This window comes from Alnus glutinosa, chromosome 12, assembly GCF_958979055.1.
Source record: "Alnus glutinosa chromosome 12, dhAlnGlut1.1, whole genome shotgun sequence".
NCBI classification, from domain to species: domain Eukaryota; kingdom Viridiplantae; phylum Streptophyta; class Magnoliopsida; order Fagales; family Betulaceae; genus Alnus; species Alnus glutinosa.
The window spans coordinates 12,522,160-12,594,248 of record NC_084897.1 but is presented as its reverse complement, the minus strand read 5'-3'; the positions used below and the strand labels follow the sequence as shown (position 1 = coordinate 12,594,248).

Here is a 72,089-nt window from a genome sequence, read left to right as displayed (position 1 = left end):
CATCCTCTATAATCCTTTATCACTTCAAGTTATTCATGACTCTACTATGCACAACTTTACAAGTATCACTTTTCTCCTCTATGTATATATTCATCACAAGTCTAAGTCATTCCACTAAGTCTCCCCTCCTTAGTTTCAAACTTATTATCCAAATTATGACTTAAGGTGAATCATTCTCATTCCTCCATACCATATACTTTATTTTAACCTTAGCGCCCAAACTCTTAGTCATTGTGGCAAACTATCACTACAACTTTTAACAATACAATTTATTCCTTAAGCAACCTCGACAATAATTTGATTGTTTCACATGAATCTCCCCTATCATTTACCTTATCATCTCCTAAAATCATATTGGAACAACTCCAATTGTCTTCAACTATGACCTTTAAAACATCAACGATCTTGTGTGGGCTTACAAAGTATCTCCAATATTCACAAATTCACTTATCCTCATGTGATATTATGATCTATTTCTCTTTAAATCATAGGTACTACCATCCTCAAATAGGTAAACCATTGAAAATTTCACACTTAACCTAATATTACAAGGCCCAGATTCAGATCGATGTATGGAACACTCTCCATCATGTATTGCCAGAAGACCAGCGGGATTTAGTGCCTTGAGAACTTTAGTTCCTTTTTCTATTTGTTTTGGGGCTACTGTTGAGACACTTTACTTTTATTCCTAGTTTGTTGAATATTAGTACTATTTTAAACTGTGGTTTTTAATACTCTGTTTACCCTTCATCCTTTTAAGACAAAAAGGGGGAGTTTTTTTTTTAACCGGAATTGTATTTTTAATCGGTCAAGTATTCTTGTCCCAGAATGTCCAAAGGGGGGGAGTTTGTTAGTTTATTGGCTACATTCTGTTGACAAAATCACTACTATATGAGTGTGCCGCTTTAATAGGGATGTCATATTTATTCAGAGTCTTCAAAATATTCAGAGATTATTTTCCAAACGTGGAAAGCCTTAATATGACAAGTTTAGTGTCACAAATATCAAGAAAGGCAATTTCCTAAAATCAAGGAAGATTCTGAAGCACTTATAGCTTAGCAAATTCAGTTCCCTTACGGTCTGGAAGACCCCAGAGGAAGCGTCTGGATGCCTTTTAGTATTCGAAGAAATGTCCGAACACCTCAGCAGACACCAACCACAGGGAACTCATGTTCACACAGATATCCGGACAGCCCAACGGAAACCAACTCCCGAGAGCACCTATTCGCACAGGTTTCTGAACAGCAAACTGAAGGCTGAAAACAATGAAAACAGCATGCAACTGTCCGGACGCTAGGGTGAAGCCATCCGGACTCGATGACTGAAAATTAATGAAGAAACACGTGAAATCGAGTGAAAGTGATGGAGATCAAGGCACCGCTTTGAAGGATCTCGTTCAAGTACCAATTGGGCCGGTTACGAGAGCACGAGCAAAGAAGTTCAAGGATGTGCTCAACGGACTCATCCAAGAGTTATGGGCTCAAGCAAATTCGGGGAGGCCCATTGAGCATGATCCACGTGGGCAACAAAGAATTGTCATCTTGATTCAAGTTCTAGAAGGATCTGGTCAAGGCTAAGAATTGCTGAGATTGTTCGTTAATTTAGAAGGATCGGATTGCAAGACTTATTTTCTTTACCTACCTAAGATCTTTATTTATTTTCTTTCCTTGCTAGGAATTGATTTGTTTACTTATTAGGATTAGAACTACTTTCTCCGCAAGTAATTTTCTTGTATAAATAGGTGTACCTACCATGTAATCGAGGAGACATTGATGATTCATAAAACTTGTGAGGTTTTATTCTCTTTGGTTCTTTGAAGAACTACTCGAACTTATCAGGATTTCCCGTGGCGTTCATCTCGACTTATCAAACGGAATTTCAACCACCGTTTGTGGCGTCTTCCTTATACCAAGGTTCTTGTTTGTCATAAACAACGGGTCGAGGTTTTTCCATTTGAATCTGTCCTTAGAACGGTCTTGGGTTCCCTTTCGTTGTTGGGTCTCGTTATTCTTGACGGGGTTCACATCATTTGGTATCAGAGCTCAGTTTCTAGTTCAGGTTTGCATATCCTTTCACATCACTATTTTGAAATTTTATTTCATTATTCTTAAAAGCCAGTTGCTAATCATCAAAAAAAAAAAAAAAAAAAAAAAATCGTGTCAAAATTCAGATTTGTGATTTTCGCGAATCTTTGCTTTAATTTTTCAGATTTGAAATTTTCAGATTTGAATTCCATTCTTAATTGATTACGCGAATCTTTGCTTTAATTTTCAGATCAATAATTTCAAGATTTGGATTTTCTTTACATATCTGCAACTTCCATCTTTGAACTACATGTCGTTATCAATTGTCCTTTTGTCTATTTCCATGTCCTTGTTGAAATCTGATCAATAATTTCAAGATTTGGATTTTTCTTTCCATATCTACAATTTCCAAATTTGATTTACATGTCGCTTTCAATTGTCCTTTGTATAGTTTCATGTGCTTGTTGAAATCTGATCAATCGTTTTTGGCAATTACAATTATTATTGCTGCTTGTGACTAGGGAAAAAAAAAAAATCCTAAAAAAAAAAAAAAAAAAAATTCATTATTCTGTGCTTCCAAAATTCCAAACTGTCATATTCCTTCTATTTCTAATCTGAAAATTTCCATATTCCTTGTGTTCAAATCTGAAATTCCTTGAGTAGTTCTGGGTGAATTGTTGCTGGAAATTTTAAGTTGTTTGTTTAGTTTCAAAAGAACTAAGAGAGAATTATCGAGTGGAAAAAGGCAAGAGTGGTGAGAACATCAGAGGGTAAAAGCCATATTATTTTGAGTGAAACACGAGTGGAGAGTGATCCACCTTCTTGAGTGTAAACACGTAAGGGAGTGATTCATGAGGATCTTTTTTTTCTTTCTAACCTTTGTTTTGCAGCAATCATGTCTCACGATAGTGGTAAGAGCATTGTCGAAGGTGATACAAAATTGGCCGAACCGAAAATGTTTATGGAGGCCACGATGAGTGAGATGAGGCGAGTGATGAAGATGGAGATGGAGTAGGTTTACGAACGGATAGATCAGATGGAGAATAGACGTGAGGAGCAACCACAAAACGGTCGTAATTTTCGTAGAAGGGAAAGAGTTCCACCGAGGGAGGAGGATGAAGAGCGTTATGGGTTTGGTTTTGATGAAGAAGAAGATCGGGGTTCCATTGTCAACAATAGGAGACCTAGAGGAAGATTTAGAGAATCTAGGAATCGTGAAGATAACAACTTGGGTGGTATTAAAATAAAGATTCCGTCCTTTCAAGGTAGATCTGATCCTGAGGCATATCTTGAATGGGAGAAGAAGATGGAGTTCCTGTTTGATTGTCACAACTACTCCGAGACAAAGAAGGTAAAATTAGCTGTGATTGAATTTTCTGAATATTCTATTACTTGGTGGAATCAGCTTGTGATAAACAGGAGGCGGAATAGAGAACGCCCAATAGACACATGGGAGGAGATGAAAGTAGTGATGAGAAAACGGTTCGTTCCAAGTTACTACTACCGAGAGTTGTACAAAGGCTACAAGGTCTTAGACAAGGGAGTCGAAGCGTAGAGGATTACTACAAGGAGATGGAGATTGCTATGATCCGCGCTAATGTAGAGGAAGATCGGGAGGCAACAATGGCTAGATTTTTACTTGGCTTAAACCAGGAGATCCATGATAAGGTAGAGATGCAGCATTATGTGGAATTGGAAGATATGGTGCATATGGCTATCAAAGTGGAACAACAACTCAAGAGAGGGAGTGGGACACGTGCAGGCCATAACTCTAGTTCTACCTCTTGGAAATTGAGTCAAGCCAAGCCGCTGGACAAGTCACAAACGCCCAAACCCGAGCCCAAGTCCGTGACCACCAGCCACGTTCCTCAAGGTAAAACCGAAGCCTCTACCTCTAGGAATCGTGATATTAAGTGTTTTAGATGTCAAGGCAGGGGCCACATAGCAAGTCAATGTCCAAACAAGTAAGCCATGGTGTTGCAAGCCAATGGAGAAATTGTGACCGATAATGAAGATTCCTACACCGACAACATGCCGCCATTGGAGGATGTTTCCGATGAGGAGTATTTAGCCCCTGACGCATTGACATTGGTGGCGAGAAGAGCATTGAGCTTGCAAGCAAAAGGAGTTGATGAAGTACAGCGGGAGAACATCTTTCACACAAGGTGCTACGTTAAAGACAAGGTATGTAGTGTGATTATTGATGGTGGTAGTTGTACTAATGTTGCAAGCACAATTATGGTGGAGAAATTGGGATTGCCCATGATAAAACATCCTAGACCGTACAAGTTGCAATGGCTAAATGATAGTGGTGAGATAAGGGTGAACAAGCAAGTGTTAGTTGCATTTCGAATCGGTAAATACGAAGATGAAGTGTTGTGTGATGTAGTACCGATGCAGGCAGGACACTTATTGCTAGGGCGTCCATGGCAGTTCGATAGGCAAGTGAAGCATGATGACTTTACGAACAAGTACTCTTTTGTACTTAATCAACGATTAATCACTCTTGTACCATTGACACTGCAGCAAGTATACGAGGATCAAGTGAGATTACAAAAGGAGAGTGATCAAAAGAAAGAGAGTGAGCAAAAGAAAAAGAGTGAAAAACAGAGAGAGGCCGAGAAAAATGAGAGAGAAAAAGAAAATCAAAGTTCGGCCCTTGAGAGAAAATCAGAGAGAAAACAAAAGAATTTCTATGCAAAAGTAAGTGACATCAAGCAGGCAATGTTTTCAAAACAGCCGATGATTGTACTTTTGTACAAGGAGACACTTTTAAACACTAACGAACTTGACCTTGCTTTGCCTAGTTCTATTGTTTCTCTTTTGCAGGAGTACGAGGATGTCTTCCCCGAGGAAACACCACATGGGTTACCTCCAATCCGAGGGATTGAACATCAAATTGATTTAGTTCCCGGTGCAACCATCCCAAACCGACCAGCTTATAGGAGCAATCCCGAGGAGACAAAGGAGCTTCAACGGCAGGTAAGTGAATTGTTGGAGAAAGGGCACGTGAGGGAGTGCATGAGCCTATGTTCGGTTCCGGTCTTACTTGTATCTAAGAAGGATGGGACGTAGAGAATGTGCGTTGATTGCCGAGCCATCAACAACATAACGGTAAAGTATAGTCATCCTATCCCACGCTTAGATGATATGTTAGATGAGCTGCATGGTTCTTGCATATTTTCTAAGATTGATTTAAAAAGTGGTTATTATCAAATTAGGATAAAAGAAGGAGATGAATGGAAAACTGCCTTTAAAACAAAATATGGTTTGTATGAATGGTTAGTTATGCCTTTTGGTTTGACTAATGCTCCGAGCACCTTTATGAGACTTATGAACCATGTTTTGCGTGCATTTATAGGCAGATTTGTTGTTGTCTATTTTGATGATATACTCATTTATAACAAAAACATAGACGATCATGTAGTACATTTGAAATCCGTTTTAGATGTGCTAAGGAAAGAAAAGTTGTTTGCTAATTTAAAGAAGTGCACTTTTTACACCAATAAGCTTGTATTTTTGGGATTTGTTGTTAGTGCACAAGGTATACAGGTTGATGAGGAGAAGGTACGTGCAATCCAAGATTGGCCGAGCCCCACAAGTGTAGGTAATATTCGTAGTTTTCATGGACTTACTAGTTTCTACTGGCGGTTCGTGAAGGACTTCGGTAGCTTAGCCGCACCGCTTACCGAAGTGATCAAGAAGAACGTTGGATTTCGGTGGGGAGAAGAACAAGAGAAAGCAAGACTCAACATTGAGCGAAGAACGGAACAATATGCCACACAAGCCAACAAGGGACGTCGTAACCTGGTTTTTGAACCCGGAGATTGGGTTTGGCTGCATATGAGAAAAGAAAGATTCCCAGTGAAAAGACGTTCCAAATTGCTCCCAAGAGGAGATGGCCCTTTTCAAGTCCTCGAGCGTATCAATGACAACGCTTACAAGCTAGATTTACCTGGTGAGTACAATGTCAGTACCACTTTTAATGTTACTGATTTGAGTCCTTTTGATGTAGGTGATGATTTGAGGGCAAATCCTTTTCAAGAGGAGGGGAATGATGGAGATCAAGGCACCGCTTTGAAGGATCTCTTTCAAGTACCAATTGGGCCGGTTACGAGAGCACGAGCAAAGAAGTTCAAGGATGTGCTCAACGGACTCATCCAAGAGTTATGGGCTCAAGCAAATTCGGGGAGGCCCATTGAGCATGATCCACGTGGGCAACAAAGAATTGTCACCTTGATTCAAGTTCTAGAAGGATCCGGTCAAGGCTAAGAAGGATCGGATTGCAAGACTTATTTTCTTTACCTACCTAAGATCTTTATTTATTTTCTTTCCTTGCTAGGAATTGATTTGTTTACTTATTAGGATTAGAACTACTTTCTCCACAAGTAATTTTCTTGTATAAATAGGTGTACCTACCATGTAATCGAGGAGACATTGATGATTCATAAAACTTGTGAGGTTTTATTCTCTTTGGTTCTTTGAAGAACTACTCGAACTTATCGGGATTTCCCGTGGCGTTCATCTCGACTTATCAAACGGAATTTCAACCACCGTTTGTGGCGTCTTCCTTATACCGAGGTTCTTGTTTGTCATAAACAACGGGTCGAGGTTTTTCCATTTGAATCTGTCCTTAGAACGGTCTTGGGTTCCCTTTCGTTATTGGGTCTCGTTATTCTTGACGGGGTTCACATCAGAAAGGAAGTCGGTTGCTGCTGGCCGTCCGGACGCCTAATGTCTAAGTCCGGACGCCGCCTAGAGAACTCCGAATCAGACTTGTATTAGGTCTTCTAAAGCCTATATATAGAGGTCTCAAGGCATATATTCTTTCTAGAATTTGGTATTGAATTCCATTGTGCTAAGAGAGGGTGTTTAGGCAGAGATTGTTAAATTTGCTAGCTCTTTTAGAGTTTATTTATGTGATTTGATCAACCCATTGAAGTCTACCTTAGGGAGGAGCCCTAAGCTAAAGGAGTCCATTGAAGACCCCTTCAGGTAGGAGACCTGGTTGGGAAGCGTTCACGTATAGGTACATGTCAGAGTTAAAGGTATGGCTACTGCATCAGAGGTATGTAAGTACGAGTGCTTTAAAACTAGCTTTGTCTTTTGAATAGTAGATTTCCTTAGTTTGGCTACCCCGGAGTAATTTTTCTCTTAATAAAAGTTTCCACTTCGCCAACAAAATATTTGCCTCTTTTAAATTCCCCATTTAAATATTTTGTTGCATAATTGATCACACACACACATTGATGAAAACCAAGGAGCTGGACATGCTGATCATACACATGGGAATGGGGCTGAAGTTGTGCAAGACCCTTTGTCACTTCCTAGTGGCCCAATTACAAGACTTAGAGCCAAACGTTTCAAGGAAGCACTAAATGGGCTAATCCAAGAGAATTGGGCTGATTCTAAAAAGACCAAGATGGGCTCAAATAATAATCAAGGCTTAGTCCATGTCATCAAAGCAGTTGAAGAGGATAATTAGCATGCAAAAACGTGACCAGCTTGGTTTGACCATTAAAGAGTGTGAACTCGTTGAGTTTCAAGGATATTAAATAGGGGAATGAACTTGGTCTTGGCTGGTTATGAATTTAGTCATTTAGTTATTTTGGTTGCCTCTAGAAGTCCAAAGAGACCTAAAAATATTGGGACTTGTTTATGTTGGCACTTGTGTTGCTTTTAAAGCTATAATTAAGACTTTTCCTATTCTTGGAGGGTTGTTCCAAGTATATATATGGGCATAAAGAATTTTGTAAGGGATATAGAATTTTGTTTTCAGAAAATTATTATTGTGAGGTCTTGTGTTCCTCTTTGTTCTTGAAAGAACTTTTTGAGCTTATCAAGTTAATCTTGTGGCGTTCAAACAACCAAACTTATCACCTTGATTCTTGAAGAGATTCAGATTCTTGGTGTGGCGTTTCAATCCTTCGTAGTCTTGGTTTCTCATCTAGTTAGGTGACGGGTCAAGCCTCAACAATTATTGGTAGCAAGGCGAGTTCTCAATGTGCAAGTTAAGGAGGAAGAAAGTAACCAAAGGGAAAACTTGTTTCATACTCGGTGCTTTGTAAATAACAAAGTTTGCAGCGTCATTATTGATGGTGGGAGTTGCACAAACGTAGCCAGCACTTATTTGGTGGAGAAATTGGCCTTAACCACCTTGAAACATCCTCACCCTTACCGGCTTCAGTGGCTGAATGAATGTGGCGAAATCAAGGTGACAAGGCAAGTGTTGGTGGCATTATCCATTGGCAAATATGAGGATGAGGTGCTTTGTGATGTGGTTCCTATGCATGCATGCCATTTATTGTTGGGAAGACCATGGCAGTATGATCGGAGGGTTACGCATGATGGATTCACAAATAGGTATTCTTTCACTCTTAAAAGGCAACCCATTACTCTTGTGCCATTAACTCCAAAACAGGTCATGGAGGACCAACTAAAGTTACAAAGATCAAATGAAAAGAAAAAAGAAAAAGAAAGGAAGAAAAAAGAAAAAGAAAGGAAGGCCGAAAGTGGAAAAAAAGAGTTGAAAAAAAAAGAAAGAGAGAAAAACATTGATCAGAGTGAAAAAGAAAGAGAGAGGATTTCGGCCATAGTGAGAGCAAGAGAGGAAAAATTCAGTTACATTGCAAAAAAAAGTGAGATCAAGAGAGCATTATTTTCACACCAGCCCCTTATTGTACTCATGTACAAGGAGGCTCTTTTATGTACTAATGATCTCGTCGGTACTTTGCCGAGCAATATTGTTTCTCTTTTGCAGAAGTTTGAAGATGTCTTTCCCGAAGAGGTACCTAGTGGCTTACCTCCAATCCGAGGGATTGAACATCAAATTGATTTCATACCCGGTGCATCAATTCCTAACCGACCTGCTTATAGGAGCAATCCTGAGGAGACCAAGGAACTTCAGAGGCAAGTAGGTGAATTATTGGAGAAGGGGTATGTGCGTGAAAGCATGAGTCCTTGTGCGGTCCCGGTGCTATTAGTTCCTAAGAAGGATGGAACATGGAGAATGTGTGTTGACTGCCGGGCCATCAACAACATAACGGTAAAGTATCGTCATCCTATTCCTAGGTTAGATGATATGCTGGATGAATTGCATGGTTCTTGTGTCTTTACAAAAATTGATCTTAAGAGTGGATATCATCAAATTAGGATGAAGGAAGGTGATGAATGGAAAACTGCTTTTAAAACTAAATATGGTTTGTATGAATGGTTAGTGATGCCTTTCGGCTTAACTAATGCGCCAAGCACATTTATGCGTTTGATGAACCATGTTTTGCGTGCATTTATTGGCAGATTTGTAGTTGTGTATTTTGATGATATCCTAATTTATAGCAAAAACTTGGAAGAACATGTGATGCATTTAAAATCTGTTTTGGAAATCTTGAGGAAAGAAAAGTTGTTTGCTAATTTCAAGAAGTGCACCTTTTGCACGGATAAGCTTGTGTTTCTTGGTTTTGTTGTTAGTAAGAGAAGAATTGGGGTGGACGAGGAAAAGGTGAAGGCAATCCAAGAGTGGCCAACGCCTACAACAATCAGCCAAGTGAGGAGTTTCCACGGCTTAGCTAGCTTCTATAGACGGTTTGTGCGTGATTTTAGTAGCTTAGCCGCCCCTCTTACTGAAGTCATCAAGAAAAATGTGCCGTTTAAGTGGGGAAAAGAACAAGAAAATGCATTTAATCTGATCAAAGAAAAGTTAACTAATGCACCTTTGCTTGTTTTACCTAACTTTGCTAAAACTTTTGAAATTGAGTGTGATGCTTCAGGAATAGGTATTGGAGCTGTTTTGATGCAAGGTGGTCATCCAGTTGCTTATTTCAGTGAAAAGTTGAGTGGGGCAGCCCTAAATTACCCCACTTATGATAAGGAAATGTATGCCTTGGTAAGGGCTTTGGAAAATTGGCAGCACTATCTATGGCCAAAGGAATTTGTGATTCACACAGATCATGAATCTTTGAAGCATTTGAAAGGACAGCAAAGGTTGAACAAACGCCATGCCAAGTGGGTGGAATTCATTGAAACATTTCCTTATGTGATCAGATACAAGCAAGGTAAGGAAAATGTGGTGGCTGATGCATTGTCCCGAAGGTATGCTTTACTTTCCATTTTAGATACAAAATTGCTTGGCTTTGAATATATTAAGGATTTGTATGCACAAGATTCTGATTTTGCTGATGTGTTCAATGCATGTGAAAAAGTGGCGTTTGATAAGTTTTATAGGCAAGATGGATTTTTGTTTCGGGAAAATAAACTGTGTGTGCCTATGTGTTCTTTGCGTGAATTGCTTGTGAGAGAAGCTCATGGTGGTGGTTTGATGGGTCATTTTGGTGTAGCTAAGACTTTAGGAATTTTGCATGATCATTTTTTTTGGCCTCATATGAAACGTGATGTGGAAAGAATCTGTGAGAAGTGTATCACGTGTAAACATGCTAAGTCTAAGTTGAAACCCCATGGTTTGTACACCCCTTTGCCAATACCTAGTGAACCTTGGACTGATATTTCTATGGATTTTGTTTTAGGTTTACCTAGGACTAAGAGGGGGAGAGATTCAATTTTTGTGGTGGTAGATAGATTTTCCAAGATGGCACACTTCATTGCTTGTCATAAAACTGATGATGCATCACATATAGCTGATTTGTTCTTCAAAGAAATTGTTAAGTTACATGGCATGCCTAGGACCATTGTTTCTGATAGGGATGCAAAGTTTTTGAGTTACTTTTGGAAGACTTTGTGGGGAAAGTTGGGAACCAAATTGTTGTTTTCTACTGCTTGTCATCCACAAACGGATGGTCAAACTGAAGTAGTAAATAGAACTTTGTCTTCTTTGTTGCGTGCTATCATTAAAAAGAATTTGAAAACATGGGAAGATTGTTTGCCACATGTTGAATTTGCTTACAATAGAAGTATACATTCTGCAACTAAGTTTTCACCATTTGAAATTGTTTATGGCTTTAACCCATTATCACCTTTGGATTTAACTCCTTTACCTTTGAGTGAATGTGTGAACTTAGATGGCAAAAAGAAGGCAGAATTTGTAAAGATGATTCATGAAAAGGCACGGCTGAACATTGAAAGGAGGACTCAACAATATGTCCATCAAGCCAACAAGGGACGCAAGAAGGTAGTATTTGAACCAGGAGATTGGGTTTGTGATGGAAACCAAGGAGCTGGACATGCTGATCATACACATGGGAATGGGGCTGAAGTTGTGCAAGACCCTTTGTCACTTCCTAGTGGCCCAATTACAAGACTTAGAGCCAAACGTTTCAAGGAAGCACTAAATGGGCTAATCCAAGAGAATTGGGCTGATTCTAAAAAGACCAAGATGGGCTCAAATAATAATCAAGGCTTAGTCCATGTCATCAAAGCAATTGAAGAGGATAATTAGCATGCAAAAACGTGACCAGCTTGGTTTGACCATTAAAGGGTGTGAACTCGTTGAGTTTCAAGGATATTAAATAGGGGAATGAACTTGGTCTTGGCTGGTTATGAATTTAGTCATTTAGTTATTTTGGTTGCCTCTAGAAGTCCAAAGAGACCTAAAAATATTGGGACTTGTTTATGTTGGCACTTGTGTTGCTTTTAAAGCTATAATTAAGACTTTTCCTATTCTTGGAGGGTTGTTCCAAGTATATATATGGGCATAACGAATTTTGTAGGGGATATAGAATTTTGTTTTCAAAAAATTATTATTGTGAGGTCTTGTGTTCCTCTTTGTTCTTGAAAGAACTTTTTGAGCTAATCAAGTTAATCTTGTGGCGTTCAAACAACCAAACTTATCACCTTGATTCTTGAAGAGATTCAGATTCTTGGTGTGGCGTTTCAATCCTTCGTAGTCTTGGTTTCTCATCTAGTTAGGTGACGGGTCAAGCCTCAACAATTCTTGTCTACACGATCTTGGGGTTTCAAACCATCATTGCTATCGGGTTTCATCACATTTGTTGGTGGAGTTCATATCATTTTGGTATCAGAGCCTTGGTTCTAAGGCAAGTTTGACTATCTTTTATTATTGTTTCTATTTTTTTTTAATCTCCTGTTCCCTGCTGTGAAAAAAAAAAAAAAAAAAAAAAAAAAAAAAAAAAAAAAAAAACAAAAAAAAAAAAAAAAAAGAAAAAAAAGAAAAAAAAAAAAGAAAAGAAAAGAAAAGAAAAGAAAAAGTACTCGATTCCAGTAAGAAAATTTCTTACTTTCTATCTTGTTTCTCACCTTATTCAAGTTCTTGACCATTCAAGTTCTTGACCTTTCTGAGTAAGAAAATTTCTTCCTTTCTATCTTGTTTCTCACATTATTCAAGTTCTTGACCTTTTTGATGAGTTTTGGTTATTTCTCAATTGCTGCTGGATTATTTTGAATTAGTTTCTTGAAGTTCGATTAAGAACTAAGAAGACACAAAAGAGTGGAAAAAGGCAAGAGTGTGTGAGACCAAAAGAGGGTAAAAGCCGTTTAGAGTGAAAACACGAGTGTAAGTGTATTAATTCTTGAGTGAAACACGTGAGGGAGTGCTTGTGAGGATTCTAACCTTGTTTTGCAGATTCTAAACATGTCCAATAATCAAGAAGAAGACACAACCGAAGAATTTCGACAACCCGCAGCTTCGAACCTCCAAATGCAAGCGTTGTTAGGGGAGATGAGGCGTATGTTGAGGGCTGAATTAGAACCTATTCACGAGAGGTTGGACAGGGTAGAAGCAGAAACTCCTAGGGGACAGCAACAAGACAATCCCAATAGGCAACAAGGTGGGCGTGTTCCGTGGCGGAATGTTGAGGAAGAGGCGGAGTTGGAGGAATTTGATGAGCCATATTTGAACCGAGGCAGGTTTGAGCGTGGGTATGGGAATAGAGAAGCTAGGATGGGTAGGCCTAGGAGGGATAATGATTTAGGAAACATAAAGATTAAAATCCCGTCTTTTCAAGGTAAAAATGATCCTGAAGCTTATTTGGAGTGGGAAACTAAAATGGAGATGGTGTTTGATTGTCATAACTACTCGGAGATAAAGAAGGTTAAGTTGGCTGCAATTGAATTCACAGATTATGCCATTGTTTGGTGGGATCAATTACTGATTAATAGGAGGAGAAATAGAGAGCCACCCGTGGACACTTGGGAGGAGATGAAAATGCTTATGAGGAGGCGTTTTGTACCCAACCATTATTATAGGGGATTGTATCAAAAGTTGCAGAGGTTAACTCAAGGTTCCAAGAGTGTGGATGAGTATTACAAGGAGATGGAGGTAGCAATGATCCGGGCTAATGTAGAAGAGGACCGAGAAGCCACCATGGCTAGGTTTTTGCACGGTTTAAATCGTGAGATTGCAGATATAGTCGAGTTGCAGCACTATGTTGAGTTAACAGATATGGTGCATCAAGCCATAAAAGTGGAGGAACAATTCAAACGAAAGGGATTGGCTAGGAGGGGACAACCTATGGCTACCACCAGCCCATGGAAGACAGCTCCAAAAAAGGACGAGCAGCTTCAAAATAAGCAAAAATTTGAACCCTCTAAGAATGCCAAACCAACAACCACCACTACTTCAGGTAACACCGAGGCTTCTATTTCTAAAACACGTGATATTAAGTGTTTTAAATGTCAGGGGCGGGGACACATAGCCAGCCAGTGTGTAAACAAAAGGGTGATGGTGATAAACGCCCAAGGAGAGCTTGAGTCGGAGAATGAGGAAGAAGTAGATGATGATGACATGCCACCTTTGGAGGATGCCGATGATGAGCAAAATGCTGTGGTTGGAGATTTATTGGTAGCAAGGCGAGTTCTCAATGTGCAAGTTAAGGAGGAAGAAAGTAACCAAAGGGAAAACTTGTTTCATACTCGGTGCTTTGTAAATAACAAAGTTTGCAGCGTCATTATTGATGGTGGGAGTTGCACAAACGTAGCCAGCACTTATTTGGTGGAGAAATTGGCCTTAACCACCTTGAAACATCCTCACCCTTACCGGCTTCAGTGGCTGAATGAATGTGGCGAAATCAAGGTGACAAGGCAAGTGTTGGTGGCATTATCCATTGGCAAATATGAGGATGAGGTGCTTTGTGATGTGGTTCCTATGCATGCATGCCATTTATTGTTGGGAAGACCATGGCAGTATGATCGGAGGGTTACGCATGATGGATTCACAAATAGGTATTCTTTCACTCTTAAAAGGCAACCCATTACTCTTGTGCCATTAACTCCAAAACAGGTCATGGAGGACCAACTAAAGTTACAAAGATCAAATGAAAAGAAAAAAGAAAAAGAAAGGAAGGCCGAAAGTGGAAAAAAAGAGTTGAAAAAAAAAGAAAGAGAGAAAAACATTGATCAGAGTGAAAAAGAAAGAGAGAGGATTTCGGCCATAGTGAGAGCAAGAGAGGAAAAATTCAGTTACATTGCAAAAAAAAGTGAGATCAAGAGAGCATTATTTTCACACCAGCCCCTTATTGTACTCATGTACAAGGAGGCTCTTTTATGTACTAATGATCTCGTCGGTACTTTGCCGAGCAATATTGTTTCTCTTTTGCAGAAGTTTGAAGATGTCTTTCCCGAAGAGGTACCTAGTGGCTTACCTCCAATCCGAGGGATTGAACATCAAATTGATTTCATACCCGGTGCATCAATTCCTAACCGACCTGCTTATAGGAGCAATCCTGAGGAGACCAAGGAACTTCAGAGGCAAGTAGGTGAATTATTGGAGAAGGGGTATGTGCGTGAAAGCATGAGTCCTTGTGCGGTCCCGGTGCTATTAGTTCCTAAGAAGGATGGAACATGGAGAATGTGTGTTGACTGCCGGGCCATCAACAACATAACGGTAAAGTATCGTCATCCTATTCCTAGGTTAGATGATATGCTGGATGAATTGCATGGTTCTTGTGTCTTTACAAAAATTGATCTTAAGAGTGGATATCATCAAATTAGGATGAAGGAAGGTGATGAATGGAAAACTGCTTTTAAAACTAAATATGGTTTGTATGAATGGTTAGTGATGCCTTTCGGCTTAACTAATGCGCCAAGCACATTTATGCGTTTGATGAACCATGTTTTGCGTGCATTTATTGGCAGATTTGTAGTTGTGTATTTTGATGATATCCTAATTTATAGCAAAAACTTGGAAGAACATGTGATGCATTTAAAATCTGTTTTGGAAATCTTGAGGAAAGAAAAGTTGTTTGCTAATCTCAAGAAGTGCACCTTTTGCACGGATAAGCTTGTGTTTCTTGGTTTTGTTGTTAGTAAGAGAGGAATTGGGGTGGACGAGGAAAAGGTGAAGGCAATCCAAGAGTGGCCAACGCCTACAACAATCAGCCAAGTGAGGAGTTTCCACGGCTTAGCTAGCTTCTATAGACGGTTTGTGCGTGATTTTAGTAGCTTAGCCGCCCCTCTTACTGAAGTCATCAAGAAAAATGTGCCGTTTAAGTGGGGAAAAGAACAAGAAAATGCATTTAATCTGATCAAAGAAAAGTTAACTAATGCACCTTTGCTTGTTTTACCTAACTTTGCTAAAACTTTTGAAATTGAGTGTGATGCTTCAGGAATAGGTATTGGAGCTATTTTGATGCAAGGTGGTCATCCAGTTGCTTATTTCAGTGAAAAGTTGAGTGGGGCAGCCCTAAATTACCCCACTTATGATAAGGAAATGTATGCCTTGGTAAGGGCTTTGGAAAATTGGCAGCACTATCTATGGCCAAAGGAATTTGTGATTCACACAGATCATGAATCTTTGAAGCATTTGAAAGGACAGCAAAGGTTGAACAAACGCCATGCCAAGTGGGTGGAATTCATTGAAACATTTCCTTATGTGATCAGATACAAGCAAGGTAAGGAAAATGTGGTGGCTGATGCATTGTCCCGAAGGTATGCTTTACTTTCCATTTTAGATACAAAATTGCTTGGCTTTGAATATATTAAGGATTTGTATGCACAAGATTCTGATTTTGCTGATGTGTTCAATGCATGTGAAAAAGTGGCGTTTGATAAGTTTTATAGGCAAGATGGATTTTTGTTTCGGGAAAATAAACTGTGTGTGCCTATGTGTTCTTTGCGTGAATTGCTTGTGAGAGAAGCTCATGGTGGTGGTTTGATGGGTCATTTTGGTGTAGCTAAGACTTTAGGAATTTTGCATGATCATTTTTTTTGGCCTCATATGAAACGTGATGTGGAAAGAATCTGTGAGAAGTGTATCACGTGTAAACATGCTAAGTCTAAGTTGAAACCCCATGGTTTGTACACCCCTTTGCCAATACCTAGTGAACCTTGGACTGATATTTCTATGGATTTTGTTTTAGGTTTACCTAGGACTAAGAGGGGGAGAGATTCAATTTTTGTGGTGGTAGATAGATTTTCCAAGATGGCACACTTCATTGCTTGTCATAAAACTGATGATGCATCACATATAGCTGATTTGTTCTTCAAAGAAATTGTTAAGTTACATGGCATGCCTAGGACCATTGTTTCTGATAGGGATGCAAAGTTTTTGAGTTACTTTTGGAAGACTTTGTGGGGAAAGTTGGGAACCAAATTGTTGTTTTCTACTGCTTGTCATCCACAAACGGATGGTCAAACTGAAGTAGTAAATAGAACTTTGTCTTCTTTGTTGCGTGCTATCATTAAAAAGAATTTGAAAACATGGGAAGATTGTTTGCCACATGTTGAATTTGCTTACAATAGAAGTATACATTCTGCAACTAAGTTTTCACCATTTGAAATTGTTTATGGCTTTAACCCATTGTCACCTTTGGATTTAACTCCTTTACCTTTGAGTGAACGTGTGAACTTAGATGGCAAAAAGAAGGCAGAATTTGTAAAGATGATTCATGAAAAGGCACGGCTGAACATTGAAAGGAGGACTCAACAATATGTCCATCAAGCCAACAAGGGACGCAAGAAGGTAGTATTTGAACCAGGAGATTGGGTTTGGTTACACTTAAGGAAGGAACGTTTTCCAGAGAAACGGCGTTCAAAACTCCTACCTCGGGGTGACGGACCATTCCAAGTAGTGGAGCGCATCAATGATAATGCCTACAAGCTTGACTTACCGAGTGAGTATGGTGTTAGTGCAAGCTTTAATGTTGCTGATTTGTCTCCATTTGATGTAGGTGATGATTTGAGGACAAATCCTTCTCAAGAGGGGGAGAATGATGGAAACCAAGGAGCTGGACATGCTGATCATACACATGGGAATGGGGCTGAAGTTGTGCAAGACCCTTTGTCACTTCCTAGTGGCCCAATTACAAGACTTAGAGCCAAACGTTTCAAGGAAGCACTAAATGGGCTAATCCAAGAGAATTGGGCTGATTCTAAAAAGACCAAGATGGGCTCAAATAATAATCAAGGCTTAGTCCATGTCATCAAAGCAATTGAAGAGGATAATTAGCATGCAAAAACGTGACCAGCTTGGTTTGACCATTAAAGGGTGTGAACTCGTTGAGTTTCAAGGATATTAAATAGGGGAATGAACTTGGTCTTGGCTGGTTATGAATTTAGTCATTTAGTTATTTTGGTTGCCTCTAGAAGTCCAAAGAGACCTAAAAATATTGGGACTTGTTTATGTTGGCACTTGTGTTGCTTTTAAAGCTATAATTAAGACTTTTCCTATTCTTGGAGGGTTGTTCCAAGTATATATATGGGCATAACGAATTTTGTAGGGGATATAGAATTTTGTTTTCAAAAAATTATTATTGTGAGGTCTTGTGTTCCTCTTTGTTCTTGAAAGAACTTTTTGAGCTTATCAAGTTAATCTTGTGGCGTTCAAACAACCAAACTTATCACCTTGATTCTTGAAGAGATTCAGATTCTTGGTGTGGCGTTTCAATCCTTCGTAGTCTTGGTTTCTCATCTAGTTAGGTGACGGGTCAAGCCTCAACAATTCTTGTCTACACGATCTTGGGGTTTCAAACCATCATTGCTATCGGGTTTCATCACATTTGTTGGTGGAGTTCATATCAGTTTGGTTACACTTAAGGAAGGAACGTTTTCCAGAGAAACGGCGTTCAAAACTCCTACCTCGGGGTGACTGACCATTCCAAGTAGTGGAGCGCATCAATGATAATGCCTACAAGCTTGACTTACCGAGTGAGTATGGTGTTAGTGCAAGCTTTAATGTTGCTGATTTGTCTCCATTTGATGTAGGTGATGATTTGAGGACAAATCCTTCTCAAGAGGGGGAGAATGATGGAAACCAAGGAGCTGGACATGCTGATCATACACATGGGAATGGGGCTGAAGTTGTGCAAGACCCTTTGTCACTTCCTAGTGGCCCAATTACAAGACTTAGAGCCAAACGTTTCAAGGAAGCACTAAATGGGCTAATCCAAGAGAATTGGGCTGATTCTAAAAAGACCAAGATGGGCTTAAATAATAATCAAGGCTTAGTCCATGTCATCAAAGCAGTTGAAGAGGATAATTAGCATGCAAAAACGTGACCAGCTTGGTTTGACCATTAAAGGGTGTGAACTCGTTGAGTTTCAAGGATATTAAATAGGGGAATGAACTTGGTCTTGGCTGGTTATGAATTTAGTCATTTAGTTATTTTGGTTGCCTCTAGAAGTCCAAAGAGACCTAAAAATATTGGGACTTGTTTATGTTGGCACTTGTGTTGCTTTTAAAGCTATAATTAAGACTTTTCCTATTCTTGGAGGGTTGTTCCAAGTATATATATGGGCATAACGAATTTTGTAAGGGATATAGAATTTTGTTTTCAGAAAATTATTATTGTGAGGTCTTGTGTTCCTCTTTGTTCTTGAAAGAACTTTTTGAGCTTATCAAGTTAATCTTGTGGCGTTCAAACAACCAAACTTATCACCTTGATTCTTGAAGAGATTCAGATTCTTGGTGTGGCGTTTCAATCCTTCGTAGTCTTGGTTTCTCATCTAGTTAGGTGACGGGTCAAGCCTCAACAATTCTTCTCTACACGATCTTGGGGTTTCAAACCATCATTGCTATCGGGTTTCATCACATTTGTTGGTGGAGTTCATATCACACATTAAATTAGGAGTCTTTATTTTTCACACTTCATATGCCCAAGCTTGCCACAGTGAAAACATTTTATTTCTTTTCTTGACTTTAACTTTCCTCTTTACTTGTCACGACTGTCATCACCATGAGGTTTTCTGCTTTTACTTCTCCCCCACCTTTCAAGTGCCTCTGTATGAGAAAAAATACCCTGCTCTTTTCTTCTTGCCTCTTCATTGAACTTGTTGTCTTTACCATACCATAGTCATCACACCATTGGGAGCTGAATTGCTAAGTGACACAACCAAGGTTTCCCAACTGTCCGACAAAGAACTCAACATAAGTAATGCTTGCACTTCATCATCTAGTACAAATTTCATGGCACACAACTCATTCAATAATCCCTGAAAATTACTCAAATGCTCTGTAATACTTTGCCCATCTTTGTACTTCAAATTCACAAGCCTTCTCATCATAAAGGCTTTGCGTTGAGTTGTCTTTCGCTCATAAAGACTCTTTAACTTCAACCAAAGACTATAAGCATCAACTTCTTTGGCTGCATGATGGAAGACACTTTGATCAACCCACTGCCTAATATGTCAGACGACTTTCCTATTTAATTTCTTCCATTCATCATTGGTTTTAGCATTCGGTTTGACCCTATTCAACTCAATAGGCTCAAACAATTCTTTGCAATACAAAATATCCTCCATCCTAGTCTTCCAAATTGAATAATTGGAAGCTGTGAGTTTAACCATGCTATTAGATGACTCTTCCATTTAATTTACTCAATAACTTCACAACCAAAGCTCTAATACCACTTTGTTAGGGGTGAAGGCCAATAACAAACACACAGCGGAAATTATCTACCCCTCTTTGTGCAAATTAAGTAGTCAATCTAGCACCAAAAACAATGCAGAGAAATAAATCAAACAACCTACAGCCAAGACACCAAGATTTGTACGTGGAAAACCCTCCAATGTGAACGAAAAAACTACGGGACCTAGTCTAGTTAAATCTTCCACTATAAAAAATAATGAGATTACAAGTTTCTTCTCCTGAACAATATCTAGAGGTTATCAGCACATCAAAAATACATACATTCTTTTATTAAAGCATAAATTCATAACTCCAAGAGTGGATTCCAAAAATAACAAAGAAAGATCTCACCAAGTAGGGATAGGCGACCAAGCAACTGGAGAGGAAGTCCAACGATTAATACCAATCAATACGTAGCTCTCATTGTCATGCAAAACATACTGAAATTTTATCAAGATCGGACCGTAAACGATCCTCCTATCTCTGACAGAATTTACTATGATTTTCTTCTCACACAGACTGTTGTTGTGCAAATATCTACCTGAATAAATAAGTAAATAAATGTACCTTTTACACCCAAGTGCACAAGATCAAACACAATAGTATAGAAAATAAGTACAAGATCATTCCCACGAGGATTGATATAAATTATGCTAAAGAGAATTTCCTAAATAAATATCTTGAATGAGATGAGATAAAATATTGATTTGAAATAATAAGAAGAACTGGCAGGGCTTCGATATCCACCACTAATCATACTCAACTAAAAATCACAACGTGCACAATACTACAATCATAACATGATACTTATTGTTTGTCAACCTAAGGGCATGGCATCTACTCCTTAGCCTATTGATCTCCATAAGCAACAAATTAGGCATGGAATCTACTCTAATTCTTTTCTTTCTCAAAGGATATTTAGCATGGCATCTACTAAGTTGTTCTTTAAGAAAGCATAAAACTATGGAGATCGACAAACACGTGAAGCCTAGAGCATGGCAAATTGAAACCTTAAATAGGCATGATTAGGGCTTCAATCGAGCTCTAACTAAAGTATTAGCTACACATAATTGGATGAAAATCATCCTCATAAGAAAATAACAAGGAAAAAGAGAAAAACTAGATAAAACCCTTCTTTAAGTAGCCTTTGATCCTTCCCAAAGCTTGTGTGTTTGTCTTCAATGTTTAGAGGCTTATTTATAGGGATTAAGAGAACCCTAGAAGCCCTAGAAATCCCAGAAAAATTGGAAGTCAGTCACCTAGTCCAAGTAAGAGACTGAAAATCCAATCCAAGAATGAAAAGTGAAAATTGACTTCTAATATAAAGCAAATGTGTGTGTGCACAATGTGTTAACAAAATAATGCGGAAATAAATAACACAATATTTTTGTTAATGAAGTGGAAACTCAAGATGAGAAAAACCACTCCGGGGCAGCCAAACTCAGGATATCCATTATTCAGAAGACAAGACTAGATACAAAGTAGTAACACTCACATACCCCTAATGCAGTGGTCATACCTTGAACTCTAACTTGTAACCCAACACAAACGCCTCCCATCCAGGTCTCCTACCTGAAGGGGTCTTCAATGGAATAATTTACCGTAGGGCCAACCCCTAAGATAGACTTCAGATTGAGCGCAGCAACAGCACACACAGCAACGGCTTCAGAGAGATCAACTCAGCTCAATATACTCACAATATAGCTCTCTAAGCACTAGTGGAATTCAATACCGAATTCTTGCAGTTCTCAAGGCAAGGGGCCTCTATTTATAGGCTGACAATTCAAATGAGCGTCTGGCTTGATAAAACTAGGCGTCGTCCGGATGGTGGTCATAGGCCTTCCGGACGGACAACTGTGCGACCAAAATTCCAAGAATTTTGCTGAAATCTTTCCTGTTTGAGAGCCGCATCCAGACACTGTTGCCCTGTCATCCGGACGATCGTACGTTCGCTGCAAGTAATTTCCATATCGAGGCTTCGCGCGTCCAGACCAGGAGGATGGTCGTCCGGACGATTGTTCTAATGCACGCAATTTCCTTATTTGATACACGCGCGTCCAGACCATGCTGACTGGCGTCCAGACGTCTGGATTTGAATTGCGATACTTACCTTATGGATGAGCGCGTCCGAACGGGAATCCACGTCGTCCAGACGGTTGCAACGATCTTCCCATATATGTGTTTTGGAAAGAAATCCTAAAGCTTTGGTCGAACACTGAGGGTCGTCCGGACGGGTTGCTGAATCGTCCGGACGGATGCAAGCTGGAGCAGTTCGAAGCTTCTCGACATAGAGAGAGGTCCGGACGGGAATCCACGTCGTCCAGACGGATGATGCTTTAGTTTGATGTGCGTTCGGACGATATGACACGTCGTCCGGAAGGCTGGTGCTTTAGACAGCTAGGCGTCCGAGCGGTATGACACGTCGTCCGGACGGCTGGCAGGGAACCGAATTTTCTAACTTGCAAACTGTGCAGAATCTTCTAGAAACACTTCTGAATAGCGGAATCCCTGTTAAAAAACATCATTACAATGAAGTGATTTTGACCAACAGAATGCGGCCAATTACAAACTAACAAAGAAGGAAAAGGATTCCAAATTCGTCAAGATTTTCAATCCTATATTAAAGGGTGATTTTGGCATAGCAAATATCCGAATTAGGAAAAACCTATTTCAGATATATTTATTGCTTTTTGTATTAGCACTCCAATTCCACTAATTTCACCGCAATTCAATACTTGAAAAGAAACTTATGATTAAAATACATAAACGTGCTCATTCTTGAATCTTTCCAAAAATAACAGATTTTGCCGATTTCTCTTTTTTGCAGCAAACAAATCTAGAATTGAATTGAATTTGGATCTTTCCAAAGAAAACAGGTTTGTCGACTTCAATATTCTGCAGCAATCAATTCTAAGCTTTTGAACTTGATGGATTTTGAGTGTTTTTCTTCCAAAACCTGCAAAATACAAACAAACAAAAAAAACCACAAAATATCAAACTATAACAAAACTAAGAGATTAGCATATGTGACTTAAGAGGCTTGAATGTGCAACATTCGGTGCTTATCAACTGTGTTGCTGCCCTCCTTTTCTTTCTTCTCTCTCTCTCTCTCTTTTTCCTTTTCTTGATCAATAGAGTCACACACTGTGTGTGACCTCTTCACCTTGTTATAGAACATAATGCAGTTGTCCTTTCTTTTATAACACACATGGGTTGGTCCCTCACATAGGAGGGACCACCCGATAGAAAATGTAATGTCCCACCCTAATTTCAATGGTAAAATGGAAAATTTACAGAATTATCCATAAGACACTACTTCTATATCCTTCAAATGATTAACGTAGTGAAAAACCTGAATAATGTTTGTCTTCGAATTGACCACATAAACATATCTAATAAACTAACCAAAGCTTCTACATCATTACACATAATCAATACATCTCAATTTACCATCATAATGTGGAAGTCACTACAACATAGAGAGACTGACTTAGGCTAAGTCAATGTCTCAACAGACAACATCACGAATGAGTCCCTTCGATGACCACTAAGCTTGCAGACGATCTACCACACATGACACCTAAACCTGCAACCAAAAACAACATTTACACGATCATGATATTAGCCACAACTACAACAGTGGAATAATGAGTCCACGGTCTCAATAGTATAAAACTCACTAAGTTTTCTTAATGAGCCAACATTTCTTTCTTTCTACCATGCACTTATAGTAACAACTACTATTAGTATAATACTTCATTTAAAAACATTTTGTAGCTGATAAGGTAAACACTGGCGTTTGATAGACATGTAAAATCATACTATGTAGTTTTGGATATGCACACACATATAAACCCATCTACAACATACTATTCATACGTAGCTGTGAATATATATATACATGTTTCAATCTCCCGCTTGGAAGAGTATATATATAAACTCATCTACAACATACTATTTGTATGTGTATATATATATTGTGACTCAGCTATACTCATATACAAGCTTTCCAAACCTTCAAGAAATACAAGCATACGAATATATCTAAGCAAGAAACAGATGACATCATAACCCAATTATACTCATACAAGCATTCCAAACCTTTGTGGATTACAAGTATTCGAGTACACCTTAGCATGAAACCACCTAAACCATCATATGCAAACTGTAACGCCCAGTAATATTAAGCTCTTAAGAAATCATTGATATTGTTGAGGAGACAATATCTACATGTTTTTATAAGCAAACCTAAAATTGTTTCGAAAAATTAAAAGATCAAAACCTAAAAACCCTTAAAAACCTAAAAGTAACATTTAAGCTTTAAACTTTGATTAAACCGAAAACAGGTCAAACAGACTCAGATTTAGATAATTCAAAACCATTGTGCTTACAAAAGAAAGATCTATCATGTGGCAAAAGTTAGTAAAAAGTCCACCAGTTGACTTTTTGACCCGAGCCTAAATACCCAACTGTCAATATTAAACGAAAAACTATCAAGAAAAATATCTCCATGCTTCTAGAAACATTTATGTATAAAAAAACAAGAGTAATGATGAAAGGATAGGATATCTCAAGAGTAATCATGACAAGAAAGAAAAAATCAATAAAGCAAGTGTGAACGCAAAAAGTGGATAAAAGATATTTTGGCTTTATAGACAGAAACTTTGACTTGACCGGAACTAAGTCAAAACGAACTCAAAATGAGACGAACCAAAAAGAGAAAATATTTGTCATGAAGTCCTCTATCTACCCTCAAAATTTCATGTCAATCGGAGTAGGTTTGACCATCGAAATAATTCTCGGAGTAGGCTGCCCTCTAGTTGGACGAAAATTCTAAAATCCAAATTTGCAAGACATTATCCAATAAGCTAATTCTTTTATTACATTTTGGACCTAAATACCCCTGCTTTCCTCTCATAAATAAGCATGCAAGGCCCTTTTTTTTTCCACACTTTTTCCTAGACAACTTTCAAGAAAGCTTTTGCTTTGGTTTTCTCTCCCTTTTTCTCTCCTTCTACCACACGACTACTTTGGTGTTCTTGAAGTCATTTTTCTCCCCAAATCAAATTGGTGAGTAAATCTTGACACCTCTTCCTTACTATTTGATTTCATTTGTATTTATTACTACGGAGTTGGTTTGATCCTCCGTATTTATTTTATCATTTATTGCGTTACTACGGAGTGGTTTAAACCCCCGTATTTATTTTACCATTACTACGGAGTGGTTTAATTCTCCGTATTTATTTTATCATTTATTGCGTTACTACGAAGTGGTTTAATCCCCCGTATTTATTTTATCATTTATTGTGTTACTACGGAGTGGTTTAATACCCCGTATTTATTTTATAATTTATTGTATTCCTACAAAGTGGCTATGCCGCTAATTTCTCTATCCCTTTGCATATTTATTTTATAATTTATTGTATTCCTACAAAGTGGCTATGCCGCTAATTTCCCTATTCCTTCGTATATTTATTTTATCATTTATTGTATTCCTACAAAGTGGCTATGCCGCTAATTTCCCTATCCCTTTACATAAAAATATTATCCTGTTAGGATTCATGTTTAAGTGTTATGTTACCAAGAGCATTATGCTGTGTTTCGGTGCTTAAACATGAAACGTTGTAATATTTTCTCAATGAATCGTTGTAGGATTCTTGTTGAAGTAATTACCTTTTAATTGATAACTAAAAACGATGAGTAAAGTGATGTAAAAATATACACATTTTTAATATTGGAAAAAGGACTGATGTATATATCATCTTCCTTGTATAATTGTTATAGAAAAGGAGCTAAGAAACTACACCAAGGAGAGTAAGTATAGATGTACTTATTGAGGAATGATTCTATGTTTCATTAGGACTGTGTGGTGTGTGTTTATTGCATGTGGTTGTTCATGCATTTCATGTTGTGTCCAATTAATATAACGGCTGATGAGATAGCCATCAACAAGCTGATGTAGTAGCAAGTGGAAGGAAGGCTAGTCAATGGATCCAGGGGGTTCATAGTGACCCAGGGGTGTCCAAAGTCCTAATATATATAACTAATGCTGGGACCGGTAGGATTCCTGTGCAAACAGGTAAGACTTTAAGTGTGAGGCAAAGGACATGAACGGGTTTGAATACCTAAGAACGAGAGGTCTGAAGTAAGATGATCATAAAACACAAACGAAATTGTTACTACGATGCATATTCATACAACTCTTGCATTTATATTATTTATGAACTGTTATTAATCTGATAGTAACTTAGTTATGAAAATGGATGACTCACTTGTTTGTCTATGTAAATATGATAACGTCATATTTGCATAGTTACTGATGCAGATCTGGAGAATGAAAGCATGGACCCATATGCCAGTTTTGATGGTTTTTGAAACCATCAATGAACTATCATGTGCTAGCTTAGAAATTACTAGTTGCGCTTATATGTGTTTTGTTTTATGGCATGTAAATATTTATAACAATGTCATGTTCGACATGTTTTATGTTATATGCTTATGTGCCGCCTGTGGCACTAATTTTGATGCACCTAGTGTGCATATAGGATGTAAAGATAAACCTAAGTAACTTTTAATAAATGTATCAAGGTATTTCAGTCAGCTCTAAATGTGTTATGATATCAATTCCTAAGGCTTTAGAAGAAAAAAAATATATATTCCACTGCGAGAGTTTATCTCTGATGTAGTAATGTCACGTGGAAACCGGAGGTTTCTGCTTACGAATTTGCAGGCTCAAATTCGGGGCGTTACAGTATGGTATCAGAGCAATTCGCTCAGGTGACCATCAGAATTGACCTACCTAGAAACTAGAGCATAACCAAGAGCTACTTTTAGTAAATGATTTTATAAACCACGTAAAAGATTTCGTTTGAAGAATGTAGTGTTGAGTCGGGAATAATAGTAAATGAATAATTATAGAACTGTAGAAGCATCGGTTTTGTTTAAATATGCTATGTACCCTAAGTAAAATAAAAACTTTTGTGTGCAATATCTCTTTGTAAGAATTAGAGAATGACAAGCTTTTGAAGCTAATCAATATGTATCTATGTGATTAAATGTATTGTGTAGTATTTAAATTAATTATTATTTTGGTGATTAATCTAATGCGATGGTACAGAATTATGGCACCTCGACGTTACCCTGTTCGTAACGAAAACTACGGAAACCATCGTCATGGCAACCGTGATGACGAATTCCCACCTCCACCTCCACCATTTAATGATGGAGTGCATCTGGCCTTAGCTCAATTTATGGCTGAAACTACTAGGCAGTTTGCCGAAGTAGTGGCAAGAATTCCACAGCCTACTGGCCGATTGGAACAGGTAGGTTGCTCTCTACGCGATTTTGCTAGCCAGCAATTTCATCTTTTTGAAGCCTGGATTACAGATATCGCGCTATTGCATGAGACACTTGGCTGTACCGATGAGCAAAAGGTTAGCTATACAGGACTAAGGATAACTGATGAAGCTGCAAGATGGTGGAAGTCTAAGAAAGGACTCTTAGGAATAGAGTTGGGACGTGGAGTTGCTATCCCTTGGGATAGGTTTGTAGAAGAATTCAATGGGCGCTTCTTTCCGAGGGCACAAAGGTAGATACGGGCCATTGAATTCCAGAATCTGGTGCAAGGCACAATGACGGTATAGCAATATTCCTCTAGGTTTATTGAACTATCAAGGTTTGGCATCAACCTAATCCCGGATGAAGAATCAAAGGCAGAACGTTTCGAAAATGGCCTTAATCCTCGTATTAAGGAAAGAGTCATGTGCCACGAAATTAGAAACTTTGTCAAACTGGTCGATATAGCATCAATTGCCGAAAGAGGAATGCGCGAATCATCCGCTGCTTACGAACTGAAGAGGCGAGCAGCGTCGTAGGTGACATACCCATCAAGGCGACCTGCCCAAGCGAGGGTGTATACCTTAACTCCGGTTGAGGTAGACGAAGAAGAAGAACGAGGTGTTAACGATGTTGTGACAGGTATCATCTTTTTGTTTGGTATCCTTGCGTGTGCTCTTTTTGATTCAGGAGCTACACATTCATTCATTTCTGAAGCATACATTAAATTACGTCATGTTAGCACTCGACCTTTAGTACAAAGTCTTATGGTTGAAACCCCTGGAGGAAAGAAAGTCGTATGCGATAAAATGGTAGAGAACTGTCCAATCAATATAAAAGGAAGGAACCTACCCATCAATCTATCAGTGTTTAAATCTCTAGGATATGATGTAATCCTAGGCATGGACTGGTTATCAAAGTATTATGTGAGTATAAATTGTAGAGAGAAGGTAGTCATTTTTCAATTGCCAGGTGTTGAAAGATTTAAATTCAACGAATCTTGTACGCGAGCCACTCCACCACTACTTTCCCCAATACAGGCTACAAGGAATATACGACAAGGAGCATCAGCGTTCTTAGCTTATGTGACGGCGAAACCAGAAGCGGAGCGTAAGTTAGAAGATATTCCAGTGGCATGTGATTACCCAGACGTGTTTGCCGAAGTTGTGACAGGATTGCCACTTGATCGTGAGATTGAGTTTACCATTGATTTGATTCCGGGAACTCAACCCATTCACAAAGCACCTTATCGTATGGCGCCCACCGAGTTGAAAGAGCTAAAGAAACAACTCCAAGAACTTTTGGACAGAGGATTCATATGCCTAAGCGTATCACCGTGGGGAGCACCGGTATTGTTTGTCAAGAAGAAAGATGGGACTATGCGACTATGCATAGACTACCGGGAGCTGAACCGCGTTACCATAAAGAATAAATATCCTCTGCCAAGGATTGACGACTTGTTCGACCAATTGAAGGAAGCCAAGGTATTCTCGAAAATCGACCTTCGATCGGGATACCATCAACTTAAGGTAAAGGAAGAAGATGTGCAAAAGACGGCAATTCGAATGAGGTATGGTCATTACGAATTCTGAGTCATGCCTTTTGGGGTGACTAACGCACTGTCAGTATTTATGGATCTAATGAATTGTGTTTTCCATATGTACCTCGATTTGTTCGTAGTTGTGTTTATTGATGATATTTTAATTTACTCAACTAATCATCAAGAGCACAGAGAGCATTTGAAAACAGTACTAAATGTTCTAAGGGAAAAGCAGTTATTTGCCAAACTCAAGAAGTGCGAATTTTGGATGGAGAAAGTTTCATTCTTAGGGCACGTTATCTCAAAAGATGGAATAGCAGTTGATCCTAGCAAAGTTGAGGCTGTCGTCAACTGGGAGCGGCCAACCAACGTCCATGAAATCCGTAGCTTTCTTGGATTGGCAAGTTACTACCGAAGATTTGTAGAAGGTTTTTCCAATCTTTCTGGCCCTTTGACCGCCCTCACTAAGAAGAATGCTCATTTTCAATGGAACGATAAGTAATTGCACCTGTCCTTGTTCTGCCAAGAGAGTCTGAGAAATTCGTAGTTTTTAGTGATGCCTCTCTTAAAGGACTAGGGTGCGTACTCATTCAGCAAGATAAAGTTATAGCTTACGCCTCTAGACAGTTGAAGGACCACGAGAGAAACTATCCTACTCATGACCTTGAACTAGCTGCTGTAGTTTTTGCTTTAAAATTTTGGAGACATTATCTTTTTCGTGAGAAGGTAGAAATTTATAATGATCATCAAAGTCTAAAATATATTTTCTCGCAAAAAGAATTGAACATGAGGCAGCGTAGGTGGTTAGAATTGTTAAAAGACTACGACTGCTATATTCTATACCATCCAGGGAAAGCAAATGTAGTCGCAGACGCTTTGAGTAGGAAATCACAGGGTGCATCAACGAACTCAACGCCTACCCCTAATCAACTTGCCAAGCAATTGGGAATGATCCAGCTGGACGTGGCGCCAAGCGTGAAGGATGCCGTCCTAGCAAACTTTTTATCCGTCCATTAACTGCTGATAGGTATTCCTAAAGGTACCACAGATGAAGGGAGTCATGCGGTTTGGTAAAAAGGGAAAGCTAAGTCCAAGGTATGTTGGTCCCTTTTTAGTGACGGAAGTCGTAGGTCCGGTCGCCTATAGAGTTGAATTACCATCTAACCTAGCCGGTGTACATGACGTATTCCACGTTTCCACGCTACAAGAATATGTGCACGACCAGTTACACGTAATAGACTTTGAACCCTTACAAGTTCAAGCAGATTTGAAATATGAAGAGAAGCCGGTGCAGATCTTGGATCGAAAAGTACAACAACTGAGGACAAAGACAATACCACTAGTAAAAGTTCTATGGCAGAACCATGAAGTAGAAGAAGCTTCTTGGGAGTTAGAACAAGAGATAAGGAGCAAATACCCGTACCTATTCCCATGAGCCACTTTGAAGTAGCTATGTTTAATACTTTCGTGATTTATGACGTAGTATTTTTAGTTAAATAACTTTTACGGTAGTAATTGTGTTTAAAATAGTTTGCGAGTAGTAGCTGTGAATACATACTATAGTCGGTATGTCGAGCCCATAAATAGATCATGGTACTATATAAAACCAAATACCCAGGTAAAGATAGTATGATTTGAAAAACATTATTTTCTTACACCCTTTTTGATAATTGTCAAATATCATGGAGTTAACATAAAGTTTAAAACTCTGTACATCAAACCACACCTCAAGATCAACCAGAGAGAGAGTTACCTCAGTCCTCCACTAAGCCATGTCTCAGTGACTTTGAAGATGATTAAGTAAGTAACATCTCTGCTTGAAATTTTTCTTACTTAGTGTAAATTTTTTCTTTTGGCATAACTTAGTTTACAAATTTCGATGACGAAATTCCGATAAGGTGGGTAGGATGTAACGCTCAATAATTTCAAGCTCTTAAGAAATCATTGATATTGTTGAGGAGACAATATCCACATGTTTTTATAAGCAAACCTAAAGTTGTTTCGAAAAATTAAAAGATCAAAACCTAAAAACCCTTAAAAACCTAAAAGTAACATTTAAGCTTTAAACTTTTATTAAACCGAAAACAGGTCAAACAGACTCAGATTTAGATAATTCAAAAACCATTGTGCTTACAAAAGAAAGATCTATCATGTGGCAAAAGTTAGTAAAAAGCCCACCAATTGACTTTTTGACCCGAGCCTAAATAACCCAACTGTCGATATTAAACGAAAAACTGTCAAGAAAAATATCTCCATGCTTCTAAAAACATTTATGTATAAAAAACAAAAGTAATGATGAAAGGATAGGATATCTCAAGAGTAATCATGATAAGAAAGAAAAAATCAATAAAGCAAGTGTGAACGCAAAAAGTGGATAAAAGATATTTTGGCTTTATAGACAGAAACTTTGACTTGACCGGAACTAAGTCAAAACGAACTCAAAATGAGACGAACCAAAAAGAGAAAATGTTTGTCATGAAGTCCTCTATCTACCCTCAAAATTTCACGTCAATCGGAGTAGGTTTGACCATCTAAATAATTCTCGGAGTAGGCTGCCCTCTAATTGGACGAAAATTCTAAAATCCAAATTTGCAAGACATTATCCAATAAGCTAATTCTTTTATTACATTTTGGACCTAAATACCCCTGCTTTCCTCCTATAAATAAGCATGCAAGGCCCTTTTTTTTTCCACACAAAAATCCTAGACAACTTTCAAGAAAGCTTTTGCTTTGGTTTTCTCTCCCTTTTTCTCTCCTTCTACCACACGACTACTTTGGTGTTCTTGAAGTCATTTTTCTCTCCAAATCAAATTGGTGAGTAAATCTTGACACCTCTTCCTTACTATTTGATTTCATTTGTATTTATTACTACGGAGTTGGTTTGATCCCCCGTATTTATTTTATCATTTATTGTGTTACTACGGAGTGGTTTAAACCCCCGTATTTATTTTACCATTACTACGGAGTGGTTTAATTCTCCGTATTTATTTTATCATTTATTACGTTACTACGGAGTGGTTTAATCCCCCGTATTTATTTTATCATTTATTGCATTACTGTGGAGTGGTTTAATCCCCCGTATTTATTTTATCATTTATTGTGTTACTACGAAGTGGTTTAATCCCCCGTATTTATTTTATAATTTATTGTATTCCTACAAAGTGGCTATACCGCTAATTTCTCTATCCCTTTGCATATTTATTTTATAATTTATTGTATTCCTACAAAGTGGCTATGCCACTATTTCCCTATTCCTTCGTATATTTATTTTATCATTTATTGTATTCCTACAAAGTGGCTATGCCGCTAATTTCCCTATCCCTTTACATAAAAATATTATCCTGTTAGGATTCATGTTTAAGTGTTATGTTACCAAGAGCATTATGCTGTGTTTCGGTGCTTAAACATGAAACGTTGTAATATTTTCTCAATGAATCGTTGTAGGATTCATGTTGAAGTAATTACCTTTTAATTGATAACTAAAAATGATGAGTAAAGTGATGTAAAAATATACACATTTTTAATATTGGAAAAAAGGACTGATGTATATATCATCTTCTTTGTATAATTGTTACAGAAAAGAAGCTAAGAAACTACACCAAGGAGAGTAAGTATGGATGTACTTACTGAGGAATGATTCTATGTTTCATTAGGACTGTGTGGTGTGTGTTTATTGCATGTGGTTGTTCATGCATTGCATGTTGTGTCCAATTAATATAACGGCTGATGAGATAGCCATCAATAAGCTGATGTAGTAGCAAGTGGAAGGAAGGCTAGTCAGTGGATCCAGGGGGGTTCTGATGGAAATCAAGGCACCGCTTTGAAGTATCTCGTTCAAGTACCAATTGGGCCGGTTACGAGAGCACGAGCAAAGAAGTTTAAGGATGTGCTCAACGGACTCATCCAAGAGTTATGGACTCAAGCAAATTTGTGGAGGCCCATTAAGCATGATCCACGTGGCCAACAAAGAATTGTCACCTTGATTCAAGTTCTAGAAGGATCCAGTCAAGGCTAAGAATTGCTGAGATTGTTCATTAATTTAGAAGGATCGGATTGCATGACTTTATTTTCTTTACCTACCTAAGATCTTTATTTATTTCTTTCCTTTTAGGATTAGGACTTTATTTTCTTTCCTTGCTAGGAATTGATTTGTTTGTTTTTTGGATTAGGACTTTGTTTTCTTTCCTTGCTAGGAATTGATTTGTTTACTTATTAGGATTAGAACTACTTTCTCCGCAAGTAATTTTCTTGTATAAATAGGTGTACCTACCATGTAATCGATAGACATTGAATATTGTTAAAAACTTGTGAGATTTATTCTCTTTGGTTCTTTGAAGAACTACTCGAACTTATCGGGATTTCCCGTGGCGTTCATATCGACTTATCAAACGGACTTCCACCACCGTTTGTGGCGTCTTCCTAATACCGAGGTTCTTGTTTATTATAAACAACGGGTCGAGGTCTTTCATTCGAATCTGTCCTTAGAAACGGTCTTGGGTTCCCTTTCGTTGTTGGGTCTCGTTATTCTTGACAGGGTTCACATCAGGTTCATAGTGACCCAGGGGTGTCCAAAGTCCTAATATATAACTAATGCTGGGACCGATAGGATTCCAGTGCAAACAGGTAAGACTTTAAGTGTGAGGCAAAGGACATGAACGGGTTTGAATACCTAAGAACGAGAGGTCTGAAGTAAGATAATCATAAAACACAAACTAAATGGTTACTACGATGCATACTCATACAACTCTTGCATTTATATTATTTATGAACTGTTATTAATCTGATAGTAACTTAGTTATGAAAATGGATGACTCACTGTTTGTCTATGTAAATATGATAACATCATATTTGCATAGTTACTGATGCAAATCTGGAGAATGAAGGCATGGACCCATATGCCAGTTTTGATGGTTTTTGAAACCATCAACGAACTATCATGTGCTAGCTTAGAAATTACTAGTTGCGCTTATATGTGTTTTGTTTTATGGCATGTAAATATTTATAACAATGTCATGTTCGACATATTTTATGTCATATGCTTATGTGCCGCCTGTGGCACTAATTTTGATGCACCTAGTGTGCATATAAAATGTAAAGATAAACCTAAGTAACTTTTAATAAACGTATCGAGGTATTTCAGTCAGCTCTAAATGTGTTATGCTATCAATTCCTAAGGCTTTAGAAGAAAAAAAAATATATATTCCGCTGCGAGAGTTTATCTCTGATGTAGTAATGTCACGTGGAAACCGGAGGTTTCTGCTTACGAATTTGCAGGCTCAAATTCGGGGCGTTACACAAACCAGCCGTAATAATATACATATGTTCTATTCCATTTAAACTCATAGGCATATTGATACGTCTAGCATGAAATGTCACATAAATCATTCTATGCAATCTAGCTGTAACAGTATATATATATTATGTTCCATTCAAACTCATATACATAGTGATACATCTAGCATGAAATACCACATAAATCATTCTATGCAATCTAATTATAACAGTATACATATGTTCTGTTCCATTCAAACCATATACATACTGATACATCTAGCATGAAATCCATCATAAAACATGTCACACGTCATCATCATGTCATGCTTGCATTTCTTTCGTTTTCATTGTTTCATAGTGCCTGTGAGACTTGAACCCAATGTCTTGTTTCTGATGCCGATAGGACTTGAACCCACAGTCTTACACTTGGTGTCGATGGGACTTGAACCCATGGTCTTCATTCTTAGTGTCTATGGGACTTGAACCCAATGTTTTGTTTCTAATGCAGGTGGGATATGAACCCGCGGTCTTACACTTGCTCTGCCGATGGGACTTGAACCCGTGGTCTTACGTTCAGTGATTTCGTTCATGCTTTCACATACTAATGCATCAGTTAACAACACAATTTTTCATGTAATCTTCAAACATATCATGAAAACATTGACCCAACATAAAATTCATAAATTATATCTCATACTCGTTTCTATAAATATACTTGAAACTCATGAAACATCATCAAATCATATCTCAACATAATTCAAGATATTGAAAGCATTCTCAAACAAATACTATAACAAAATATTATCGGCTCGAATTATCACAAATATAGCATTTTATAATATCATTAAAAACACTAAAACTTAGTATCTTTTCTTAGTGAGTTAAATACTCACCTAATCTGCTTAAGGAAGAGCTTGTCATGGATTTCTCAACGCAAGCTTTGCAATGCATCTTTGCATCACACATTGCAACAACACTAATAAACTAACCCAAAACACTTCCTAACTCTAAACACCACATGGGTTCTTAATTTGTCTCAAGAGCTAACCTATCACGGCAACCCATAGAATTTTGAGGGTTCTATTTGACGATCCAAAAACCAAAAATTATGCCATGCATGCTTTCTTATACATAAGTCTTTTAGATTCTTTCTTTCTCATCACTCTGGGACTTGTCCTGACAGCTTTTGAGATATCTTTTTGCATACATACTTATCATCATGAGGGACTTGTCCCTACGTAGTGAGAGCTCGTAACTCATTCCTTTCGAGAACTTTTCCTCCATAACATCATCATTAAGTTAACAACATCGAGGGCTCGCCCCCAAGGACTCGTCCCTTAGTGTAATGCTAGGGACTCATCCCAATACTTTAATATCTTATGCACTTTTCTTATTTATGCTCATGCTTCATGATATAATATAATCATACTTCTGCTTTTATGTTCATGCATTGTTCAATAACATTTCACTTTCATAATTCATAAAACATATATTGAAATCATTAACTCTTCTCAAAAGCCACAAACATATCTCAATCCTCAATTTCATAAGACATACTTAAAAGCTAATGAATCATCATCAACATCATATCTTAACATAATTCAAGGTATTCAAAGCAATCATAAATCATATAATATCATAATAATTTATTATTGTTAAAATATCCACCTAAATAATAGGCGAATAAATGTACGTTTTACTGCAAGTGCACAAGGTCAAAATGATAGTATAGAAAGCAAGTACGATATTATTCCCGCAAAGATTGGTAAATTGTGTTTAAAGAGAATTTCCTAAATAAATTACTTGAATGGGATGATATAAATTATTGAATTGAAATAATAAGAAGAAAAGGTAGGGCTTCGATATCCACCGCTAATTATACTCAATTAAGATTCACAATACACAATACTACAATCATAACATGATACTTAATGTTTGCCAACCTAAGGGCATGACATCTACTCCTTAGGCTATTGATCTCCCTAAGCAATGAATTAGGCATGGCATCTACTCTAATTCTTTTCTTTCTCAAAGATTAGGCATGGCATCTACTCTAATGTCTTTAAGAAAGCATAAAACTAAGGAGATTGACAAACACATGAAACCTAGAGCATGGCATCTACTTCCAATTTTTCATGTTGATTAATCCAAGAACCTATGATGGGGTTCTTTTGTTACTCTATTATGCCCAAAATTCAGGCATCAAAATTGACATAAATAACAAGTCCATACCACATGCATATGATGATCAAATATAAACATGTGAGGAATTCAAGGAAACATAAAATAATCAAGTTAAGCATCAGTATATAAATTGTAGCAAGGGCGCCAATTAAAACCTTAAATAGACATGATTTGGATGAAAATCATCCTCATAATAAAATAACAAATAAAAAGAAAACCTAGAGAAAACCCCCTTCTTGAAGTAGCCTTTGATCCTTCCCAAAGCTTGTGTCTTTCTTCAATGTTTAGAGGCTTATTTATAGGGATTAGGAGAATCTTAAAAGCCCTAGTAATCTCAGAAAATTCGGAAGTCAGTCTCCTATTCCAAGTAGGAGACTGAAAATTCAATCGAAGAAGGAAAAAGATTTCAAATTTGTCCAGATTTGCGGTTCTTTATTGCAGGGCATTTTTGGCATAGTGAACGTCCGAATTAGGAAAAATCTATTTCAAATATATTTGTATATTTTTGTATTAGCTTTCCAACACTGCTAATTTCACTACAATCTAATACTTGAGCAGAAAGTTATGATTAAAATACAAAGACAAACTCATTCTGTATTCTTTCCAAAAATAACAGATTTTGCTGACTTCTCTTTTCTTAAATTCAAAATTGATTTGAAGTTGAATCTTTCCAAAAGTGAGTTTGCTGACTTCATTCTAATCTTGAAATTTGATGAATTTTCTTCCAAAATCTGTAAAATACAAGAAAACACAAAAGTAATACAAAACATCAAACTATAACAAAACTAAGATTAATGATGGAAATCAAGGCACCGCTTTGAAGTATCTCGTTCAAGTACCAATTGGGCCGGTTACGAGAGCACGAGCAAAGAAGTTTAAGGATGTGCTCAACGGACTCATCCAAGAGTTATGGGCTCAAGCAAATTTGTGGAGGCCCATTGAGCATGATCCACGTGGCCAACAAAGAATTGTCACCTTGATTTAAGTTCTAGAAGAATCCGGTCAAGGCCAAGAATTGGCAAGAAAACAATCGCAGAAAATTTAAACCAAATTGATGCGGAATAATTGATGGTGGGCTATATGGAAATACGTTGGACCACAAAGACAATTGATGGTGAACCGGCATGGAAATATGAAGAGTACCATATTTAGAATGATTTCAAGCCTTATTTAAGTTAGATATTTAAGTATATTTTGATTTGTTTACTTTTTGGATTAGATAGGACCTTATTTTCTTTCCTTGCTAGGAATTGATTTGTTTTATTTTTTTAGGATAGAACTACTTTCTCCGCAAGTAATTTTCTTGTATAAATAGGTGTACCTACCATGTAATAGAGACATTGATGATTCATAAAACTTGTGAGGTTTTATTCTCTTTGGTTCTTTGAAGAACTACTCGAACTTATCGGGATTTCCCGTGGCGTTCATCTCGACTTATCAAACAGAATTTCCACCACCGTTTGTGGCGTCTTCCTTATACCGAGGTTCTTGTTTGTCATAAACAACGGGTCGAGGTTTTTCCATTCGAATCTGTCCTTAGAACAGTCTTGGGTTCCCTTTCGTTGTTGGGTCTCGTTATTCTTGACGGGGTTCACATCAATTAACATATATGATTAAGAGGCTTGAATGTATATCATTCAGCACTTATCATTTATCGACTCGAAGTTAAACATTATAGCATTCTTGTAATATCATTTAAAACCACAAAACATAGTATTTTTTATGATTTAAATACTCACGTTGGCTGCTTGATTTATTGTTTGACAAGGAATTCTCCACGCATGCCACGTAATGTACCACTGTACAATGCATTGCAAAGACATATTAAAACTAACTCAACACATTTCTAACTTTAAATGCCACTTAGGTTCTTGATTCTTTTCCAAAGAGCCACAACCCATGAAAACCCATAAAAATTTTTGACAACCCAATAACTAAAAACACTAACCCGCAAGAAAATCTTAGGGTTAAACACACAAATTACTAATTTACAATACTTAGTTAAAATCTAGGGTTTTGGGTCTTACCTTGATTTATCACAAAAACGAAACACAATGCTTAAAGATGGTTTAGAACACTTCTACACACAAAATACCTAGAGAAATTTGAGAAATCAAGCTCAAACTCCTAAAGATAAACCACAAATACAAGAAAAGCTAGGATTTTTGGATTTACTTCAAATCGATCGGTGAAAACAACGATTTTACGTCAAAGATCACGTTTCCAATGTCATATTCACGTTTGGAAGCTTCAAAATATCAGAATCTAGGGTTTAGTATCAAACCCTAGGGGGAGAGAGAGAGAGAGAGAGAGAGAGAGAGAGAGAGAGAGAGAGAGAGGGGGGGGGGGAGAAATCGTGTGGGAAAAGAGAGAATGAGAGAAAATGAGCTGGAGGAACTCGTCTAGCAACATAAGTCTCAACCTATCCAGACAGGTTAGTAAGCCGTCAGAACACACCTGTGTGATATGTGCATCCAACACTCTCAGGTCGCACTGTCCAGACACATAAATGTCCCGTCGGGACACACGTGAAGAAATGAACTCTTGGCCAAAGCTGTTCAGACACGAAATTGTTCTGTCTGGACATGCTTTGAACTGGGACTCTAGGTAAAATTCGTCTACTAGCCGTCCGGACACAACAGCAAACATGACCTACTGGCTACCCCGTCCAGACACAGAAATGGTTCATCCGAACACCCAACCCAGAAAACTCAGGGTTTAGGCGATTTCTAAGTGCTCATTCTCTATTCTTAGCCTAATTATTCCTTTAATTAATCTAACTTGTGTTTTAAATTCTAAATTAATATATTGAACGTTACAACCTCCTCCAACACCGCAACATTCTTACCCTTGCCACGACCTCTACCTTTCCATGCCATATCTGACTAAGCAAAGTAGCAAGCAAGAAATTACGGCCAAAAACCAGTTGGAGCCATTCAATGATGACCGTCAACCACCCTCACACACTCCTACGGGTGAAAACTAACCAAACACACTTAGCCAAACACCAAGGGATTTCCAACCGCTTCAGAGCTGGGCTAAAAAAATCGTCAGCAACCCCTAAATTCATTAATCCATGCGAGTTGACCTTAAAAAGACCCTACATTTGCAATCTATAACCAAAAAAGCTTGTTTGTAAGGTTCTTCAAAGTCTCAACTACAAGAGAAGCGAAGTTGGTCAGGTGGTAGTTGAAGAAAATGCTTGGCGTTGATATGAGACTTTTGACGTTAAAATATAAAAATATAAACTGTAACAAGACCCACTATTTATATTTAATTATTTTAATGAGAGAAAATTCTTTGCCACTCATTCTGTATACTAGACGTCTTTCTTACACTACCGACGAGGCCCTTGAATTGGAAGGTCCTAGGAAAAAAAAAACCCAAAACGAGAGTATCCAGCTGGCCAGCTCCATGGAAAGCCAAGAGCTTAGCATCAAAGCAAACAAAGTTTTTATGGAAGAAGAAGAAGAAAACCAGGGAACCGCCACCACCACCACCACCAGCGACAGATGCAATTTTGCAGAACTGCCGTGGCATGTAATTCTGGAAATCATGCTGAAGCTCCCCATCGAAGCCTTAATCCGATGCAGGTACGTATGTAAGGCGTGGCATGACTTACTCTTAGATCCTAGTTTTGCCAAACTCCACCATGGCAGCACACCCACTGGCTTTGTGCTTCAATCTAGCTTATTTCCTCATGGCAATTCTGGAGCGCTCTACTTGATTGAGCCTCAAGAACAAGAACCCTCTTCTATAATTGCCAAGTTTAACCAATTCCCATATCTTGAATCTACTCTTGTGAATTCATGTAACGGCTTGATTTGCTCGTGCGATATTCGGATGGCTAATCCCATCTACATATCAAATCCTGTAATGGGTGAGTTCTTGACCCTCCCAAAAGGTGAAACAAATCCCGACCGTCAATTCGTATCTGGGTTCGGGTTTAGCGCCAAGACTAAGCAATACAAGGTGATTAAGTACTCTGAATTTGCAGAGATTTATACTCTTGGAACTGGTGCTTGGAAAAGAAGCGAGCGTGTTCCGCCTGCGCGCCATCGGAGCTTGTTTGGGACTTTTGTGAATGGGGCTCTGCACTGGCTTGTTAAGCTTCCCAATTCCTCCGTGCTTATCCGTTGTTTTGATCTCGAAAATGAGAAATTTCAGACAATCCCGCTGCCTTCGTCTACATTCTATCATGCCAGCTTCGAAAGGTCAAGCCTTGGGATATTGGGAGATTGTCTTTGTTTGAGTTCAGTTGTTGCGTCTGCTTCTTCTGATTGGGATATCCATGTTTGGGTGATGAAGGAATATGGTGTTAGAGAGTCTTGGATCAAAGAGGCTGCGATTAAATATCCAAGCCCATGGGAATACTGGTGGAGTCCTGAATGCGTGAAAGTTATCAGTTTTTTGAAGAACAGGGAAGTTGTGTTGGATTGCGCAGGTTGTCTGGTTATTTATGATGTTGAACAAGAAAGTTTCAGGTTATTGAAGCCTAATGGGATATTATTGACACACGTCAATGCAACTGCTCATGCAACCAGCTTTGTTTCGCTCAAAGATATTGCAAAGGGAGATGATGGCTCAAAAGTGTTGAAATTTTAGATCATGTAAGTTAAGAGTCTAAAGATTTTAGCTTTTACTTGATTTCTTCAATCAACTATAAGTTCATTTGTATTCTTCACTTTCTTCTTGTTCATGTTGATTTGTATATGACCATTAATTTGTGAAAAGCTCCTTTATTGTTGTTGGGAGAATTATTTGTATATAAATTGGGTTGCATAAATTCTTTCAACTTGGTCCGTAAAAGTATTGTGGGTCTTAGAAATATTTTTTTTATTAATGTTATTAAAAAATATGTGAAAAGTATATGCTATTAAAAAATATATATATATTGAGTTGAAAGAATTTTTTTACAACCTAGTTCGTAGTCAATGGCGATTAGTAGGATATTTTTTGACAATTGGTACCTAAATTTGCTCCTGAAATAGGGCAGTTTTGAGGAATACAAAAAGAGGTCGAGTTTCAAATTTGGAAATACAGGATCCAACAAGGCCCCAGATTTTACAGGTTCAAAAAGAACTTCACCATTTCCAATTCTGAATATGATTATTCAAAAAAAAAAAAAAAAAAAACCATTTTTCCATGGAAGCAACTTGGGCAGTGATTCCTAAAAGCATTTTGCCATTGGCAACCATTATTCTGTAAAAATTTCCGTAAATACACATCCCTCCTTACAAAAGCAATGACAGTATGGTCAAGGAAGAACCGAAGAACTACCATAAGACAGTTTCAGCTAACTGATAAAACTCTTCGGAAGTCGGTTGCTTTTTCTTCATTATTTATTCATCAGCTGTCTGCGATTTGCATCAACATCATTATATAAATACACTCTCTATCCCTATAATTTTGCTCTTGTACAGGCAAAACAATCACTTTACCGTCAGTTTTAACTTGGTATAGCATGCAACAATTGGGTAACATAAAATGCTGACAAATCCAGAAAGAATAAATAAATAAATAATTGATAGACAAACATTCCAGATGCCATTGCCAAGGAACAGTGAAAAAAAAAAGGTTAAAATGATGTTTAGAGCTGGAAAACATACAAGTAAAAGAACAACATTGCAAAGTGTGTCACCATACACTTATCATTAGAGACGAGTTTTAAAGTTTATTTCGTTATCAATTGCATAGAACCTGAAATTGCAAATGAATTGGGCAAACATACAACATACTTTGATGAACGTTGGTTGAGCCCAGTACAGTTTCCTCAAAAGTTCAGGGGCAGCGATACGGAAACTTGTAATACAGCAGAACTTACCTAACAGAAATATCATCCTGCAAGCACTGTCTTTCAAACAGAATATGCTTTAGACAGATAACTCAGTTGGGGAAATCAGAATACCATCTGTGTCTGCATAAAGCCATTCCCCATCACAGATCCTTGTCCCAGCAAAGGTAACTGGAACGTTCTTCTCTCCCATACCTTTCTTATTTGCTTTCATTGGATGCGAGGCCAGAGCCCTCACCCCAATGTCACAGCCATTGATCTCATCAACATCCCTGATACAGCCGTTCACAACTATTCCTGCCCATCCATTATTCTGAGCTTGGACGACAGGATTGCCGCCCAATATTGCACACCGCAAACTTCCACCCCCATCTACAACAAGAACTCTGCCATTACCCTTCTCCTCAAGAAACTGACGAACCAAAACATTGTCTTCGAATACCTTGAGGGTAACTATCGGTCCAGAGAAGACTGGGCGACGGCCATATATTTGAAAAATTGGCTGGAGTGCACGAAGCTCACCGCTTATAATTAGTTGTGAGTTTGCATCACAAACTTCAGCAGTTGTAACCAAGGCCATTGGTCCTGAACATGTTCGGGTTAGGATACAAACATCATATATAATTAGACTGGAGAAAAAAAAATAGATCCAACTCAGTTTCGGCAAAATATGTTTAACAAAAAGGTTTCAGCAAATTAGCCATGATATTTTCAAATTCTTCTTTAAGCTAGTTGGTATTCACACTTCATCTCAGGATACATTTGGATGGAGGAAGAGGAAACGAGAGGGGGCTAACCCTTCCCCTTGTTTAGATGCTATTTTTTAAGGCATGGGGAGAAGATTTGAGGACATTCGGAGGGGTATGGTACAGCCTAAAAGCCCTCATCTCAATTTCCTCAAAGTGGGAGAATTTGAAGAGAGAAAATGCCAAGTTTTAACATATTTTTCTCTATATCCCTTTTACCCTAAATAATTGATTATATTTCAACATCTAAACAAATGGTTATCACGTATTTCACACTTGTGTCAATTTACAAAATAGCATATAATTTTCTCTCCTTTTCACCCTGCAACCAAACAAAGCGAGGGATACCTATTCCCGTCTTCCATCCTATTATTTATTGAAACATCACAACAAAGGAAAGACTCCATCTCATCTGCTCTCTTCTACTCGATCTCCCTCCACCCTGATCCTTTCCCCTCCCATCCCTCCAAACTCCCAAACACAACGTTAGATGTATTTTTAATTGGCAAGTTATGTACACACCCAGTGGAGATTTTGCACCTATGACCTCACCCTCCACCCTATTTTTATTGGGGGAGTAGGCACTATATGAGCTAGGGCTCTTTGGCTATTCTTTCAACTTAGTTTCGGATACAAAGAAACAGAATACTAATATATTTTGCATTAGTTTAAGAAAAACAACCAAAGGTTCCGATTCCTAAGAATAGAAAACAAGCTCAAAATTTCCATAGCAGTTGCAAGCATGAAAGTAGCAGCCTCTTGGGAGACATTGATTCCTACAAATAAAGCATAAGCTCAAATTTCCATTTCTGTGGCCTGCATTAACTTCTAGGGAGACACTACTATTGAATTGGCAAATGACTTTTATGGAAAAAAGGTGAAAGGGCCAGCCTAATACTTTCCGATTGAACATAGAGAGCTACTATTTTGCACCAAGACTTTTTTACTGAGAGAACTTGGAGTCAATGTCTGCAGAAACTATTTTATTAAAATGACATCAACATCACATTGCTAGCAAAGGGGTGAATCATAAATCACTCAACCCATTTTATATTCCGCTCAAATGAAGTTCCAATCACATATCAGAACCACTCTTTTCAACCCCGATATTATTCATCGTGGTTTCTCCATTTTCAGCAAACAGCTTCACTTTATTGCTTATAACCGTTATATAGTTTGATTTAATAGGGAAAAAAAAAACATGCTAGATTTTAGACAAACCTGGAAGGACTTTGTTCTGAGAAAAATGTAAGGTAAAACGGTAAAGGTCAGAGGTATAAATTTGGAGAAAGGAATGAGGTAATGGTTGCTATCCTAGAACATGCACTGGAATGTATCTTTAGAGAAGCACAATACAAATCAAATGGTAATGACCACATGGAAGTATATACCAACATAAAAATCTATAACTGTTGCAATTATGTGACAGGTATATTTCTTTCAAAAAAAGTAGGATCGACGAAATACCAAAATCACACACACAAACAAGCTAGATAAGTCAGCCAAGAAAACCAACTACCCATAGCCCTATCCCTTCTATTTCAAGTTAGCACCATAAATATTGTTTCACAATTTTTCTACGACTAGGGCCATGTGTGATGCTAAATTAAAAGCAACTGAAACAATTCATTACTTACTATTACAGTCATCGATCTTTGCTCAGATGACCAAACTTTCTCAACTCCTTTTCTTGCCTAAAATCCATCCAGTTCACCTCTAACTTCTACAGAATGTATACATCCAAGAACCATGATGATCTTTAATACATATTGCTAAGAAAGGGCCATACCAACAGGAAATTAATTTACATATTATCAAATCAAATGCTAAGGCTTGTTCTAGTAAAGGATAATTAAATCCAAAAACAGTGAAGGATAAACTTTCCAAGTTAATTGATTGGATACAGCAAAGGCACTAGTGGGGTTTTGTCTGTTATTTCAATTAAACCTTGGAATTTTATCAACATGTGACAATGTAGTTTGGTCAATTAAGTTATTTAAGAAGTTCATATATTTGATAGAATGAACCAACATAAGACTAACAATTAGATATGGGACACAGAACCAGACCAGCTCAGATAAAATGAATCAGCTGGATAACATCAAAAAACAAGATGCGTAATTTCTTCTTTTTCTAAAAAGCCAAATGACCTGACAGCAGGAGTAAGGAGAAACGTGAACTGATCTGATTAACCACAATGCTTGGAAAGCTTAGTATAAGCATGAGGGAAAAGTAGGAAAGTCTGAAACTTTAAGCAAAAGACATCATGACCCACTTACTAACAAATAAAGCAGATGGTATTCCACAATTCCAGTAACAAATAGGATTAAGAGTTCATTCAATAACTGAGTAAAATAAATACATACGTTTAAGCCAAACAATCCCAAAAAAGAATCATATCATTGAATTTGAAATCTTTCCTTACGTTGATGATGAAGATGAAGCATCAAACCAAAATAAGAAAATGCACAAAAAGACGTGTGTCAAAATAAAGCTTATATTTTGATTTCTCTAGCCCATGATTAGTACCAAAGCCACCCCAAATGTTTCATATGCAAATTGTTTTATCCTAGCAGACGGTTAAGTATGATCTGTAGAATAAGATATATTTCTTTGCCGGACACCCCCCCCCCCCCCCCCAATGTATTAAAATGCATTAACAAGCTTAAAGCAAACATAAGGGATGCTACATAAGCATCCGCTGGTATCATAGCCATGGAATTTTGCCGAAAACATAGATGCAGTGGTAACAGCCAATATCGGCCAGTATTGGCATTTTGGCTGTTACTAGGTGGAGATCAGCCATTACAAGTTTCATATTAGTAACACCTATAAATATAGAGTAATATCAGCATAAGTTCCAAAACCAATACATATCCATCATTATGTAACATAGCAGAGGATATTCAATCTATGATATCCCCTAAAATTTTCTACAGGAGGACCTCCTACTGGGATCTATACAAGACCCATGTGGACCCTCAAAAAGTTGACATCTTCATCTCGTAGAAGTTTATAAGAATTATGTTTGTAAGAGGATATTAAACCTTTTCTTACATAACCTTATTGCATTTGTATACAATAACACAGAATTTCTTCATGTTGGACAATATATTTTGGTAAAATCCGAGTCTCCAAAACATAAGCACATAAAAAACTTTTGTTTGATCCCTTTAACCAAATCCAAAGGGTCAACAAGTCCAGCAATTTGGGTCCAACCACACGTAGTTTAGCAAATCAGGATTAAGTAATTAATCAAATATCATAAAGCTTCAGGAAAAGTGCTTCCTAATCGATATTTAAAAGAAACTAGAACTATATCGGTTGGAGTTGAGGATACAAGATGCGAGATATGGAAAGGAAGATATACACTTTCAAAGGATTGAATTTATTTTCCTCGATTTTGTCAGAATCCAAACAGAGAGTAAGAAAAAGGAAAACTAGAGAGCAAGAAATGGATAATAGCGGTCAGATGAGGAAATCAAAAAGAGCATGAGATATCATCCAATGGTCGTGATTTTTACCTGTGGTCGAGTCTGAATGACAAACCACGAAGCTCTGCGATTCAAGAATATGCAGTGGTAAACAAGAGAGACTGGCAATTCTCAACTCACTAGTGCAGGAGGGATCATATACAAGTTTGAGAGCTGTAGCGCGTGGGGTAAGTTCCTAACAATTGGGGCTTCTCATTATGAGTGGGTGGATATCAAACAAAGTTGTTCAAATAAATATTTGCCTGTCAGACTATTTATTCGGACGAGTAACTCTTATTTTCCTCAACAGTTAATTGCTTTAGATATTTATCCAATAATTTTATGATATATATATATATATATATATATATATATATATATATTAAATGAAGTGCATGTTCTATATTTAGAGCCATATGAAGAGAGAAAGAGTGGAAAATGTTAAGGTAAGAGAAGGAAATACATCCCAAAAAAGAAAAGCAAAAGGATGTAGTCAACTATAAATTTTTTTTTTTTTTTTAGAAGTGCAAGGCAGAAAGAGAAAAGAGGAAAGGATTCATAAAAAGTTAAATTGATGGGAATATAGTTAGAATGAAGTTTGGTTGTGGCTCAATTTGCCACGTAATAGACACAGAAGTTAGCACTTTGGTTGACATGACTAGCTGACCAACAAGTTGTTAGTCAACTCTAAAGTTGGAATTAATATTTTAGCTAACAAGATGCGTGGGCAACATTAGGTAATTAAATCCAACACATATTTCTAAAATTGTTTTACCGTTTGTCATTTAATAAGAGGAAGAAAAATTGAATAGACTAGGAGCATCTATATCTAAAGGAGATAGACTTATTGAAATTGTATTGAAAAAGAAAAAAAAAAATTGTTTATAAAAAAGGTTTCATTTTATCAAAATTCAGTTTGGATCTTTTTTAGAGAAAAAAGTCAATAAATTTGTGTTTTTTACCAAACAAAATTATTTTTACTTGATTAAAAGTACTTTTTAAACTTTCAACTCAATTTCAAACATACTTAAGTTAGCAGTCTTTGCACTATAATCACATTGGATCCAATTTAAGTTGATCGGAGCTTGTAGTTCACGTGCTCCATAAGAGCGTGAGAACGTTTTATCTATTATGCTAAAGTCGCGGCCAAAGAAAACAAAAAACACGGTTTCACAAGGTGACGTCAATGACGCGAATCTTGCTACCTCATTTACGTGATGTAAGGGTTAGCGGGGTCTCAATCGTAATTTGCGACTGAGCACGATATTTCCAGAAACCGGCAGAGCCCGAGGCTCCATTACCAAATTTCAACAAGTAATAAGTTTCTTGAATTATGAAGCCAATTTGTAGATAACAAGTCTCACCCACATTGGTAATAATACAACACAACAGTTACCAAGTTAACAAAACAGGAAATAAGCACAACAGCTACAACAAAAACACCATCACAATGCCTTATTATTTCAAATCTATTGGCAAAACCCAGCTGCAAGAAGAAGGTAAATAATTTTAAGTCAACTTGTAAATGGTTTTCGTGTCGGCAGCTTCTTTCAGAGTCCCTTTCTCAACATGCTCCCACCACTTGAGCAAGAAATTGTCCACCACTAGTCTGAACCAAGGGGACAGCTTCAAACCCTCCTCACCAGCATCTGCTTTCCTCAACAGCTCTTTCAATTCTTCCCGATTCACATATTTAACATCGGCTACTTCGTCGGGGTTTGGATTATTATTAACATCTCGTACAATGAAGAGTAGGTAATCAACTGCAAATGAAGGACAATAACAAAATGGTCAAGCTGACAGTAAAATGGTATAGGACTCGTTTGATAATGCTTTTTAGATGGTGTTTTTTTACCTTTTGATTGCGATGTGACATAAAAGTAAAAGTCGATTAGAGTGTTTTGTAAATGTTTTATGTGTTGAATTGTTTATTAATACTTTTACTTTTTTGCTAAATGGTCTTAAAAAGCATTAGCAAACGAGCCCAAATACTTCTTCCATGTGCGCTACTCTCAAATACATAATTAATGAAAAAGCCTGCTAAATTTAGCAGCTACCTTAGCTACAGTTTCGAGCTACTGTTCCATATGGAGGGTCAACCTTAGATTTTAATATTTCACTTTTTCCCTAACTTCTGCAGCTGGAACTTAGTTGCATAAATTTTCCCAGCAATAGAATCACTACATCATGCTCACCAAAGATTCAAAGAAAAGAAAAGAAAATTGAACGCCAGATAAGTGATGTGTAAGAGTAACCAAGTTGAAATTATTACGTTCATGCTCCCCCCACTTGCCATCGGAAGGTGCCTTGTACAGCATGCGGCCCAGTGGAATGAACTGATCAACTGGCACATCTTCAGCAGGAATACCCAGTTCATCCAAGAGCTTTCTTTGTGCAGCATTCCTTACACCTGGCACATAAAAGCATTTAAACCATTACCAAAAATTTAAAAATGACAGGAAATCAAAAGCTCTCAAAGGATGTAAAATATGTAGAAATATGTACCAAGGGCATTCTGCTCAATAAGCTCAGATTCACGGTATAATGGATGGCTGCAGCACGTGTTTGTCCACACAAGAGGGAATGTTACCTTTGTTCCAGAACGTTGCTGTACAAACAACAAACAGTATAGAGCATGTCACCATCTATATCCTACCAATTATAGTAATACATCATGGGCATGCAATATATGCCCATAAACTTTCAAGCAATGGCCAGACACAAGAATGTAGAAAAGAAGCAAAAAAAGTAATGGGAGGCTTCATTTGTTAAATCATTATCCTTCTCACTTTTGTTTGCTGCTTTCAAAATAAAAACATTAACAAACAACTAAAAACACAGAACACTCAAAACTGTTTTCACCTTTATGTCACGTCCAAACACTTTTTCAAACCAAAAACAAAAAGCTCCCCTCAAAACACATTAACAAACGGAGCCTAATCATCATTTAAATGTAGTAATGTGGCGTGAACATCCAATGACAATTCATAATAAACATATATAAAACTTCAGGGGTAAGTAAATGCATTTACAAATAACAGAGTATAAGATGAACACCACTATGACTGACAGTTAAAGACTCATATTCAATTATTTGTTCACAAAATCTTGCGCCAGATGACATGGCAGACTCCCATTTGAAAAGGCATCAAATTATTTCCTTTTGGTCTGAAAAGGCTTGAACGTATGAAAACCACACTTTGTTGCATTTTTCAACTTTTGTCTTCACTTTTTGATCCTTTCTTTTTCCCTGCGTTATATTCTAAGATCATCTTCTTACTAACTTCAACATAAAAAGAAGCACCTATCAGGCACAAAAGGATTATGGTAACAGGTTCATAGCAGTCTGCACAATCTGTCTCTTGCCTGGTTCTAATCATTGAACATCTTTAAATGCCATTCCATTCATAGTATTTGTACACAGTCATACAGCATTCTCTCATTCCTGTACCGTGTTGATAATTCATTTTTCCTTTTATTTTTTTTTGTCCTGAGCATGTGTGATAGCCCACTTGCAATTTTCCAAATAAGGATGCTAACGTAGCAGCCACAGTTTCTGAGGAAGGTTCATAACATGCATCTATTATATACTTTGTTATTAATAAGCGTTCTACACTTGGGTATAATGCTATCCCTGTGGTCTCATGTTTCACACATCAGAGCCAGCAATTATTATTTTTATTTTTTAAAACTTTCTTGTTTTGAATACGTTACGTTTCTAGTGTAATAAGGTTCCTAGTTTAATCACACTTGAAGTTCTTGAAAATATGAAGTCATCTTTCTTTTCTTCTATTTATAACTGAGGTTTTTGACGAGGTCAAAAATGGAAAGTATGGTAATATTTCATAACATAAATCATATGTGAAGATTCCTAAGATTATGAAGATAAGTAGCAGAATAACGAATATAGGAAATAATATTTCTGAAGCTGCGTTAGGTTCTAACAGTTGTACCCAAAGCACAAAAGCATGCAGACTTCTATTCTAGACACCTTATCTAAACTACATACCTGAAGAAGCAACTCATGTTTTGAGTTAAACAGAAATACACTGAAAGCTCTATGCAGCATATTTCCAGATTCAATTTTTTCCCACAAGTGACCTGAATATTTGCAGAGGCACAAAGCAATGAAGAAACCAAGCTTAATGGTCCAAAGAAGACAAACACAGCAGTTATAGATACATGCATGCTATTCTAGTAACTGCATAATAGAATGTGGTGTTTTAGGTGAAAGCATACAAAATACGGTGTCGGGTTGGGGCAGAAAGAGAAGGACAAAAATGTTAAAAACTCCATTTAGTACTCACAATATTCTGTTCCTATAATAGTAATTAATGTCAATGCTTTAAAAAAGATAAAGGTAACCTGACCTAAAACGATATGATGGCGTCTCATTAGAAACTTTGTGCTGGAAAGGTTGGGGGAAGGTCTGTAGACACATCAGATTTTAAGTGGGTGATGGCTCCAAGGTTAGTTTCTGGCATGACCTGTGGTGTGGGGATATGACCCTAAAGGATGCTTTCCCAGCTTTATTTGGCATTGCTTGCACAAAGGATGCTCATGTTGAGGGCTCATATAAAATTTTCAGGACATGCCATTCAGTTGAACGTGAGCTTTATTAGATTGGCTCAGGATGTGGAAGTGAATACCTTTGTCTCGTTTTATAGGTTGTATTCAGTAAGATTGAGACGTGAAGGGATTGACAGGCTATGATTGATTCCTTTCAAAATAGGGTTGTTTGGTGTTAAATCTTTCTACAATGTCTTGGTTTGTCTTGATGGTATTCGTTTCCCTTGGAAAAATGTTTGGATGACTAAGGTCTCGTTGAGAGCGGCTTTTTTTGTGTGGTCAGCGGCCCTAGGGAAAATCCTTACCCTTGACAATCTCTGTAAGCGGAACGTCATTGTAATGGATTGGTATATTATGTGCACAAGAAATTGAGAGTCTGCGGATCCCCTTCTTCTTCATTGTGAGGTTGCTTGTACCATGTGGAATGTTTTCTTCAAACATTATGGGTTATCTTGGGTTATGCCAAGACGAGTTGTTAACGTGTTTGCTTGCTGGTGGACTGCCGGCAGCACTCTGAGTGCCGTTGTTTAGAAGATGATGGCTTTATACCTTTTGTGGTGTCTATAGCAGGAGAAGAATGATAGGTGTTCTGAGGATAGCGAGAGGTCTTTGGAGTAGTTGAAATCTTTTTTCTTAAACACTTTATACCTATGGGCAGTTGCTTATGTTTCTCCTTTAGTAATTAGTTTTCATGATTTCCTTGTTCTGTTTGCCCCTTCTACCTATGTGGCTTCTCTTGTATAGTTCACGTGTACATGAAGGCGTCTTACGCTTTTAATGATATTTCGATTACTTATCAAAATAAAAACTTTGGGCTGGCAATATATCCTTTTAATCAGAACATGAGTGCCAATTTTGTAGCCATGGAAAATCATCCTTTGGGACATAGATAGTATAGTTTTGAGCGTACTAGGCAAGTGCTTGGAGTATATATCAGCATTTATTATTCAACATATGATATCACTTTTCTAAGTCAAAATTATATTGGTTTGCAGAACACTTACTAAATTATCCAATACAACAAAGCGAAGGTTCTGCTAACTCAAAAGAATATCAAAACAATCACTACTTCATAAATGCTGTAAATTTGTTTTCTTGAATTTTCATCTACGCCTTGTAAACTATAGTAATCACCAGATCAGATTTTAGACATATTCATTTAGAGATATAACTCTATCAAATCCTAAACCATTTCATGATGGCCTGAACCTTTAAACCCCAATGTACATATACAAGGAAGAAATAAGAGTGATATCAAAATGGTGCCCCCCCCCCCAAAAAAAAAAAAAAAAAAAAGAACAATGGAAGACAAAATGGTTGCAGTATGAAAATATTGCTTACAGTTATATTTGGTATCATGACCAACTACAGAATCATTCTCATCCACCAAAATGCATCTGTAGAAAATTTTGAATGTGATTACATCATCAGCTGAGCAAGAACAAGAAATTAATGGATGATAAAGTACACCTCAAAGCTTGAATACTTAAAAGGGAAAGAAAGAGGGAGGCGGCTCTAGTGTACTTAAAACATAATTTGTAAAATAATACCAAATTGGACACGAAAGATAACATCAGAAAAAATCTGAGCAACAAATAAATATAAAGCAACCGCATAAATCAAAATAGTAGCATCAGCAGTTCGCTCTTGTGTAATACTTTGCATACCAATTCATCTTTTATCACTATGATTTTACCCATTTCCATGCACTGTAAGCCTAATATCTGTTTCTTAATAGTACATATTTGAAAACAAATTACATATACTCATCTTAACGCTGACACATTAATATAAATATTGTCATCTATAAATTGAATTTGACTTTAGATTCTCAGTAGCATAAAAAAAATAAAAAATAAAAATAAAAAAGGGGCACTTGTACGTCCAAAAGCAACTCTTCCCAAAAATTAAGACAGAATCATAAAATCAGCATTACATGAATGAGAGCTGTCTAATTTAACATTCTCAGAAACCAAACAAAACTTATACAAGCAGAGTTATACTGATATATCAGTTGGTCATACTTCTCTTTTGCATCATGAACCATAAAGCACTCCAATCTGTACCATTTTTAACTTTAAATATATATATATATATATATATATATTTTTAATGCACTCCAATCTATAACACCACCACATTAGCTTCACCACTGCCATACAGCATTGTCACTATAAAAACCACTATCAGGCTACCACTTTCCTTGGCACTCTGCTTGCTTACTCTGACCATTTGACATACACCTATTACTGAGAGGGACATTACGAAAGTAAAAAAATTGGGCAAGCCAATTTTGAACCTTGCCAATACTGGCTGGCGTCAGTTCAGTTAGTGACAGAAACAGAATTAGTTTTACAACATAATTTGGAGGATCCCATCAGAAACGCTAGTCTGAACCCATAAAAGTTTTGGTCCAACAATATTGGCCACCCTGTATGCAACAAAAGTACACACATGACTTACCCACTTGATGAATGTCCCAAAACAACAATTAAAAGTTGATGATGACATTAGTCTAAAACCTACCACACAATAAAAAAAAAAAAAAAAAAAAAAAAAAAAAAAAAAAGCAAAAAGCAAAAAGCAAAAAGCAAAAAACAAAACAAAACAAACAAAAACAAAAAGATCAGCTGGGTTTTATTTTTATTCCATTTGAATTAAGCTAGAATAGAACTAGAAATATGTAGCTGTAGATCTTGAGAGTACAGGTTGAACTTATTCTAGTAATTATTTCCACCTTTAATGACCCTTGGGCAACAAACAGAGACGCATTGATTTTTCACACAAACGATTATTCCATCCCAATATCAAATCACTCGCACAAGTGCGCATGCACATAGACACATGCTCCTCTATTGCAAAGTCAATCACACTACAAAACACGTCTGCATATATATACACATACATAAATACACATATACATACATATGTGTGCGTGCGCGTGTGTATATATGTATGTACGGTGCATTTAATGTGTATCAGGTGTCTATGTATGTAGTCCGATGCATGCCAAAATGTAATTATGTTAGTGTATGAGCGTGTGTGTGCGTGTGCGCGCGCGCGCATGCAAAATTGTACACAGCAACCAAAATTCTGTATGATAATCAAGGAAATTAAAACATAACTATTAGCCGAACCCAAACTCAATCAAACTCTTTCACTTAGCTGAGCCAAAATCCATCATCTTTGAAATACCCAAAACAAACCCAAGAATTCATTTTGATATATATTCATTTCCTCAGAACCCAAACAGAGCACAACGAAATCAGCCCGAAAGAAAAAAGAGAAAAAAGAAAATCGAATAACCAAAAGTTTTTCATTCTTTTCCGAATCCAAAACAACATCGAATAAAAAAAAATGGCTTTCTTTCCCTTTGTCCTCTTTCCCACCTACCAAACAGATAAATTAAGAGAAATGAAACCGAGACGTAAATAAGAAAAAAGAGAAAGGGGCAAAATGGGAATACGTACTCGTCCTCAAACATGAGGCGTCGCTGGACAGCGTCCATGCCGGCGTCAGGCGCGTCCCCCATGGCGACGTTAAAAGTTGAGAGGACCCTGGCGGTAAGAGGAGAGACCGTTTTGGAAATAGGACGGAGCCCGAGGAGAGGGCGAGGGACAAAAGCGGAAGTCAAACGATGGAATTTGGGCGTGGAAGCAAGTGAGCAGGAGAGCCTGGCCGCAGTGGTTTTAAGAAGCGGAGGAGTCAGAGACATTTGGGGGGGTCTGCCTCGGAGATTCCGCCTTGGTTGAACTTTAACTTTATTAATCCATAATGAATGAGGATCCGTCCAAATTTCTTCCAAATTTTAATTGAGAATCCCTTGAGAGGATCTGACTAGCTATTGAAAAAGTAAATTCTTATTAGCTGTATATTCTTTTTAACATATTTTTTATTTTACTTTTTATTTGAATTTAAATATTATTTTGTGTAAAAAAAATACGAAAGAAATAAGAAAAGAGAAAAAAATAATAATAGTAAAAAACTTTTTGTAGGGTGAATTGTAAAAATTTATTATGTTTATTTTGTTGGAGATAAAAAATGACTTATTTAATAGTCTAATTTGACTATTATAGTTTATAAATCATTTATCTATTCTTTGAAGATGCGTGATTACGTGTTTGAAAACTTGGTAAAATTCAAGTTTTCCATTTAATGTGATTTAATAAAAAGAAAAGGAAAGAAAAAAGAAAGAAGAAGGGAAGATTACCATTCATATAAACAGCCAATCCAACAAGTGATGCCACGTGAAATTCGAGTACAGGGTTGTGTTGGAACTTGGAAACCATCACGAGCAATATTCGCCTAATAAACAAAACGATAAATAAATCTCAGTAGAGTATGCTGAAGAAAACCAAATTTAAATGATAAATGTTAAAGGTATTAAATATTTTATTAAGAGATGAATATTAAGATGATGTGAAATTTGAATTCGTCTTAACACCTCTCATATAGCACAATATTAAATCACAAAATATTCCAGAAAGTTTAACCGATAAAAGGTAAATACAATTATGTTAATCGATATTAAAAATTGTAAAGCTTATTTATTAGTACATGTAACATTTGAGGAATGCTACATGTACTTAAACTTTTATAAAGAGAATCTTACTAATTGATGTGGAACTCATTCATTGAAAATTATAAAAACAATTAATAAAAAAAAAATGATACTAGTATCAATAAATAAGCTCCACATCATCTTAATAACGTTCCTTTTGTAAAAATTTAAGTACATGTAGTATTTTTCATAACATTTTTTTTTTATTAATTATTTTTATTATCTCTAATAAATAAGATTCATATCATCTTAATATCCATCTCTTAATAAAATATTTAGTATTTCTATCCTTTCTTATTTAAATTTGGTTTTCTTTAACATATTCTACTAATATTTATTTATTGTTTTGTTTATTAGGCGAATGTTGTTCGCGATGGTTTCCAACACAACCCCTGACAGAAATTTCACGTGGCATCACGTGTTGGGTTGGCTGTTAAAGGAATAGTAATCTTTCCTTTTCTTTTCTTTTCTTTTCTTTTTTCTAATCACATTAAATGAAAAACATGAATTTGACCAAGTAGCCATGCTTTTCACGTTGTTGATTGAGATTTACGTCTTTTAACAAACTTTAACATTTAGAAAACGAATAGGAAAGGATACAAATCATTTTCTATCCATCTCTTATTTATTTCATTTTCAAATTAATCATTAAATTTGTAAGGTTTACATTAAACCCTATAAATTCAATAATAAATTTAAAACTTTATTATATGAAAATGGGTAAAAAATAAATTTGGCTCATGTCCCTAAATAATAATTTAGTATGAAAAATACTAGATACTATAATTCTGTATATCATTCATCTAATTAATAAAGTTGACATGACACTCTCAACTAACATTTTGATTAATCATTATTAAATAAATAATCTAATGGACAATTTGAAGTGCCACATCAACATTATTGAACAATTATAAAATAAAAATGTATTTAGTATTACTCATTCAAAATACTTAGGTTACATTTGATAGGTTGAACTTATTAGTACCTAGGAATAAGAATAAGTATTACAAGGAATAAAAAAACTGAAATTAAGAAAAAGTAATGCTTGGACCACCTCCAAGTGATTGGGCGTGGCCGAATCACTTCTAGTGGGTGACAGAGCCACCAACTAAACACATTTGGGGGTGGCTCCAAACACGTTTGAGGGTGGCTTATACACTCTCTAAATCACATAGGGGAACACGATTGAGGGTGGCTTGGTCACTCCCCGAATAGCGTAGGATTGGTTGAACCACCCTTAAATACTTTGGGTGGTTCGAACACCCATCTTTTGTTCTTCTTTCTTTTTTCATTTTTAACTTTAGAGGTATTTTTGTTAATTTAGGTAAAAATAATTAGTTCGATTGTTTGTGAAGGGATAACCAATGTTTGTCAAATGTTTGCACCGAAAGTTCCAAGAAACACAGAAAACGTTCGAGGACAAAAAAAAAAAAAATATATATATATATATATATTAACTAAGGCATTCTTTTTCTTCTTTATTCTTTTTTTGTTTTTAATTGTAAAAAGTCTGTGTTACTGAATTAATCATTTATAAAAGTAATGATTTTTATACGGGACATTACAAATGTATTGACTTATGCATGAAGATGTTATTAAGGCTTATGACTCTTTTAGAGATCACATTAAGACCTTAGAACTTGCTTAGATGTGGTTTTATGGCTTTTAGGTTTGGAAATAAGATTTCGCTCTAGCACTGAATGTTCAACCTTGCATTGGACGAACACTCGATGTCGAGGCCGAACATTCGACCGATGGGCAAAAAGCCTATTTTGAGCTTATTTAGGATTTATGGCTTGTTTAGCTCAAGAATTATGACAAATAGTAGGTCTTCTCTCAGATTTTGAAGTTTGAGAGTGTCCAGGAGATTACTCGGTGGAAACACGTGACGCAAGTGACTAAAAACTTACACGGATACTTGTTATTATATTTTTCGCATAAGCATGATTATTTTGTGTACCAAACATATTTACAACTCACATGAAATACCTTTTTGAAAAGTGTGAACTCTACTTTGTAAAAATTAGTGATGAATAACAAGATAATAAAAATAATGAGTTTATAAAAGCATGCATACAAAAGACGATGAATATTAAATTGTATCGTATGACATGGTATATGGAAATATGCGAGATAGCAGTCACTGGCTTACTATAATGGTTAACCCTATGATCAAAGGTTTATTTATTTTTATATTTGGTATTGGATCCAATTGTTGTTTTGTAACTGATGCACAATGTTTGAATGGGGGTCACAGTTACAGACGTTATTAGCAGCGTGGACTACCCGAGGTTGGACTCGGTTGGGCTGTTAATGATGGACAATAGTGTATATATCCGGGGCACGAGTGTTGTATTACTGGTTCCTCAGAACAACTCCAACCCTATCAGGAAGGGGTTAATATCATGGGGAGACCATATGGTATTAAGCTATGATATGATTATATTATTACAGCATATATTATATCTATATTGCATTCATAACATTGTCAAATGATAAACTGTAACATTGCATTGCTGTATGTAATTTATAAATAATTGAGTTTACTACATGATAGCTTGTATACCATGTGTATTATTACTCACTAAGTCGTAAACTTACGCTTATATATTTTTCACCCTATGAAACATGTGTTGTTTTACAGTTGAACTACCTTTAGATGTTGGATTTGAGATGGACTTCGAGGCTGATGCGACCATTTGACGTAGTGATATCGATCCGTTTATGCTTGAGGACTGATTAAAATATTTTGAAGATCATTCATAGTAATTAGTACTTTTAGGTGATGTTGTAAGCTTAGCATATAAGGCTCGATTGTGTATTAAGAATTTAGATTGTATTTTTTATATCGATAACGTATAATATAATTTTAGTTATGTAATGACTCTTGGTAAATGTTTTGGTTGTAATAAATGTTGCTAGAATATTTCGTATGTTTCTATTGCAAAGTGTTTTTTTTTTTTTTTAGGAGCAGATATCTCTTAGTCTTATTCTTGGTAGAATGAGACTAAAAGACAAGCTGTAAAATAAATTATCAAATAATTAATTTATCGGTGCATTACAAGCTTTCTACGCACCCAAATCATGGCTCAAGTCAAAACAACAGTCCCCACTGCTAATGCCTCAGCAATAATAGGTCTGTTTATGTTAAGGTTTGGAATCACACACAGTCCCAAGGTTACGACCTTCATGATCTCTGACTATTATACCATTTCTAACCCTCCTATTTTCCAAATATATGCTAAAGTCAAGTGAAGACGTGCCAACCCGCCTATTTAAACAAAAGAATAATTCATGAAGGTGACCCTTTCATTGGATTATATTATGGAGTTGCTTTCAACTATACATTAAATTTTAATTGGAAGAAGAATAAGAGAAATATTTGCCCATTCCATGAAACACCCGTGCTTTCTTTAATATCGTTAGCAAATTAGAAAAATTCGAATTTGTGACACTTGAAGAAATTTGCTAGATGTCTCATGGCAGAGCAACGTTTTATGGTTGTTTTTATTTTTATTTTTATTTTTAGAGGAAAAATCGATACTAACTGGGGTGGATGCCTTCTAATTCATAGATTGTGTCTGGCATTTAAAATTTTGAAACCCAGCACTTTTTAAGGGCACTTAAAAATGTACTATCTTTCCAAGTCAAAAAGATGCAAGAAGAAGGTGAAGTAAATGTATTTTAAGTAGGGATGTAAACGAAGCAAAGCTACCTGTGAGCTTGCTCGGGTTCGGCTCGATAAAGCTCGACTCGTACGCGACTCGGTTATTAAATAAGCTACTCGTGGACACGAAACTATACTCGATTATTAAACGATACATACCCGTATAAAACCCGGCTCGCTCGTTTAAAGCTCGCGAACATACTTGTATAAGGGCTTGGCTCGCTTATTAGCCCGACTCGTATATATTTATTAATATATATTGATAAAAATAACTTATTTAGTATATCACTTATTATTGTTATACAATATATAATTATTAGTTATATCTATAAATATCTATATAATATATAATTTAATTATAAAAGATAATTAATATGATTATATCTTATATGATCTAAGAGACTAAGACTTTAAGTCTAATAATTAAATATCTAATGATTGTTGAATTAACAATAAATTGTTAGTCATATGATTTAATAAAAATCTTGATACTTAATCGTATTATTCAAATAATTATATCATATACAATGACAATGTAATTGATATAATCCCAAATCAATTGATTAGCATTAAAATCAACAATGTGTTTCTTATAATCACAAATTAAGTATAATTATTACAATTTATATCATTAGATTATATATATAGGTAGAGAAATCATAGCTCTTTTTATAAAATCATTCAGAAAAGGTTTGCTCCGCAAGTACATATGATCATATGTATTATCACTAGAATTTATATGAAATGCTTATGATTTAACAATTTATATGATATTAAATCTTATATGATATAACACATTATATCTTTATTATATAATATAATAATGATATCAATAATACTTATTTTCTATCATCGTATAATTAAGTGTGATCCAAGTTCTAACAATGTATTATGATCTAACAACAATAGCTAGGTGATATGATCTAACAATTCATTTGATTAAATTTAAGTATGATCTAACAATTTATATGATATTAAATCTCATGTCATATGACACAATCGCATAATGTATAATGTAATAATGATATCAACAATACTTATTTTATGTTATTGTATAATTAAGTGTAATCCAAAAACAATGTACTATAATCTAACAATTCATTTTATTAAATTTAAGTATGATCTAACAATTTATATGATATTAAATCTCATATCATATGACACAATGTATAATGTAATAATCATATGATCACGACATTCTTACAAATATTATTTCATATTTAACAAATGAATCACAAAGTCAAAATTATTTACTATACAACAACACTACCAATAGTAAAAACATCAAATTGAGGACATTTTCCTTTCAAGCCTTCAAAACTTTAACTATTATATATGCACCTTCTTTTATCATTTTTTTTTAATATATTCCACGATATTGATAGTATATTAATTAGCATTATATTCTGTTTAAGGGAGCCATTAGAAAAACGTTTCAGAAATTAAGAATTTTAATTCTAGATGCATGAAACTAATTTGAGTACCAATTAATTATATATAGAAGAAATGATGATGTGCATAAATGATAAATGTTAGATTTAAATCCGAATTTTTAAATCTGTGATTATGTGAATCATCTGAATTATATATACAAAAGATATCGACATTTCAGAAAATATGTGTCTGGAATCATTTCAGTAATAGATTGGTTTTACTTTTAAATAACTTGTACTGAGTTGTGCATTTCTTTAGGGCTTGTTCGTGTGTTCGATTTTTTTTTTTTTTTTTTGTAAAAAAATGTTTGAATGATTTAGATTTTTTAAATTATATTTGAAATATATGTTTGTGAGTTAGTTCTTTTTAAATTATGTTTGAAATATATAGATCTTTTTAAAAATTAGTTATTTTTTTCCTTTTTTTAATTTCCGTTTTTATTTTTTATTTTTAGTTTTTTATTTATTTCTTCTTTAAATTTTAGTTTTTTAATTTTTTAGTTTCTATTTTTAATCTTTGAGTTTTAGTTTTAGTTTTAGTTTGGTTTTTGCCACTTCTCACGCATGGCAGATAACTAGATAAGTGCAATTACCTCTTTGACGCATCGGGTGAAGCAAAGAAAAAAAATATGGTGTAGGCATGCTTTGATAAGCTCAGTCAATGATATTAATTTTTTCTATAAGAAACCGTTGGATTAGAAAGGTTTTCATCAAATGGTTTTCTTTTGCCACTCTCACCTTAACATTTTGTAAGCATAACACACATAGCCAAGGCCTAGGAAAACGAGAAAAGCACTGCATGTTCGGTGAATTGTGCGTGTGGGAAAGTATTGGGTGTGGGAAACTTGTATCTGTACACTTCGATCTAACGGTCCAGATGGGAAAATGACGCATAAACGGTTCTTAGTATAAAATGTTTACAAAACTAGTGTAAATATTTCACACAGAGGAAATGTAACTACTCTGACACATTGAAATTCACCTTTCTCGAGTCTTCCACCAATGCCCCATCATTTCTCATTTTCTCAGACTTCTAAAAGTTTCCATTAATTTAATCTTTTATTTGCTCTCATCTTCTTTTATCTTCTTTTATCTTCTTTCATCTTCTACGTTTTCTATTTTCTTCTTCCACTTTTCTATTTTCACATTTTCTCTGAACTTCTTCCTTTCAAGCTTCAATGCCCCTCTCTCCCTCTCTCTCTCTCTCTCTTCTATTACGTACTCTTGGACGAAGGTCAGATTCAGCGAACGGAAGGGCATACGGAGGAGGCCGTCGTATACTCACGAGCCGGGCGAGCCGAGTGCCCGATAAGACACTCGGCTCGTTCAAAAAGCGAGCTCGAGCTCGAGCCTGGACATGATTTTGCACTTGCCGAGCCGAGCCGAGCTCCATTATCAAAACCCGTCACGAGCTCGAGCCGAGCTCGAGCTTGTGAAAATTCTGAACGAGCCGAGCTTGGGCAACCACTACTCGCCCGAGCTCGGCTCGTATACATGCCTAATTTTAAGGTAAAAAAAAAGATTCACACGTCTCCAAATGAAGAAAGCTAAACATTTAAATATTTTTTTTTTAGAATTTGGTTCCAACTTAATATGTCATAATTCCCCTAAGATCTATCATTTTTTGAAAAATATGCCATAATCTCATAGAATTATGACACATTAGATTGAAACTAAATTTTAGAAAATAATATTGGAATATCTAGCATTTCTGATTTCTCCCTTCAAATATTACTACCTAATTAATAATGTTTTCAAACTTTAGATTACAACAATGCCCTTTACAAATTATTAAAAATTGTCAATGTCTCCCACATCAGCAAAAAGGCAAAAGTGACCTTAATTTTTTTTTTTAATAAGACAAAAATAACCATATAAATTCATAAAAAGGAAAAAAAAAAAGTTTTTCCTTTTTTTTTTTTTTTAAAATTTTTATTTTTATTAAGGTTAATTTTATTTTTGGGGGATGTTGACAATTTTTCATAATTTGAGAAGATATTGCCGAAATCTAAAATTTGAAGGAATATCCTTAATTGATTTGTAGTTCGATAGAATTAGGTAAACCACACATAAAAGAGGACTGTTATGGTTGGGCTGTAATTCATGTGGATGAAAGTGGTCTTCATGTAATTAGCCTAGCTAGCTGACAAACGAGTCCGTGGGACACGAGCAGCCGAAACTAAATTATAAACATCTTTCCAAGTCAAAAGGAGGAGGAAGATCAAGTCTAAAAGAAAGGGTTGAGCAGCTGTGTTCGTTTAGCGTAGCTAGTTGACAAATGAACTCGTTTGACACGAGCACCCTTGTGGTTGAGACTCTAACGGAAAAATAATGATAATACTATTTCCTGGTCACTAGGACTACGCAATTAAAGTCCCAAACAAAATTTGGTCTCAACTCTCAAGCCAAAGACTTTAGACTCCCTTTACTTACTTTTCACAAAATAAGGGGCGTGTTTGGTTACATGTTTATCCTAGTAAAAGTAAAACCAACCACAAAACCCAACAATATATGTAAGTGGGTTTCATTGCTTTACATTGAATGCGATTAAATAGGCAATGCTGACTATTGACTAAACAAATACTACCAACAACATATATTTATGTGTATACGTGCATACGCCACCTAATTTTTTTTTTTTTTTTTTAAAAAAAAGTTAAAAATTTTAGGCTTTCATTCAAATAAATCAAATCATACACTTGTCGGCATTTACAATGTCATGGACAAACACGAGGTATTTTTTCATCGAAATTTTCTCTTCAGAACTCTAGAGTATTGCTTTCGCCAAGTGATGGCCGCCATATCTGCTTCATTTCTCATATGCATCGTTGTCCATGACTAAAGTCTGTATAGATTAATTTTAAAGTCCTCAATCAAATGAACTTATCTCTGCCATAATGGATATTCTTTCTGAAAAATTTGTACTACCTCTAGGACGTCACCCTCTAGTATAATATTACGAACACCCAAATCTCTGCCTAAAACCACTGCATTCCATGCTGCATAAGCCTATGCCATTGTTGCGTTAGTGAGATGAAAAATGCTACACCTTCAAAAATTTCTCTCCCAAATTTGCCATCCAAATAATGTGTCACCATCTTCATTTGGGAAGCAAATTTGGAAGAATTTTTTTGAGAAGTGTAGTATTTCTCTAGTGTAATACTGACTAAATTTGCTCTACAAATGATGTGTCACCATTTACATTTGGGAAGCAAATTTGGAAGAATTTTTTTGAGAAATATAGTATTTCTATAGTGAGATATTGCCTAAATGTGCTCATTCTAGCCAATACCTCACCCGAGTTACATCAACCCCATAATTTTTTGAGGCTTGCCAAGTGACGCATCCGAATTAATTTTATACACCCCTTGGGCCTCTACCGTGAGACTACCGTTTTTGGCTTGCTATCCTCGATTTTTTCCTTTGGTTCCGCCACATGAAAAAATTTTGTAGCCTTCATAGCATTTTTAACAAACAAGCTGTGTTGGGTTTAGCAGATTGCCCCAAAGACCACTGCATTTTGACAAAGCCCTTCGAGCAAATGTAATCAATAACTAAACATCTTCCTTTTTCAAGTTTATACATAAGCTCACCTTTTACTCCAAAGAAAAGAGACAAAAATTTCCTACGAACTGGTTTATAGAAAATTTCATACAACCCATATATAAAAGTAACATGTGTCATTTAAATATGTGAGAAGCACATATTTTTTTTTTTATTAATACTATTAAAAAAACATGTGAGAAACACATAATATTAAAACAATATGTACTTCTTACATGTCGAGGGATACATATTAATTTTATATGTGAGCTACAAACTACTTTGTATAAAATTTCTATCCCCAAATAAATCGTAACCAAGGGACTTCCACCTACTTATCTCGCAAGGTAAGATAAAAAGTTCATTACACATAAAAGGACATACATATGGGTTCCAGAAAATTACATACAAGGCTAGAGAAGAAATGGGCCTCTCACAGACACGTGATATCTAACCCAATTAGTAGTTGTAGATCTCATTATTCTGGCTTTACGAATCCAGTTGCTTGAGGCTGAGGCCTAACGAAACCCAAAAGGCTCTGGTGAAAACCCAGGCCAGAAGGGTGTGCCGTGTGCTCACTGCTCAGCTCCACCTCCCCCGAGTAGCGGCCTTGCTCGGTAGCACTTCGGACACCGACACTAGGCAGAGCATCCACCACTTTTCTAAATCTGCCTTGTTTACTTTGTCACTAATATAACAAAATGCCAAGAGAAAAGAGCCCCGGCTTGAAAATCCTCTGGGTCTGGACCCTCGGCACCGCCGCCAGTACTCTCTCTCTCTCTCTCTCTCTCTCTCTCTCTCTCTTACATATACGCATAGCATATATTGATATGTAGATATAAATGAGCATTTTCCTTGCAGTACTGGTTACGAGTGTGGTACGGACAAGGCTAAGGGACATGGAAAGCCTCATGAACGCTCAAAAAGAGGAACCCATTTCCTCTGATACGGTTCTAGTGGACGAGATGCTGGGGTCTGAGGATGTTATACGAGAGGACAGATCATAGGTTTGGATCAATCCCATTTTCTCCTAACTGGGGTTTTGGTTTATTTCTTGGAGTTTTAACGGTTTGGTTGGCGTTCGATGGTTCGGAGGGTTCAGATAAGATTGCGTGCTATGTGTTTGTTGAATGTTCTGAATGAAACTGTGAATTCCCATTTGGGGTTTATTCAGAAATTTCGTTTGCTCTTGAAGGATTTTTGTGCTAATTTGTGTGTGATTTGGGTAGTTCTAGATGGAGTAGTAAAGATATGAGTATTGCTTGTGAGGGATAAGTTTCGTTGCAACAGATTAAAAGAATAGCCTAATGGTAGAGTTGGTCCAGACAGTGAATGTTGGAAACCTAATTTAAATCCCCTAATTGTTGTATTATAAAATCATATCAATTTTGTTTATACTCTTTTTAAACATTAAAACAGTAGTTTCTACTTCTAGTTAGTTCCAACTGTTGAGCCGCTCCACATCATTTTTTACATGTTCCATAGGAGACAGTTGAGAAAAGAGAAAGGGATTCAAAAACTAACATTTCAATAATTCGAGGAATATGATGTCCATGTTTAGCAGAGTGGGAGGTGGATGCAACGAATAGAGATCAAGAGCAATTTTGCTACTCGGATTGCTAGCAATTTAGATAATAAATATGAGAGGTCAAGACAACAAATTGTTGGGGTCTAGATCTTTTACGGAGTTATCATTGTTTAAGAGCCATACACAGGGTAAAGGAGCTTTCTTTCTTTAGATAGATATGACTGCAATTGACTTGGATTACACTATTCAAATTTCTTTTAATATATTTAGCTTCACAGAAATAGCGCATGGCAGTAAAAGTGTAATGCCTGTGTTAACTGCTCTTGTTTGATTTTCTCGTTAGATTTTCATTATTATTGGCATCAAGTAATATTTGACTTCACTATCATTTTGCCTAGCATCTGATTGGTCAGATGAATGCATACATCAGAAAAATAAATGGAAGTCTCGATAACAATTTGTGTACCAAAACTAGAACTGTTGGGGATTTTTTGGTGCTGGAAATGATATAGGGTCGGACTAGTTGATATTATGTAACGATCTGCTTTAATGGCAGTTGAATGCAGAAGCTGGAAATTTGGTGCTGGAAATGATATAGGGTCGGACTAGTTGATATTATGTAATGATCTGCTTTAATGGCAGTTGAATGCAGAAGCTGGAAATTTACAGTATGGGAAAATTATTTCTTAGTGCATTTCCATCCGATTATATAAAATTTTATCTAGAATAGCTAACGAAAACCCACTTTTGCTAGTTTAGCTAACGGGTTTTAAGAGCACCATCTATTCGATTATCTATTCTTAACTCTATATTCTCTTTATTTTTTTTATTTTTTTTTTATTTTTTAATTGACAAGTTCGGGCCACCACCATCCTATGCCTCTTCAGCTCTTCTCCTTCCTCTCCTTCCTCATTCCTCTTCAGCTTTAGACCCAACAAGCGATTTCACTTCTTCATTCCCTGCTCTTCTTTGAAACCGACTAAGAAGCAGAAGAATACTATCGCTCCTAGATTGAAATATAGACACTTGGAATAAGTGCAGCAAAATCATCTGCAGACAACTCTTCTGCAGAACCAAACTGCAAAATACATCGATCAAGCATCTTCCATCCAACCCAAATATGTAGAACCCATTACAATTTCCATTCAAAATCGACCGAAAATTTGCTTAAGATCCAAATCTCAATAAAGCAACCAAAAATCGAACTTATCTCCTTCTACCTAGACCCAAAAATCACCGAAAATTTCTCGTCTTCTCTCCAGCCAAACAACCCACGCTTTTCACCACACCTCTTCCATTCCGGTGATGGAAAAATCCCACACAAAATCAACCCCAAAACGAAACACGAACCATTATCAAAAGAAAGACCCATAAAACACAAACCCAAAAAAAGTTCATGACATGTGATGCAATGAATCAAACACGAGCTGGAAAAAGAGACTGACCCACAAGACTCAAACACCCAATCAACTAGAAAATCAAGAGCGCAATCACTATAGTTCTTATTGAGCGTCGATGTTGAAGTTGGGTCAAGTCCCGCCCTTGAGGTGCTTTGAGGCAGTCTGGGAAGGGTTTGAGGCAGAGAAAACGGCGTCGCAGAGGGAGCACTTAAGCTTGACCGCCTTGGGCATGCCCGCCTCGGTGGCCGAGCCAGAGATCGGAGCTGGTCTAGTGGTGTTCGCAGCTGCCATTTCAGTGCTCGCTCTCTACATCAGAGAAGGGACAAGCAGCGGGGAAAGGAAAAGAAAAAAAGGAGAAGAGTATGAGAGAGAGATTCGCAGAGAAAGAAATAAATTAAATAATGATACATTTGTGAACACTGTTGACAGATGTAAGGAAACTCTATCGTAGCTTTTGCTTTACATAAGTTGATGGAGGACGATTTAAGAGTTTTGTTATTTATCCTAGCCAAAAGTGAGTTTTACATAACCTACCGTGAATGCTCTTAAAGTTGAGTTTTAGTCTGTTTTTAGGCATAATTTCTAGTTTTGCTTTGTGACACCCTCAACCTGGTAGGGTTACGTTTGTTAACTAAGGGGCTTCAGAGGGGGCAAATGTCATAAATATGACATACATAGCATAACTAACATTAAATGCATGATATTAAAATGTCTAAAGAACTTTATTGATAATAATTGTGGAAAAGTAAAGGTCTGAAACTTAAATCCATAATGAGTTCAGAAAATAAATTTCTTCTCTTGTTTGCTGTATAACACTAATTTAAAATTAGTGAAATTTTAAAACTTGTTAACTGCATGACTTATTCTATTCTCCCATCTACTTGCTTTCCGGCCTCCTATTTAAAACTAAATATGATTTTTTTCCTAACTTTTAGGTGCACTTAGCTTGGCAACCTAGGTGATGGACCACCCTATGGCAGTTGCACTCCAGCCTAGTCCGTTATCGTGCTTTTTTTTTTTTTTTTTTTTGTGGGCCAAAGCATACTTATAAATTAGACCGTCTCTTCATATTGCCCCCAGATTTTGAGAAAAAAATTTCAAGAAAAAAAAAAGAGCGTTTATCCATATGAACGAGAAAAATTGAAGAGGATAATTTTTATTTTTATTTTTTCAAGAAAGTATAGTGCCAGATTGGTGTAGGGGGCTAGGGGTGTGTGTGTTCTAGAGGAAATTGTGAAATTTTGAGAGAATAAGAAACTAAAGGGGTACACGGCCAAAATGGGTCTTTTTATAGGTCTAGGGTTTTTCATTTACAAAAAAGAATTAGGTTGAAGAGATCAAGAAACAATTAAAAGTCTAATTTTTAGAATTTTTGCAAAACCTGGACAAAAACATCCCTAGGGGCGGGCTAGGGCTTATTTGGCCATGAACTTGAAGACAATCTTCAAGAGCTTCAAGAACACAAGAAATAAATTTGTATACTGATTTTATTATGATCCAAAAATGTTCTATACATTATACAACATGTTTCATAACCAATGAAACAAATTTTTATTGGTTATCTGCAAAAAAGATGTTGCTGGAATTCATAATTCTAGCCATGTTACCATGTTAAAAACAATTGAAAAAAAGTGTTTAGAACGTTTCTAAAACATTAACCCAACTATTTCAACATGTTAACCATGTTTTTAACATGCCAAATCAATCAACAAATGTTTTTTTTTTGAACTGATTTAAGGCATGCAAAACATAAACAATATGAACACATGTTGCATGCTGCAGAATTTTACAGTAACACTGATTTGAATGCAACAATTGAATCATTCATTAAATGTGTTTCAAACCATTTGGAATGATACAATCAATGTCCTAACATGTTAATAGACATGTCAAAGGACCAAGGATTATCAAACAAGACTGGGAGGCTACCGGAACAATTCTGGGCAGCAGCATCATGGCAAACCGTAAATGCAATAAACATGCATGAAGTCTTACAAACTTCTATCTATGCAATGTTTTATTTGAAGCCCTTTCTAATACCATTTGTTGGGATTATGCACATTATATGCACAACGGAAAAACCCTAAGAACACTTCAAGCTAACATGGTTAGATCATGCATTAAAAAAAATTGCAAAGAGAAGCACTTACATAGATTCGGCTACTTCAAAGAGACAATGGCTGAATTGTTTTATCTTATTTTCTCTTTCAGGAACACAGCTTAGATTATGGATTTAGAACCTCTAAGTTTTCTCTTCAATAATATGACCAAAAGAGTGGGCTTTGAAATTGAATGTGCATATTATGCCTACAAAAGCTCTCATTTATAGGTACATGTGGGCTTATGGAAGATGCTAGAATACCTAGCCCCCACAAGTGTAAAACACGGCCAATGAGTAGTGGTGGGTATCGGTTTGGTAATGTGGTTTTCGGTTCGGTTAACCGACAAAGTCGGTTAAGTCGGTTAATTCATCGACTTCATTTTGACAACCTATAATTTTGAAATTTTCGGTTAAAGCGGTAAAGTCGGTTAAAAGACGGTCGGTTAAAAGGTAGTCGGTTAATGAAACGACATTGTTTTGATTTTTTTTTTTTTTTTTTAATATAAAAATTTATAAAAAGGACAAAACGATCAAATGAAACGACGTCGTTTCTATCCATAGTGTCGGTTCTGTTCAGTTAATTAAAAGTCGGTTCGATTTGGTTAATCGGTTAAAAATTAGTTATATCGACTATCGAACCGAGCCGACTTTCAGAATAAAACCGAAATAAGTCGGTAGAATCGGTAGGCGGTCGATGGCGGTTCGGTAGCGGTCTGTAGGTGATAGTCGGATATTTTGCCCACCCTGACCAATGAGGCACTAGAAGCTTGTGCACTAGCAAATTAAATCAACTTGAAGATGGACCTAAAAGAAGAAGAAGAAAAAAAAAAACCTAGCTTCAATAGGGCTTATGACACATGTCATCTTATGACTTGTCACAAATTATTATTAATTACAATTGATTCTTCTAAACAATTGTAATTGCACTCTACTTATTTATTTTGATTATTCAATTAATTCCAATGACTCTACTTATATTTTACATTTGACTCATCCGTGAAATATTTCGTAGTTGAATTAAAGTCATAATGACTGTCACTTTAATTCACTACATCTTATTCTTGAGTACCCAATTTAATCATTTAATTATTCTCATACTTGTGAAATCTCATTTCATCATGTACATAATAATTTTAGGGCTTGTTTGGGTGTAGGATTATTTTCAACTATATTATTTTTTAAATTGATGTTTAGGACCAATTTTCAACCTAACTCAAAAACAAAAATTTTAAAAATAAAACGAAAAAAGAAAAAGAAAAGAAAAGAAAAGAAAATAAAAAAATATCCAGACCTAAGGGTAGTTGAACCACGTACCCCCAGGTGTTTGGGGGGCGGGTGGCCAAATCACTTTCAGGTGTCTGGGGGTGGCTTGGCATGGCCATCTACAGACACCCTTAAGGGTGGTTTTGGTTTTTTTTTTTTTTTTTTCCCCAATTTTAGTTCTACTTTTTCCAATTATATCCAATTTTTTTTTTTTTTCTATTCTCTAAACCATCTAAACATAATTTCAAATATATATATATATTTTTTTCTCGGTATTCACTATTTTTAAAAACAATACAAAAAAAGCACACACACCCAAACGAGCCCTTTTAATAACTCTTACTAAAATCTTTCAGCCAGAGACTAAAAATAATTAATTTCATTAAATCTTTCTCAATGGGATATTTCTTATCTCTTTGATTAATAAAAAAATTTGGATTTCTTCTTGAGGAGTGATGTTCCCACATCACTTTTAGATATCTGCATCATTTTTCATTAATGGCATCTGCGCGGTTATTGTGGTTATTAAATGTGGTTATTATCCGCTATCCACATATTAGGTAATGGGTCTTTTGGGCCTTCTTTGGGTTTTTAATAGAGTCTATTTTAAACGATTTTGAAAATAATTTAGATCGATTTTTAGTGTTTTGGGCTTGTTTTAATTTTTTTTAAGCCCTAATCTTTTGAAAATTTATTGATTTCACATTACTTTTACCTTTTTGCCCAAGTGTTACACGAAAAACCAACATAACTAGCCAAACTAATGTAAACATAAGCTATACCTAATCTACAACGACGTCGTTGTGGTATTAAACATTAAAACAACATTGTTTTGGTGAATGTATTAAATGTGATATATATTAAAAAAAAAAAGGGTATGCCGATAGTGGATAGTTGCGAATAGTGGATGGGAGCAATTAATATCTGCCCGCATGTACACACTTACTCAACACACCAAGATTTTGATCGTCAATGATCTCATTACTAAATGTATCAAAGTAACATCATCTTCATATTTGAGTTTACCATCTTCTCAGGATTTAGAATCAATGTTATAAGTAGTCGTGAGCTTCACATCATTCTTTTTTATAGTGTTATAAAAGAATAATAACTCATGTGGTCTGTTCAGTAGATTATATTTGCACCAACACATCAATCCAAAGTCTCTACTTCACACGATTAATTGATGTGTTATAATCCTATCAAATGGAATGCTTAATTTCATTACCGATTATGAACAATAATTTATAAGTTGGAAGGTTTATTGTTTAAGATCTTTTGCATTATAATCTTATTACTCATACCTTGAACAATATTCATTGCAACCTATGTGGGGGGCTCTAATAGCCACACGACCATTCTAATCCTTTTTTTTTTTTTAAAAAAAAGGTCATAATTTTTAAATAGTAAGTTAGTTCATACCCTATGTGGGGGGCTCTTTTTGGTTGTTGTCTAGGTGGCAAACGAACAACCTTTCAGGCCTAGGTTCGTTAGAGAGAGAGATTTAAGTCTGGAACTCACATCAGCTAGGATAGTTGATAGCTACTAGGATACTATAAGCTTGCAATAAGATGTCAAGCCCAAAATTCCACAAAACAAGTTTAACACTTCCAAAAATAATTAATTATTAACTCGGAATGGTACTTGTAGTGCATCCAATACTAATTAACTTATAATTAGCTAGAGTTACTACCTTTAATGATAAATATCATAGTAAAATGTAGCAAAAAAGGGAAAATATTGATTTGGTATGGTAAAATGTACTCCTTTACGTTTACTATATCAGCTACTATTAGTGTAAATCATTCATTTTAACATGTTTCGCAGCTGGTCTGGTAAACACAAACACTTTGTAAACAAGAGAATTCTTACTACTTTATACATACATTTATACATATATCAT

The 72,089-nt window shown here is 36.3% G+C and overlaps 5 protein-coding genes across 5 annotated transcripts; 3 read left to right on the top strand and 2 right to left on the bottom strand.

Moving 5' to 3' along the window:
• Window positions 1-12,277: 12,277 nt before the first annotated feature.
• Window positions 12,278-15,531, top strand: LOC133851148 (uncharacterized; the record flags this gene model as incomplete). Its single annotated transcript, XM_062287458.1, has 1 exon — window positions 12,278-15,531. A coding segment is annotated over exon 1 (2,967 nt), but the record flags the coding sequence as incomplete, so codon positions are not given.
• Window positions 15,532-39,440: 23,909 nt separating this feature from the next.
• On the top strand, window positions 39,441-40,838 carry LOC133851672 (F-box protein At3g07870-like). Its single transcript, XM_062288203.1, has one exon. It carries the CDS (start codon window positions 39,520-39,522, stop codon window positions 40,708-40,710), a length of 1,191 nt encoding a protein of 396 aa, XP_062144187.1. The 5' UTR covers window positions 39,441-39,519; the 3' UTR covers window positions 40,711-40,838.
• An 831-nt stretch (window positions 40,839-41,669) lies between these two features.
• Window positions 41,670-46,369, bottom strand: LOC133851944 (putative 4-hydroxy-4-methyl-2-oxoglutarate aldolase 2). Its single transcript, XM_062288580.1, has 2 exons — window positions 46,170-46,369; window positions 41,670-42,484 (listed from the first exon to the last, which is right to left on the bottom strand). The coding sequence occupies exon 2, from the start codon at window positions 42,477-42,479 to the stop codon at window positions 41,979-41,981; it is 501 nt and encodes a 166-aa protein (XP_062144564.1). The 5' UTR covers window positions 42,480-42,484; window positions 46,170-46,369; the 3' UTR covers window positions 41,670-41,978.
• Window positions 46,370-47,423: 1,054 nt separating this feature from the next.
• LOC133851661 (isopentenyl-diphosphate Delta-isomerase I) lies at window positions 47,424-54,497 on the bottom strand. Its single transcript, XM_062288182.1, has 6 exons — window positions 54,158-54,497; window positions 52,029-52,084; window positions 50,128-50,219; window positions 48,624-48,726; window positions 48,391-48,528; window positions 47,424-47,881 (listed from the first exon to the last, which is right to left on the bottom strand). Exons 1-6 carry the CDS (start codon window positions 54,400-54,402, stop codon window positions 47,628-47,630), a joined length of 888 nt encoding a protein of 295 aa, XP_062144166.1. The 5' UTR covers window positions 54,403-54,497; the 3' UTR covers window positions 47,424-47,627.
• A 9,884-nt stretch (window positions 54,498-64,381) lies between these two features.
• Window positions 64,382-65,088, top strand: LOC133851966 (uncharacterized). The gene is made up of 2 exons (XM_062288602.1): window positions 64,382-64,659; window positions 64,756-65,088. Exons 1-2 carry the CDS (start codon window positions 64,596-64,598, stop codon window positions 64,899-64,901), a joined length of 210 nt encoding a protein of 69 aa, XP_062144586.1. The 5' UTR covers window positions 64,382-64,595; the 3' UTR covers window positions 64,902-65,088.
• The last annotated feature ends 7,001 nt before the right edge of the window (window positions 65,089-72,089 follow it).

What these genes read in the sequence shown, in the direction of transcription:
- LOC133851672 (XM_062288203.1), top strand. Translation starts at nt 39,520, where the DNA reads ATGGAAAGCCAAGAGCTTAGCATCAAAGCAAACAAAGTTTTTATGGAA.
- LOC133851944 (XM_062288580.1), bottom strand. Translation starts at nt 42,479, where the DNA reads ATGGCCTTGGTTACAACTGCTGAAGTTTGTGATGCAAACTCACAACTA.
- LOC133851661 (XM_062288182.1), bottom strand. Translation starts at nt 54,402, where the DNA reads ATGTCTCTGACTCCTCCGCTTCTTAAAACCACTGCGGCCAGGCTCTCC. An exon ending in CGCCTCATGTTTGAGGACGA is followed by an intron (nt 52,085 to 54,157) that starts GTACGTATTCCC and finishes AATTTTCTACAG; the next exon opens with ATGCATTTTGGTGGATGAGA. An exon ending in AACATGAGTTGCTTCTTCAG is followed by an intron (nt 48,727 to 50,127) that starts GTATGTAGTTTA and finishes TTGTTTGTACAG; the next exon opens with CAACGTTCTGGAACAAAGGT.
- LOC133851966 (XM_062288602.1), top strand. Translation starts at nt 64,596, where the DNA reads ATGCCAAGAGAAAAGAGCCCCGGCTTGAAAATCCTCTGGGTCTGGACC. An exon ending in GACCCTCGGCACCGCCGCCA is followed by an intron (nt 64,660 to 64,755) that starts GTACTCTCTCTC and finishes TTTTCCTTGCAG; the next exon opens with TACTGGTTACGAGTGTGGTA.